The sequence below is a fragment of the Anomaloglossus baeobatrachus genome, chromosome 5 (assembly GCF_048569485.1).
Source record: "Anomaloglossus baeobatrachus isolate aAnoBae1 chromosome 5, aAnoBae1.hap1, whole genome shotgun sequence".
Classification (NCBI taxonomy): domain Eukaryota; kingdom Metazoa; phylum Chordata; class Amphibia; order Anura; family Aromobatidae; genus Anomaloglossus; species Anomaloglossus baeobatrachus.
Window position 1 is genome coordinate 241,152,032 of NC_134357.1, and position 60,948 is coordinate 241,212,979.

Below are 60,948 nucleotides of genomic sequence, written 5' to 3' on the forward strand. Positions count from 1 at the left end.
AACATCCCGCCCACCTCTTTCCTTCCTCATTGCCGGCGGACGCAGGTAAGGTGAGGTTCATCATTCCTGCGGTGTCACACATAGCAATGTGTGCTGCCGCAGGAACAACGAACAACATCGTACCTGCAGCTGCAACGATAATTGGGAATGGACCCCCATGTCACCGATTAGCAATTTTGAACGTTTTTGCAACAATTCAAAATCGCTCATAGTTGTCACACGCAACAACATCGCTAACGCGGCCGGATGTGCGTCACAAACTCCGTGACCCCAACGACATCGCTTTAGCGATGTCGTAGCATGTAAAGTGGCCCTAAGGGTCCTGCTGGTGGCCGACTGGCCCCGGCCCCTTCCTTTACAAAAGGGCTCTGGAACTAGTCCTTTTTTCAACTTAGCCATTGGCCAACAGTGGACCAGACAGGGGACATCAGTCCGGCCTGGGCCGCCTTCTTTTTCCAGGTCATCCAGGACCTAGGGGACCGTGGCCTGGTCCATTTCCATGGCTGGTCCAGGGATTCGTTCCAGCCATAGTCCTCTTGGAGAATGTTGGTGCCAATATAAAATAGTTGTGTTGTCTGGTTCCCGGTACCACTTATGGTAATACTGGGCATGGTGCTGATAGGGGTGGCAGGTTGCTGGTACTCCTGTTTGGCTACAGGCACCCCTTGGAGATGGGACTATAGGCTGAAAGGCGGGTCTTCCTGCGTCACCGACTTCGTCTTCAGGGGCAAGCCGGGTTACACACACAGCCAGGGCCGGACTGGGACTAAAATTCAGCCCTGGCATTTGGAGGTACATAGGCCCACTTGTTGCGTGGTGAATGTGTAGTATCTTTGTGCACTTGTAGGTTGTGTAACACGACCATATAACATGTAGTCACAGCTGCGTCCAGTATTACAGCTCAGTCCTATTTATTGCTCTATTTGCTGCTATTTTCAATACAGAGCTGGGTCTCGCAGATAATGAAAAGGATTGTGCCCTCCATAGTGCTGCAGCCTCTCCATATTGTTGATGGGCAGGGATACAAAATCAGATTTTTTTCCACCAACTTCTGAGACCCATAACTTTGCTTTTTTTTTTAAAAGGGGGAATGGAAGGAAGCTGTAGTTTTCACTGATGCTAATTTTGGGTGCATACCACTTAGGGAATGCACAATGACATTTTTGGGGGCAGATCCCACCATGAAAACCACTATGAAAAATACTTGAATACTCGAATGACCATATGCATCTATTACTGTGCACAGATTCAGGCTTTTGAGCATCTTTTAACCACTTCAGGTTTCTAAAACCACCAAGCAGTTAAAAGAAGTGACTTCTCTATTCTTCTGGTGTTTGCTACTCGGAAGACGCTCTGTACTTTACAATGCAGATAAATGGGAAGGCTCAAAAGATGCCCGGACGTTTCTTGTTGCATTTTTACCATCGCTTTTTCTTAGAAGCGCAGTAAAAAATGTGACAAAAACAATGAGAAACTACTAAAAAAAACCAAAGATGGTCAAAAACAAGAAAAAATGCCTAGGAAACTACTGTAAAACACAGATGGGTCAGGAAAATAACACCATGGTTTTCAGCATCTTCTGCTTCAAACGTTTGGTGGTTCTGCTTAAGTTTAAAATACCTTGTGTGCACATACCCTTAAAGTGGTTTTCCGGTTTTGGAAACCCATTCCCTGGATTGTTTGTTTGAAAACAAACTGCTTTATTCTCTCTCCCCAGGTCTACTATTGTCTGCAACGCTGATGTCACGTCACAATGACGGTGTTGCAACCAATCAATTATAGACAGCAGGCACAACAGCAGTTTCTAATTTTTATAACAAAAAGGAAGCATCAGACAACAAGAGAATGTGAGCAGTCAGTGTCATGTTAGGGGTACTTACATTAATAAATCACTAGAACCACCATCAGTACATTAATGCATCCCTGGAATACAGTTTTTAAGGATTTAATGAGGATTTGATGAGATTATGCTCAGTTTCTGCTAAAAAAAAAAGTATGAACATATTCTAATTTACACTGTTTTTGGATAAGAATCTCGCCAAATTCTCCTCATAATCTCAAAACAAAGTTTTGAATATTTTTACATTTTAACTTAGCCATGAAGCTTGTTTTGGATTGTTAAATGTGTACAAGATCAGATCCACTGTCATTACATAAGTGCAGCACCAGAACCACCATCCGTACATAAATGCAGCACTAGAATCAGAGTCAGTACATGAATGCAGCTCAATAACCACCATCAGTACATAAATTCAGTGCAAGAAACATCAGCACATGAATGCAGCACCAGAACCAAGGTCAGCACATGAATGCACAGCCAGAACCACCCTCAGCACATGAATGCATAGCCAGAACCACCCTCAGCACATGAATACAAAGCCAGAACCAGGGTCAGCACATGAATACGAAGCTAGAACGAAGGTCAGCACACAAATGCAATGCCACAACCACCATTAGCACATGAATGCAAAGCCAGAACCAGGTTCAGCACCTGAATCCAACGCCAGAACCACTGTCAGAACACATAAATGTAGCACCAGAACCACCGTCAACACATGAATGCAGAACCAGAATTACCATCAGTACATGAATAAATAACCATGCTTAGCCCCATGTACAATTGTATTGTACAAACCTACAACTTCCAGGTTGTCCTGAAAAATGGTAAGGAGATGCTTGGAGTTGGGAATTGTTATCAGGCATCATCAGACTGCGAAGCATACAGGAACCACACTACCGATGAGATTCAGACAGTATCAAAATTATTTACATACAGGTACCTTATAGGTGATGTCATCTCAAATCAGAGTTGTTCCCGTACCTTGTGTCTCCATGTAGTAAAGACGCCATGATGAGATGTCACGCACAGAGCTCGTGTGTCCAGATTTCCCTCTTCTCCACTTTCTGCAACACTTCCCAACATGGCGCTCTTAAAAATAAAAGTATCATTATACTGCCCCATAAATGTCTCCTATTCTGCACTCCTGAAAAAATAATTGCAGTGCTTCCTTCACAAAATATCCCCTCCACAAACTGAACCTCTGCATCATATTCTCCCACAGGCTGCCCCTCTCCATCATATTCCCCCCACGCTGCCCCTCTCCATCATATTCCCCCTCAGGCTGCCCCTCTCCATCATATTCCCCCCAGGCTGCCCCTCTCCATCATATTCCCCCACAGGCTGCCGCTCTCCATCATATTCCCCCCAGGCTGCCGCTCTCCATCATATTCCTTCCCACACTGCCTCTATCCATCATACCTCCCCCCTAGGCTGCCCCTCTCCATCATATTCCCCCCAAGCTGCCCCTCTCCATCATATTCCCCCACAGGCTGCCCTCTCCATCATATTCCCCCCACGCTGCCCCTCTCCATCATATTCCCCCCACGCTGCCCCTCTCTATCATATTCCCCCCAGGCTGCCCCTCTCCATCATATTTCCCCACAGGCTGCCCCTCTCCATCATATTCCCCCCACGCTGCCCCTCTCCATCATATTCTCCCACAGGCTGCTGCTCTCCATCATATTCCCCCCAGGCTGTCCCTCTCCATCATATTCCCCCACAGGCTGCCCCTCCCCATCATATTTCCCCCAGGCTGCCCCTCTCCATCATATTCCCCCCACGCTGCCCCTCTCCATCATACCCCCCCCCCAGGCTGCCCTTCTCCATCATATTCCCCCCAGGCTGCCCCTCTCCATCATATTCCCCCACAGGCTGCCCCTCTCCATCATATTCCACCCACGCTGCCCCTCTCCATCATATTCCTCCCAGGCTGCCCCTCTCCATCATATTCCCTCACAGGCTGTCCCTTTCCATCATATTCCCCCACAGGCTGCCCCTCTCCATCATATTCCCTCACAGGCTGTCCCTTTCCATCATATTCCCCCACAGGCTGCCCCTCTCCATCATATTCCCCCCAGCCTGCCCCTCTCCATCATATTCCCCCACGCTGTCCCTCTCCATTATATTTTCCCCAGGCTGCCCCTCTCCATCATATTCCCCCACAAGCTGCCCCTCTCCATCATAGTCCCCCCACGCTGCCCCTCTCCATCATATTCCTCCCAGGCTGCCCCTCTCCATCATATTCTCCCACAGGCTGCTGCTCTCCATCATATTCCCCCCAGGCTGTTCCTCTCCATCATATTCCCCCACAGGCTGCCCCTCCCCATCACATTTCCCCCAGTCTGCCCCTCTCCATCATATTCCTTCCCACGCTGCCTCTATCCATCATATTCCTTTCCAGGCTGCCCCTCTCCCTCATATTCCTACCCATGCTGCCTCTATCCATCATACCCCCCCCCCCAGGCTGCCCTTCTCCATCATATTCCCCCCAGGCTGCCCCTCTCCATCATATTCCCCCTCAGGCTGCCCCTCTCCATCATATTCCCCCCAGGCTGCCCCTCTCCATCATATTCCCCCACAGGCTGCCCCTCTCCATCATATTCCCCCCACGCTGCCCCTCTCCATCATATTCCTCCCAGGCTGCCCCTCTCCATCATATTCCCTCACAGGCTGTCCCTTTCCATCATATTCCCCCACAGGCTGCCCCTCTCCATCATATTCCCTCACAGGCTGTCCCTTTCCATCATATTCCCCCACAGGCTGCCCCTCTCCATCATATTCCCCCCAGGCTGCCCCTCTCCATCATATTCCCCCCACGCTGTCCCTCTCCATTATATTTTCCCCAGGCTGCCCCTCTCCATCATATTCCCCCACAGGCTGCCCCTCTCCATCATATTGCCCCCACGCTGCCCCTCTCCATCATATTCCTCCCAGGCTGCCCCTCTCCATCATTTTCCCTCACAGGCTGTCCCTTTCCATCATATTCCCCCACAGGCTGCCCCTCTCCATCATATTCCCTCACAGGCTGTCCCTTTCCATCATATTCCCCCCACAGGCTGCCCCTCTCCATCATATTCCCCCCAGGCTGCCCCTCTCCGTCATATTCCCCCACGCTGTCCCTCTCCATTATATTCCCCCCAGGCTGCCCCTCTCCATCATATTCCCCCACAGGCTGCCGCTCTCCATCATATTCCCCCCAGGCTGTCCCTCTCCATCATATTCCCCCACAGGCTGCCCCTCCCCATCAATCATATTCTCCCCAGGCTGCCCCTCTCCATCATATTCCTTCCCACGCTGCCTCTATCCATCATATTTCTTTCCAGGCTGCCCCTCTCCATCATATTCCTACCCACGCTGCCTCTATCCATCATACCCCCCCAGGCTGCCCCTCTCCATCATATTCCCCCCAGGCCGCCCCTCTCCATCATATTCCCCCACAGGCTGCCCCTCTCCATCATATTCCTCCCAGGCTGCCCCTCTCCATCATATTCCCCCACAGGCTGTCCCTCTCCATCATATTCCCCCACAGGCTGCCCCTCTCCATCATATTCCCTCACAGGCTGTCCCTTTCCATCATATTCCCCCACAGGCTGCCCCTCTCCATCATATTCCCCCCAGGCTGCCCCTCTCCGTCATATTCCCCCACGCTGTCCCTCTCCATTATATTCCCCCCAGGCTGCCCCTCTCCATCATATTCCCCCACAGGCTGCCGCTCTCCATCATATTCCCCCCAGGCTGTCCCTCTCCATCATATTCCCCCACAGGCTGCCCCTCCCCATCATATTCTCCCCAGGCTGCCCCTCTCTATCATATTCCTTCCCACGCTGCCTCTATCCATCATATTTCTTTCCAGGCTGCCCCTCTCCATCATATTCCTACCCACGCTGCCTCTATCCATCATACCCCCCCAGGCTGCCCCTCTCCATCATATTCCCCCCAGGCCGCCCCTCTCCATCATATTCCCCCACAGGCTGCCCCTCTCCATCATATTCCCCCACAGGCTGCCCCTCTCCATCATATTCCTCCCAGGCTGCCCCTCTCCATCATATTCCCCCACAGGCTGTCCCTCTCCATCATATTCCCCCACAGGCTGCCCCTCCCCATCATATTCCCCCCAGGCTGCCCCTCCATCATATTCCTTTCCAGGCTGCCCCTCTCCATCATATTCCTACCCACGCTACCTCTATCCATCATATCCCCCCAGGCTGCCCCTCTCTATCATATTTTCCCCCAGGCTGCCCCTCTCCATCATATTTCCCCACAGGCTGCCCCTCTCCATTATATTTTCCTACAGGCTGCCCCTCTCCATCATATTCCCCCCAGGCTGCCCTTTCCATCATATTATCCCCCAGGCTGCCCCTCTCCATCATATTCTTTCCCAGGCTGCCCCACCACCAAACACTCTTATCCAACACATAACACGGGAGCTCTTCCAATGAGACTGGGCTAGGGTAGGTGCCAGGGGTGGCCATCACGAGCTATGGGACCTGCTTGCCCAATATTCAGGAACCCGGGAGGCGAGGCACCAACAGGGGAGTTAGGAGCCATCTCACGCAGTGGTCAGTCAGCTCCGGGCGCAACAAGCGCCAGGTCACATTCAGGAGGAGAGAAACAAAGAAACGGACAGAACAGGGCCTGTGGTCTGGAGCTGGAAGCTCGACCGGGTTCTTAGGAACGAAGTGGGATATCAGAGTTCGCGGGGATTGCAGAAGGCACCCGTGACCCATTCCATGTGTAATGCCTGATAGGAGCCACAGACTCAGACTGGCTGTAAGGGGTGTGATAACACGCTCCGGGATCGCCTTTGCTGGGTTCAAAGGGCACGTATTCACCTCAGGCAGACAGCCGAATTCAAGGTGTAACTGACGCTTGGTCAGGTTTATTGCAGTGAAGCATAAACAAAAAGAAAAAAAAACACCAACAAAATAAATCCTTGCCTGTCCGGCACTAACTATACAGGATGATATCCTAACTACCAACTGGAGGGCTTCTCCCTTCCAGCTAAACCATACAAACATCAGGCACTGCTCCTCACAAGTGTCTCCTACACAGACAGGCTTACTGTGTTCCCAGATGGAGACCCTCCCCCAACTTCCCAGATTCCTTTTACCTCCGTCCTTCACCTCCCATTAATCCATTAGTAGCCAGGTGATCCTGGCCAGGCTAAATCACATAGGACCGATACCGGGGTGAGATATACCTGCCCTCATCCACTAATCCCACATGAGTCTCACAGGGGATAATAGTGAAAAGCCGCTCACAAAGCACGACCCCAAGAACTCTGCAACCCTTTAACCCCTGTACAGGGATTTGGAATTACACAGAGCCTCAGAGATCGCTACCTGTGGTAGACTGTAGTCCGTGGTCGTCAGGCAGGGTCAAAATCCAGGAGATGCAAAACAGGAAAAGAATCGGCAGGCAAGGGCGTAGTGAGGAGACAAAGCAGGGGTCAAATCCGGAACTGGCAGCAAGGTACAAAAACGACAGGCAGGAGGGTAGTCAAACACAAGCAAGGTCAGCACACAGGAATCACAATACAAACAGCACATGAGCCAGGAGAACAGAACTATCACTGGCAGTGGTCATGTGACAGGAGGGGGAATAAGAAGGGTGTGGTGTCTTCCCATAGGCTGCAGGTGAATGTTGGCCACTTCAGCCGGGAGACACACGCCACCTACAGTCAGCCAGTGGTACTGCAGGTTCCAGGGAAACCCAGCCTAGTGAGTGAGCGGAGCCTGTGCTCCGCAGAGCCACGGGAACCGACTCCTCTCCCATCACCAGCACTATCCATGGTGGGAACATGGCGTCGTCTGGCGATCGGAGCAGAAGTCGCAAGGGCGGCCTCCGATGGGGACGTGACACCATGGCCCAGGAGCTGGGGTGGAGAGAAACCTTCGAAAGGTGATGCACAGAAGGAAACACCGGCCTTCACCTCCAAAGTATCCGGGATCGGCTGAAGCCCATCACACCGAGGCTTCGTGTTTCAACGGCGCTATGCTTCCAGTGAGTAAAGAACTTGAACTGCACCCTCTGTGTTGTCCCATTGCTGCCGGCGCTTTCAACATCGAGCCCCTGCGCCATAGGCGACTACTATTCCTATCATCCTCCCTGGGGCCAAGCTGTGACTGTGGAGAGCTGCAACATCCATGCTGTGTCACCATCCGCCCCAGCAGAGAGAGACTTCCTGCAGCAGCGGCTAATACTGGCGACACACCACAGGTGGCGTCACGAACAACTACCCCATCATCATATTGAGACCGCCGGGGTCACGGAACTGGTCAAGGCAACAGCGGCAACCCAGGAGAAGAACCGCGGCCCAGTGACGGTTTACCTCAGACACCGTGGGCACCTCAGGAGCATTCTTTGACGAAAGCAAAGTTTGACGGAATAAATTATTTTTTCAAGTAAAAATCATTATTTCTAACCTAGTCAATGTCTGGACTATATTTTCTATTCATTATGCAACTCATTTGATAAAAGTATGATTTTCATGGAAAAGGCAAAATTGTCAGACGCTTTTCCCAATGTATACTGTAATATTTGTCACCATACAGTGCCTTGCGTAAGTGTTCAGCCCCCTTGAATTTTTCTACCATTTCCCACATTTCAGGCTTCAAACATAAAGATAAAAATGTTAGTGTAAGGCTGGTTTCACACTACGTCTTTTTAACGGAAGTACGGATCCTGCTTTTACAGCAAATAACGTATGCAAACGCATATGTTATTTTGCAGGATCCTGCACTGGATGTTTAGGGGCGGGCATTGGAGTGATGTGATCGGGAGTGAGGGGAAGTAGACTGGGAGGAGGCTTATGACAGCTGCAGACGCTGGTAACCAAGGTAAACATCGGCCTTGGATACCCGATATTTATGGAGAGAGAGAGAGAGAGAGAGAGAGAGAGAGAGAGAGAGAGAAGAGAGAGAGAGAGAAGAGAGAGAGAAGAGAGAGAGAGAGAAGACCGCGCTCTGGGCATGCTCAGTCCAAAAGCAGGATCATGAAAACGGATTTGCACAGGATCCGTACTTCCGTTAAAAAAACGTTTTCAACGGATGTTAAAAAGACGTAGTGTGAAACCAGCCTTATGGTGAAGAATCAACAAGTGGGACACAATTGTGAAGTTGAACGAAATGTATTCCTTATTTTAAACTTTTTTAAAAAATAAATAACTGAAAAGTGGGGCGTGCAATATTATTCATCCCCTTTACTTTTAGTGCAGCAAACTCACTCCAGAAGTTCATTGAGGATCTCTGAATGATCCAATGTTGTCCTAAATGACTGATGATGATAAATATAATCCACCTGTGTGTAATCAAGTCTCCGTATAAATGCACCTGCTCTGTGATAGTCTCAGTGTTCTGTTTAAAGCGCAGAGAGCATCATGAAGACCAAGGAACACAACAGGCAGGTCCGTGATACTGTTGTGGAGAAGCTTAAAGCTGAATTTGGTTACAAAAAGATTTCCAAAACTTTAAACATCTCAAGGAGCACTGTGCAAGCTATCATATTGAAATGGAAGGAGTATCATACCACTGCAAATCTACCAAGACCCGGCCATCCATCCAAACTTTCATCTCAAACAAGGAGAAGACTGATCAGAGATGCAGCCAAGAGGCCCATGATCACTCTGGATGAACAGCAGAGATCTACAGCTGAGGTGGGAGAGTCTGTCCATAGGACAACAATCAGTCACACATTGCACAAATCTGGCCTTTATGGAAGAGTGGCAAGGAGAAAGCCATTTCTCAAAGATATCCATAAAAAGTGTCATTTAAAGTTTGCCACAAGCCACCTGGGAGACACACCAAATGTGTAAGAAGGTGGTCTGAAACCAAAATCAAACATTTTGAGCACAATGCCAAATGATATGTTTGGCGTAAAAGCAACACAGCTCATCACCCTGAACACACCATCTCCACTGTCAAACATGGTGGTGGCAGCATCATGGTTTGTGCCTGCTTTTAGCAGGGACAGGGAAGATGGTTAAAATTGATGAGAAGATGGATGGAGTCAAATACAGGCCCATTCTTCAAGAAAACCTGTTGGAGTCTGCAATAGACCTGAGAGAGGGACGGAGATTTGTCTTCTAACAAGACAATGATCCAAAACATAATGCAAAACCTACAAAGAAACGTATTCAGATGTTAAAATGGCCAAGTCAAAGTCCAGAGCTGAATCCAATCGAGAATCTGTGGAAAGAGCTGAAAACTGCTGTTCACAAATACTCTCCATCCAACCTGTTTACAAAGGAAGAATGGGCAAGAATTTCAGTCTCTCGATGTGCAAAACTGATAGAGACATACCCCAAGAGACTTGCAGCTGTAATCGCAGCAAAAGGTGGCGCTACAAAGTATTAACTTAAAAGGGCCGAACAATATTACACGCCCCAATTTTCAGTTATTTATTTAAAAAAAAAAAAAGTTTAAAATAAGCAATAAATTTCCTTCCCCTTCGCAATTGTATCTCACTTGTTGTTGATTCTTCACCATAACATTAAAATTTTTATCTTTATGTTTAACCCCTTCACCCCCGGCCACTAAAACACCCTAATGACCGGGCCATTTTTTGCAATTCTGACCAGTGTCACTTTGACAGGTTATAACTCTGGAACGCTTCAACGGATCCTGGCGATTCTGAGATTGTTTTTTCGTGACATATTGTACTTCATGTCAGTTGTAAATTTAGGCCGATATTTTTTGCGTTTATTTGTGAAAATTTAGGAAATTTGGCGAAAATTTTGAAAATTTCGCAATTTTCAAACGTTGAAAATTTATGCCCATAAATCTGAGAGATATGTCACACAAAATAGTTACTAAATAACATTTCCCACTTGTGTACTTTACATCAGCGCAATTTTCGAAACAAATTTTTTTTCCGTTAGGAAGTTAGAAGGGGTCAAAGGTCATCAGCAATTTCTCATTTTTCCAACAAAATTTCAAAATAAATTTTTTTAGGGACCACATTACATTTGAGGTGACTTTGAGAGGCCTAGGTGACAGAAAATACCCAAAAGTGACCCCATTCTAAAAACTACACCCCTCACACTGCTCAAAACCACATCCAATAAGTTTATTAACCCTTTAGGTGCTTCACAGGAACCAAAGCAATGTGGAAGGAAAAAATGAAAATTTTACTTTTTAACACAAAAATGTTACTTTAGCCATAAAATGTTCATTTTTACAAGGGAGAAAAGAGAAAGTACACAATACAATTTATTGTGCATGTTCTCCTGAGTACGCTGATACCCCATATGTGGTAAAAATCAATTGTTTGGGCGCACGGCAGAGCTCGGAAGGGAAGGAGCGCCATTTGAATTTTTGAACGCAAAATTAGCTGCACTCATTAGCGGACGCCATGTCGGGTTTGAAGACCCCCTGAGGTGCCTAAACAATGGAGCTCCCCCACAAGTGACCCCATTTTGGAAGCTAGAGCCCTCAAATAATTGTTCTAGATGTTTGGTGAGCACTTTGAACACCTGGGGGCTTCACAGAAGTTTATAGCGTTGAGCCGTGAAAAGAAAAAAAAATTTTTTTACAACAAAACGGTTGCTTCAACTAGGTAGCTTTTTTTTTCACAAGGGTAACAGGAAAAAATGCACCATAAAATGTATTGTGCATTTTCTCCTGAGTACGCAGATACCTCATATGTGGTGGAAATCAAATGTTTGGACACACAGCAGTGCTCGGAAGGCAAGGAGCGCCATTTGAATTTTTGAGTGCAAAATTAGCTGCACCTGTTAGCGGACGCCATGTCGGGTTTGAAGACCCCCTGAGGTGCCTAAACAATGGAGCTCCCCCACAAGTGACCCCATTTTGGAAACTAGAGCCCTCAAATAATTTTTCTAGATGTTTGGTGAGCACTTTGAACACCTGGGGGCTTCACAGAAGTTTATAGCGTTGAGCCGTGAAAAGAAATTTTTTTTTTTTACCACAAAACGGTTGCTTCAACTAGGTAGCTTTTTTTTTCACAAGGCTATCAGGAAAAAATGCACCATAAAATGTATTGTGCATTTTCTCCTGAGTACGCAGATACCTCATATGTGGTGGAAAGTAATTGTTTGGGCGCATGGCGGGGTTCAGAAGAGAAGGAGCGCCATTTGACAGCAAAATTGGTTGGAATCATTAGCGGACGCCATGTCACGTTTGGAGAACCCCTATGGTGCCTAAACAGTGGAGCTCCCCCACAAGTGACACCATTTTGGAAACTAGAGCCCTCAAATAATTTTTCTAGATGTTTGGTGAGCACTTTGAACACCTGGGGGCTTCACAGAAGTTTATAGCGTTGAGCCGTGAAAAGAATTTTTTTTTTTTTTTACCACAAAACGGTTGCTTCAACTAGGTAGCTTTTTTTTTCACAAGGGTAACAGGAAAAAATGCACCATAAAACGTATTGTGCAATTTCTCCTGAGTACGCAGATACCTCATATGTGGTGGAAAGTAATTGTTTGAGCGCATGGCGGGGCTCAGAAGAGAAGGAGCGCCATTTGACTTTTCAAACGCACAGACGCAGTGCACTGATCGGCCGCTGCAGGACGCACGGTCGGATGCGATAAAAAAAGCGTCGGGGATACGTAAAAAAAAAAGTCACGCCAAAAATTGAGCAGGGATGCCGATCCGTTATCTGCATCCCTAATCAGCGCTCGGCGGGACGCACGGACGGATGCGATACAAAAAGCGTCGTGAATACGGAAAAAAGTCACGCCAAAAATTGACCATGGATGCCGATCCGTTATCTGCATCCCTGATCAGCGCTTGGCGGGACGCACGGACGGATGCGATACAAAAAGCGTCGTGAATACGGAAAAAAAAGTCACGCCGAAAATTGAGCAGGGATGCCGATCCGTTATCTGCATCCCTGATCAGCGCTTGGCGGGACGCACGGACGGATGAGGTGTAAAAATGGACAGGATACAGGAAAAAAAAAAAAAGTTATACTCACAGTACCCACAGGACTAGCAGGAGGATCACTGACCAGAAGAGCTGCAGAGGAACAGATGGCAGAGAGATGGACAGCTTTACAGGAGCAGCAGGCAGATCAGCAGAATGCCCAGGAAGGACCCAGCGATGGACGCAGATGTGATCAGGCCGGTGAAGACAGGTAAGAGGACGTCGGGGGAGAGCAGAGGGGGACAGGGGGGGGGGGGAGAGCAGAGGGGGGGGTGAGAGCAGAGGGGGGGCTGAGAGCAGAGGGGGGGGAGCAGAGGGGGAGACCGGAGAGGGAGCTGCAGAAGCAGAACAGAGATAATGGGGGAGGCAGTCAGAGGGGGGGTTGGGGGGAGCAGATCGCGGGGGGGGGCACGGCAGGGGCTATCACGGCAGCGCGCAGGGGCACCACGGGAGCGCGCACGGGCTGCAAAGTGAGCACAGTACTCACGTGCAGCAGCAGCAGCGGCGGCGGCAGCAGCGGCGGCGGTGGCGTGGTACCACAAGTACCAGCCACTGCACGCTGCAGACATGTTGGGGGAGGGCTCGCAGCGGCAGGGGGCATATCGCAGCAGGGAGGCAGATGGCAGCAGGGGGCAGATTGCGGCAGGAGGCAGATCGCAGCAGTGGGGCACATCATGGCAGAGGACAGATCGCAGCAGGAAGCAGATTGCAGCAGGGGGGCACATTGTGGCAGGGGGGCAGATCGCAGCAGAGGGGCAGATCGTGGCGGGGAGCAGATCGGGGGGACACATCGGCAGGGGGCAGGGCCATCACAGGAGCGCGCAGGGGCTATCAGGCGCGCAATACTCAAGTGGGGCAGGAGCGGCGATCGGGCGGCGGCAGCAGCGTTGTGTGGTACTACAAGTACCAGCCAGTGCACGCCGCAAACATGCTGGGGGAGGGCTTCCCAAACCAACACAGGCCTGGGGAGGGCGGCCACCGGCAGATCAGACCGCCCCACTGCACACTGATTGGAGCGATTGCGCGTCATAGCACGATCGCTCCAATCAGTGCTGCAGGGGCTGGGGGCGGCATGTTTGAGGTCCACCTATGATATGCTGCAGCAGCTGCGGCATCTCATAGCTGGATCTCACAGGATCGTACTAATTCGGGCATTATTTTTGCCGAAATTAGTGCGATCGATGTGGTTGGCGGTTCAGATTTGAACAGCCAATCACATCGATCGTCGATAGGGGGTGGCGATGCCGCCCCCCCTGGGGTCAAGCAAAGGTCCCCTGCTGTAAGAAACAGCAGGGGACATCATTTGAAAGCCGTTGCTATGGCCACGGCAATCAAATGAAGTTTAGGCCGTAAAATTACGTCCCTGGTCGTTAAGTCACGTTAAAATAGGACGTAATTTTACGGCCCGCGGTCGTGAAGGGGTTAAAGCCTGAAATGTGGGAAAAGGTTGAAAAATTAAAGGGAGCCGAATACTTTCACAAGGCACTGTGTGTGGCTATGTGGCTATTCACCAGGCGGAGGGCAAAAGTATGTTTTTCTGGCTTCCGTCTGGCTGGTATGTGCCTGCAAATTGATTGTTTCCCATACAGAGGACTACTGCAAAGAAACTTATAGAATACCGCATATGTTTCTCTACAATGGGTCCCTATTGTGGATCGATGCCTTATCATCCATCCTGACTTTGGCCACTCTTGGCCACATACCTCCTGGGCATATGCGTCCAAAAGTGAGCACAAACATAGCGTCAACTTAGTCTAAAAGACTTGTTATATTGTCTATCGCCTTTGACCACAAATGTGGTCACATAATCTTCTACTAAGTATTGTGACAACACGCTCCGGGATCGCCTTTGCTGGGTTCAAAGGGCACGTATTCACCTCAGGCAGACAGCCGAATTCAAGGTGTAACTGACGCTTGGTCAGGTTTATTGCAGTGAAGCATAAACAAAAAGAAAAAAAACACCAACAAAATAAATCCTTGCCTGTCCGGCGCTAACTATACACGGTGTTATCCTGACTACCAACTGGAGGGCTTCTCCCTTCCAGCTAAACCATACAAACATCACGCACTGCTCCTCACAAGTGTCTCCTACACAGACAGGCTTACTGTGTTCCCAGATGGAGACCCTCCCCCAACTTCCCAGATTCCTTTTACCTCCGTCCTTCACCTCCCATTAATCCATTAGTAGCCAGGTGATCCTGGCCAGGCTAAATCACATAGGACCGATACCGGGGTGAGATATACCTGCCCTCATCCACTAATCCCACATGAGTCTCACATATCCCCCCCCTCTGCTCAGACCACTGCAGCTGAGCAACAGCACCCACAAAACAGTGCACACGAGACAGGGCATCAGCATTCCCCATCCGCACCCCCGGGCGGTGCTCCACTGTAAAACGGTAGGCCTGAAGTGCAAGGAACCACCGGGTCACTCGGCCATTCCGTTCCCTATTCAAGTGCATCCACTTGAGAGGGGCATGGTCAGTGATCAGCCGGAACTTCCTTCCAATCAAGTAATATTTAAGGGACTCTAGAGCCCACTTAATGGCTAAGCATTCTTTTTCCACTATGGCATAGTTGCGTTCATGCTTATTAAGTTTCCGACTAAGATAAAGGACCGGATGTTCCTCTCCGTCCTTCAGTTGTGACAATACAGCCCCTATACCGGCATCAGAAGCGTCCGTTTGGACCACGAACTCACTGCGGAAGTCAGGAGTCATTAGCACAGGTTGAGAGCAAAGAGCTAGTTTTAAGTTATGGAAGGCTTCTTCGGCTGCCGAGGTCCATTTGATCATGACAGAGTCTTTCCCTTTGGTAAGGTCCGTCAGGGGAACAGCGGTAGCCGCAAAATTGGGAATGAACCGTCGGTAGTAGCCGGCTATTCCCAAAAACGCTCTCACCTGCTTCTTGTTGACTGGTTGCGGCCATTTCTGAATGGCTTGTATCTTGTCAATCTGGGGTTTAACAATTCCCCTCCCAATTACGTATCCCAAATACCGGGCTTCTTCCAGCCCGATATGACATTTCTTGGGGTTTGCTGTTAGACCCGCCTCCCGCAGGTCCTCAATCACAGCCTCTAGTTTCTGGAGGTGCGTCTCCCAGTCCAGGCTGTAAATGACTGTCATCCAAATACGCAGAAGCATACTGCCTATGGGGCCTCAGGACTCGGTCCATCAACCTTTGAAAGGTTGCCGGTGCCCCGTGTAGTCCAAACGGCATATACACATACTGGTATAAACCTTCCGGTGTAGAAAACGCGGTTTTCTCTTTAGCGGCCTCTGTTAGCGGGATCTGCCAATAGCCCTTCGTTAAGTCTAGGGTCGTGATATACCGGGCTTTTCCAAGCCGATCTATTAATTCATCGACCCGTGGCATAGGGTATGCATCAAATTTGGAGACCGCATTTAATCTCCTGAAGTCGTTGCAGAATCTAAGGAGCCGTCTGGTTTCGGTATTAACACAATCGGACTCGACCAGGCGCTATGCGATTCCTCGATTACACCTAACTCTAACATGGTCTTCACTTCTCGGGAGACAGCTTCCCGCCGAGCCTCCGGTATTCGGTAGGGCTTTACCTGAACTGTTACCCCAGGCTCTGTTATGATGTCATGTTTAATGAGAGTGGTCTGCCCGGGCTTTTCCGAGAAAAACTCGTGATTGTTGATTACAAACTGCTTGACGTCGGTCTTTTGCCGCTCCGACAGAGTCTCCGCCGTCCCGACATCCGGTATGGTCTGCTTGCAGACCGGAAGGGCCAGACCTGCTGACAGAGCTGGACGGTCCTTCCAGGGTTTTATCAGATTCACGTGATAAATCTGTTCAGGCTTCCTTTTACCAGCCTGGTACACTTTGTAGTTTACCTCACCCACCCGTTCCTTAATTTCAAAGGGGCCTTGCCACTTTGCCAGAAATTTGCTTTCTGCCGTGGGGACCAGGATCAACACCCTATCTCCGGGTGCAAAAGTACGGATCTTGGCCCCCCTATCATAAATCCTTTTCTGTGCTCCTTGAGCCTGTATCATATGCTCTTTAACGATGGGCATCACCGCCGCAATTCGGTCCTGCATTTGGGTTACATGGTCTATTACGCTTTTGAACGGGGTGACCTGTCCCTCCCAGGTTTCTTTAGCGACATCTAACAGTCCACGGGGACGTCGGGCGTACAGAAGCTCGAAAGGAGAGAACCCGGTGGAAGACTGGGACACCTCCCGAATGGCAAAAAGCAAATACGGGAGTAAGTAGTCCCAGTTCTTCCCGTCCTTGTCTATCACCTTACGGAGCATCTGTTTCAAAGTTTTGTTAAACCGTTCGACCAGTCCGTCCGTTTGAGGGTGATACACGGAGGTGCGTAACTGTGCTATTTGTAACAGCCTGCAGAGTTCTTTCATTACTTTAGACATAAAGGGGGTTCCTTGGTCTGTGAGTATTTGTTTTGGGACACCAACCCGACTAAACACATGGACCAGCTCCTTGGCAATGGTCTTGGTGGCCGTGTTACGCAAAGGGATGGCCTCGGGGTAACGAGTGGCATAATCCAAGATGACAAGGATGTGCTGGTGTCCTCGTGCAGACTTGGGGAGGGGTCCAACTAAATCCATCCCAATTCTCTCAAATGGGATCTCGATGATAGGCAGAGGTACTAAGGGGCTACAAAAACGGGGCCTAGGCGCAGAGATTTGGCATTCGGGACAAGACTCGCAATAGGTGCGAATATCGTGATGCATGCCGGGCCAAACAAAACAGTGTAATATCCTTTCGGTAGTTTTCTGGACTCCCAGGTGTCCCCCCATCATGTGTCCGTGTGCCAGGTCCAGCACTCTCCGCCTGTAGGCTCTCGGCACAACCAATCGTTGTACTGTGTCATCCCCCTTCTTCTCTATCTGATAGAGAAAGTCATTCTCCAGTGCCATGTAGGGGTAAGACAGCCTAGTACCTGCATCCACCTGCACCCCATTTATCATTTTAACATTTTTTATAGCCTGAGTAAGGGTAGGATCTCTCATTTGCTCACTTTGGAAGTCATCTTTCTGGACTTCCAAATTCAGCCAAGAGGAAGGGGGACAGCCACCCGTGTACGCCTCTGCCCCGGGTTCATCGGAATCACCCGCCAGAACTGAAAAGGGGAACTGGGGGTTGTTTTCAGCGGATTCCTCCTCTGAACCCTCTTGTGGGGCATCCTCTAGTGGCTCCGGGCCCACACAAGGTGTGGGAGAAGGATCATCCGTGCGGCTACCCTGGGGTACTAATTGGTTCTCCCACAACTGCCAGAAGTGGGGAAAATCCCTGCCCAAAATGATATCATGCAATAGTGCTGGTACTAGTCCCACCTTATGATGCACAGACCCATAGGGCGTAGTAATGCAGGAGACCGTTGTGAGGTACGAGCAGGTGTCTCCATGCACACATGTCACAGAAAATTTATCTGACGGTCCCATCGGGACTGCTACCAGACTGGCCTTTACCAGAGTCACCACACTTCCCGAGTCTAATAGTGCAACAACGTGAGAAAAGAGTAACCCCGGCACACTACAACTCCCAGAAATTATGGAAATGAGTAGATTCTCATATGTTTATCACTGTGTCAATTCGCATACCCATAATTGGAACGGTATATACGTCAAGGGTATTCGATGCTAGTACATCGATTCTATACTGTGTGTAGCATTAGAATGGTGCTACAGAATAAGACCTATATGTATGGTGCCAAAGAGGGAAGGGGCAGCATGTATCTGGTCACAAAACACAGGGGAATAACCATAAGTCTGTGCAGGTGACTTGTTACACAACACACGTCCAGCTGCGGTTTGGTCCGGGCAATTGCACCTCCGGTTCTACTGGCTTCAGTTTTCCCCTACTGCCTGAGGACATAGAATGACTACACTGACACAGCACATGCAAGAGTGTGCATCAGCTACTACAAGTTTCCTGCTTCACTGCTTTTTAGCAGTTCTCTCCAGGTGGAGATAGGATTCAATTGAGTACCAGCTTATGGTTATTCCCCTGTGTTACTCATTTCCATAATTCCTAGTCCCTTACCGAATATTCGCATACATTTGATTGTGCATGATAATAGTCCATGTTGACGAAGGCCTGTGGCCGAAAGTTCCAGTTTGTTGGACCATATTCATTTTTTCTGAAAAAAAGCATTCAAGGAACTATTGTGTTAATAAAAATATTGTATACAACTTTTTGCATTTTGCCTTTTTTCTGGGAGTTGTAGTGTGCCGGGGTTACTCTTTTCTCATGTGCTATTTTTTACCCTAGAGCACCTACTTTATCGGTGACGCGGAGCTTCTCTCCTTTATAATAGTGCAACAACAGTATTGCCATCAATGGACACTTCACACAGGTGTTTTTTCATATCGCCTTGACATGCAGCAACACACACTACCCGTGCAACCATAACCCTGCGTTTTTCAAAGTCCGTGACATCACACTGCATCGGTTCTGCAGTTACTGGACAGTTTGCAGCAATGTGGCCCACCTCCTGGCAGCGGAAACACCTCACGGGCCCCTTGCTAAGACCATAGTTTGGCACCTTAGCCCTCACAGGGCCAGCAGTCCTGTTTTCCTCCTCCACTGGCTTAGGATATTTTCCTCCTCCCCATGACCCTGGAACAGTCTTACCAGATCCTCGTCGAGAAGGGGAAGAGCGAGGATGTGTAGCATCGTCCATAAGTCCTTCTGCCAAGGAATAACGCTCCACTAGATCCACTAGCTGATCCGCTGTCGTGGGGTTTCCATGGCTTACCCACCTCTTCAGAGATGGCGGTAGAGCTCTTAGGTATTTATCAAGAACGATTCTTTGTACCATCTCTGGCGCCGTCAAAACCTCGGGCTGTAGCCATTTCTTGGTCAAGTGAATGAGGTCAAACATCTGTGACCGCGGTGGTTTATCGGGCTGATAAGTCCATTGATGAACTCTCTGTGCTCGCACGGCCGTCGTCACTCCCAGCCGGGCAAGGATCTCGGCTTTTAGTTTATCAAAGTCATGCGCTGCTTCAGGCTCAAGATCAAAGTAGGCTTTTTGGGCCTCACCTGCCAGAAACGGTGCAAGCAAGTCGGCCCATCGCTCCTTTGGCCACTTTTCCCGCTCCGCCGTCCGTTCAAACGTGGTCAGGTAAGCTTCTACATCGTCCTCTGTGGTTAATTTCTGCCAGCACCGACTCACATGAATCACCCTCTGGTCAGCCTCCGCATTACTCTCCGGTATGGTCGCCAGACGCTGCGCCACCTGCTGCAAAAGTTGGCGGTCTTTAACCGTCGATTCCACCAGTTCCTTCAACTGTGCCGACATCAAGCGATTAGCCTCCTGCTGCACAGCTGCGGATTGTACCAGCGCTTTCACCACGTAATGATGCGCTGTAACGTGCTGCCCGCGTTCTCCACCACAATGTGACAACACGCTCCGGGATCGCCTTTGCTGGGTTCAAAGGGCACGTATTCACCTCAGGCAGACAGCCGAATTCAAGGTGTAACTGACGCTTGGTCAGGTTTATTGCAGTGAAGCATAAACAAAAAGAAAAAAAACACCAACAAAATAAATCCTTGCCTGTCCGGCACTAACTATACACGGTGATATCCTAACTACCAACTGGAGGGCTTCTCCCTTCCAGCTAAACCATACAAACATCAGGCACTGCTCCTCACAAGTGTCTCCTACACAGACAGGCTTACTGTGTTCCCAGATGGAGACCCTCCCCCAACTTCCCAGATTCCTTTTACCTCCGTCCTTCACCTCCCATTAATCCATTAGTAGCCAGGTGATCCTGGCCAGGCTAAGTCACATAGGACCGATACCGGGGTGAGATATACCTGCCCTCATCCACTAATCCCACATGAGTCTCACAGTATATATTCACAAGGAAGTTTAAAGATTTTTCTGTCAGAAAATGTGATTTTAGTGCATTTTTGGCTGAATATATACGTCATAATTACTATTTCTCACTGAAATGATTGGGGGCATCTAATACACAAATGTTGATGCTCAGGTTTGAACTTTTTTTGCAGAGATCAATACATCATTTCACAGATCTGTGGAAATATGAGGCAAAACTAACACAATGTTCATTTATGGATGCTCCAGAATCCTGTCCCCAATCTTGAGGGGTACGCAGTGTTGACTTAGGAGATAAGAGCAGGGATTTTTTTTATTTTTTTTTTAACTTCGTTTTATTAACAATTTCAAACATGGTACAACTGACATTTGCCATATAACAATAGCTCAGTATATAGATAGTAATATTTGAATATAACAATGAACAGTCATATAAAGTCCATAATATCCATACTTCTTATCATTTGCATATATATATAATTTTACATTGAGCATAAGAACAGAGGGATTATCTTTAAAATAGTTCTTCAGTGCAAATAAGCTACCACCTCCAGGCAGGATAGGTCACTGCTGGATTTCCCATTAGGCACAGTAGGCCTACGAATTTTTTAGGGCCTACGAACTGTAGAAAAAAAATATCCTGGTAAAAAATATAATGTGAACCAATACATTTTTATGTGATTTTAATATCAACATCCAATAAACTAGAATCATACAATATTTGACAACAGTAAAAAAGTGTTTCTAAAGATCTTTTATCTTATAATAATGAGTGCTGGGACTAGTCCCGATGGTGTTAAATCCCCCCACTAGTTTGCCCTGTTAGCATGTTAGTACGCCCACAGGTGTGTACTAACATGCTATTCAATGCCCAGCGTCATCGGCTGAGACGCACGTACCTGTTTTCGCTGTGACCGTGCTTCTGAATGCCGGGCACTTCCGGTCATGGGTGTATGAAGCCGAGTGTATGCGTCCCAGCTTCAGAGAGGTCTACTGCGCATGACTGGATGTGCCGGGCGTTAAGAACAGCGGACACAGGTATGCACGTCACCGCTGGTGACACTGCACAGAATAGCATGTAAGTATACCTCTGTGGGCGTGCTAAGAGGGCAGCTATTCAGAGGATATAACACCCTTGGGACTAGTCCCCGCACTCATTTGCATAAGATAAAAGATCTTTAGAAATATTATTTCTAAAGATCTCTTTATCTATGCTAGTGTATACAGGGACGATTAGGCAGGGATTAGCAATATGCACCCAGAACTGCTCGTGGTTCTAGGTGCATACAGGACCTGACAGGTTCCCTTTAAGTTGGTGTGCCTAGGGCCTATGAAGACCTAAATCCAGCCCTGGGATAGGTGATAACTGACTGATCCGTTCGTGTCCAACCACTTGGATCCGCACCAATTGACAGAATGAGGAATTCAAATCCCTAATGGAAGACTTTCATTACCTCTACAAAATAGAGTGACATGCCGTACATCCGACTACAGCTCCATTCATTCTCTATGGAGCTAACAGAAGAAGGTGTGTGCAGCGCTAAAGAGTCCAAAAGAGAATGAAAGCACCTCTCCAGCATATTTTATTTATTTTTACTCTGAAGTGGTGATTCCAAGTTTCCTGAGCCTAGTCTTATACTCGCCAGGCGTTGTCTTCACGCCTGGTGAACTAGTGAATAGCACTGCTTCGGTCAGTCGCCAGCAGTTTGTGACCTGACCAATTTCTGCAGTGTTTGCTGAAGCGATCCAGAAGTCACAACTGAATGTAAATCTATGAGAGCCTGGCTGTCATAGACTTACATTGAACGTTCGTGACCTCCAGTAGTCAGAGGTAACATTCACAAGATGGCACCAGAAAGATGACAATAGAAAAGAAGATGCCAACGGGTGACTATATTACTAGGGGCAGGGACTCAGATTAATAGGACCACTCCATCACTGAAAAAGAAAACACTGGAGTGGTGCTCTAAGGCAGCAGTGCTTGTACATGAGCACTGCTGCTTCATTTTAGTATTGATAGAATAGAAGTCAGTTTCAGGGTCAGACCCCCACCAATCAATATGTTCGATTCTTGTCACTGGACAACCCTTTAAGTGCACTGTGTCTGAATCCCAATATTCGTGAAAGCCCTAGCCTAAACTGAGGTAACACCAGGTAATAGCGTCCATCTCCAGCACCTACTGATCGTATGTTACGATTAGGATTTTCAGTCATGAACGCTCCATCAGTAAGAAATATCCCAGCGGTCATAAATCCAGGCGGAACCATAGAACACATGCAGACACGGCGGAAGATTAACCTGAGCGCACAAGCAGACCGTGGCACGCACAAGGCGGAACACATACAAAGAGGGCGCGACAGACAGGCCGGAAGTGGCCTCTGAACTTCCTGTCGTGAGGAGTTAGAAGAGGCTGATGCTTGTCTTCGGTGCTAGTGGCAGGTGAATAGACTGGGCATCCTGACATGGAGGACTAGGAGCAGATTGCCCGGCTTACACTAGCTTGCATGATACAGTGTCAGGGCTATATGTTAAACATTTCCACTGTCATACCTGCCCGCAGCCAGTAGGGGCGCATTACATATTCCTCCACAATGGGAGACAACACAATGACAAGTTAGTGGCTAAATGATGCTCCAGGAGTTAGTGATATGAAAAGTAATAACATGAAATGGTAGACTGTGCCTTGTGGATAATGTCTGTGATTTGTGCTGTTTTATTTCTGCATGTGATGAACAGGAGGGGAAAGTGCAGAACCCCAAACCATTGGCATCTCGTCCCGTTCTGTTCGGAATAAGGCCCTGAGGATGGACAAGGGCGAGAACAATGTAACGGAGAGGGTGCTGCACCTGACCCTGGAGATAATCTACCTGCTGACCGGAGAGGTGAGGCGGCCAGAAATCATGGCATGACGTTACTCTTACCTCCATTAAAGGGTTATTCCTGAAAAAGCAAGTTACCCCTAACCAAAAACTGAGTGATTGTGGGGGTCTGACCACTGGGACCCACAGGGATCCTGAGACCCAATTATAGCAGAGGTGCTTATGTGCACCCTCCACTCCATCCATTGTGTATTGGAACTGCCAAATAGCGCATTCCAGCAGTACCATGTGCGCCCTCCACTCCATCCATTGTCTATTGGAACTGCCAAATAGCGCATTCCAGCAGTACCATGTGCGCCCTCCACTCCATCCATTGTGTATTGGAACTGCCAAATACCGCATTCCAGCAGTACCATGTGCGCCCTCCACTCCATCCATTGTCTATTGGAACTGCCAAATACCACATTCGTATTTCAGCAGTACCATGTGCGCCCTCCACTTCATCCATTGTCTATTGGAACTGCCAAATACCGCATTCATATTTCAGCAGTACCATGTGTGCCCTCCACTCCATCCATTGTCTATTGGAACTGCCAAATACCGCATTCATATTTCAGCAGTACCATGTGTGCCCTCCACTCCATCCATTGTCTATTGGAACTGCCAAATACCGCATTCGTATTCCAGCAGTACCATGTGCGCCCTCCACTCCATCCATTGTCTATTGGAACTGCCAAATACAGCATTCGTATTTCAGCAGTACCATGTGTGCCCTCCACTCCATCCATTGTCTATTGGAACTGCCAAATACAGCATTCGTATTCCAGCAGTACCATGTGCGCCCTCCACTCCATCCATTGTGCATTGGAACTGCCAAATAGCGCATTCGTATTCCAGCAGTACCATGTTTGCCCTCCACTCCATCCATTGTCTATTGGAACTGCCAAATACCACATTCATATTTCAGCAGTACTATGTTTGCCCTCCACTCCATCCATTGTCTATTGGCACTGCCAAATACCACATTCGTATTTCAGCAGTACCATGTTTGCCATCCACTCCATCCATTGTCTATTGGAACTGCCAAATACCACATTTGCATTCCAGCAGTACCATGTGCGCCCTCCACTCCATCCATTGTGCATTGGAACTGCCAAATAGCGCATTCGTATTCCAGCAGTACCATGTGTGCCCTCCACTCCATCCATTGTCTATTGGAACTGCCAAATACCGCATTCGTATTTCAGCAGTACCATGTGTGCCCTCCACTCCATCCATTGTCTATTGGAACTGCCAAATACCGCATTCGTATTTCAGCAGTACCATGTGCGCCCTCCACTCCATCCATTGTCTATTGGAACTGCCAAATACAGCATTCGTATTCCAGCAGTACCATGTGCGCCCTCCACTCCATCCATTGTGTGTTAGATCTTCCAAATACAGCATTCGTATTCCAGCAGTGCCATGTGCGCCCTCCACTCTATCCATTGTCTATTAGATTATTATTATTATTTATTTATAGAGCGCCATTAATTCCATGGTGCTGTACATGAGAGGGGGTTACATACAGAATACATACACAAGTTACAGTAGACAGACTAGTACAGAGGGAAGAGGGCCCTACCCTTGCGGGCTTACGTTCTATAGGATTTTGGGGAGGAGACAGTAGGTGGGGTGTTGATTGGGCCGCAGCTCCGCCCGGTGGTCGGGCCGCAGCTCCGCCCGGTGGTCGGGCCGCAGCTCCGCCCGGTGGTCGGGCGGCAGCTCCGCCCGGTGGTCGGGCGGCAGCTCCGCCCGGTGGTGAAGCAGTGAGGTCATTGAAGGTTATAGGCATTTCTGAACAGATGGGTTTTCAGGTTCCGTTTGAAGCTTGCAAGGGTAGCAGATAGTCTGACGTGTTGAGGCAGCGAGTTCCAGGAGACTGGGGATGCTCGTGAGAAGTCTTGGAGTCGGTTGCGTGAGGAGCAAATGAGAGAGGAGGAGAGAAGGAGATCTTGGGAGGACCGGAGGGGACGTGTTGGAGTGTAGTGGGAGATTAGTTCAGAGATATAGGGAGGAGATAGATTATGGATGGCTTTGTAGGTCAGTGTTAGTAGTTTGAATTGGATACGATGGAATATTGGGAGAGCCAGTGGAGGGATTTGGAGAGAGGTGGATCAGTCGGGCAGCAGAATTAAGGATGGACTGGAGAGGGGCGAGCGTGTTAGCAGGGAGGCCACAGAGGAGGATGTTACAGTAATCGAGGCGGGAAATTATGAGGGCATGCACTAGCATTTTTGTAGATTGCGAGTTGAGGAAAGGACGGATTCTGGAAATATTTTTGAGTTGAAGACGGCAGGAGGTGGTGAAGGATTGGATGTGTGGTATGAAGGACAAGGCAGAGTCAAAGGTCACTTCGAGGCAGCGAACTTTGGGTACTGGCGAGAGCATGGTGTTGTTTATTGTAATAGATCACGTGTAGAGTGTAGGTGGGATGGAGGAATGATGATTAGTTCAATTTTGGCCACATTGAGCTTTAGGATCTTCCAAATACCGCATTCGTATTCCAGCAACACCATGTGCGCCCTCCACTCCATCCAATGTCTATTAGAACTGCCAAATACCGCATTCGTATTCCAGCAGTACCATATGCACCCTCCACTCCATCCATTGTCTATTGGAACTGTCAAATACCGCATTTGTATTCCGGCAGTACCATGGGTGTTTTTTACTCCATGCCATTCAGGGTGGGGCTGTAGAGCCCATATCGCAGAATTTGGGGGGGGTTCAAGTGGTCGGACCCGGCAATCAGCATGTTATTCCCTATGAATAGGGCATAACTTGTCTTGGAGATAACTCTCAAAGTAATAGAGGAAGAGGACTGGAGATGTAAAGGAATATGGGAGGTTTGTCACATGACCTGCCTGTTATCGCTTAACCCTCTTATTACCAAGGATAGAGTGAATATGACCTGACTTCATGCAAGGCCTGCAACGTGAATATCGTTACAGGTTTCTGCTACTGAATGCCAAGTCTTGGCTTTGAATTGGCACCAGTCTTTGGGCGTAGCTGCATTACGTTTAATAGGTGGGGGCAGTGAGTGACTGTGATATTTCCTGTCTGTCTTCAGTGACCAACTTTTGTTTATGTACCATAATCCATCACAAATTAGCATTTTTACTTTCTGATTGGTACAAACAGACCCAGAACATTACTGTCACCAAGATGATGGATTCAAATAAGTGTCCTACCAAGCACCCTTATCCCACACAAACAGTTTGTTTAATAAAGTTAATTTCCTTTACACTATCCCTATCCATGTATAATACCTTAATGAGAACCTACTCAGGCCAAAAAGAGGGACGGCCAATAAATATCTAAATGATGGAGCGGATATTTTAAACATTCATGCTGCGTTTCTGTGTTAAGTATATGGTCCCACTCCGACATCGGTCTTCTATGCACAGGGGTCTGCCATAAAAGAGGTGAGTAACTTGTTACAAACACCAAATCCAAGATGGCAGCCCCCAGTGCCTTCAGTAAAACTAGAATTAAATAAAAACTAATAAACAGTGAATTTAATTTTGTATTACAAATATTTGATTTCATAATCACTATTATTAATACAAAAATAAAAAAGTGACACTTTCCCTTTAAGTGGTTTATGTCCTTTTGAAATGAGTTGTAGTCACAAACTCTGTGAACGTAGTCACAGCTGCTAATTGCTGATTAATGAAATTTGTGTAAGATCTACCAAAAATGCATTCCCACTGCTATAAAGAATAAAATACATCTTCACAGCATCTATGATCTTTTGACCTGAAGCTACTCCATCAAGATGGCTCCCTCTTCGTCACACTCCAGTTTTGGTGCGTTCTTCCAATGATATTGCCATCAATCCTGTCGAGACCAGAAGTTGCACAAGTGAATACTGCCAACAGTTCTGTTTCTAATAGAGAGCAGCAGAATTGTAAAGGAATTACCATATTTTTCGGACCATAAGACGCACCCTGGTTTTAGAGGAGGAAAATAAAATTTTAAGCAAAAAATGTGGTCATGACACACTGTTGTGGGACGAGGATCTGCTGCTGACACTGTTATGGGGGTAATGTCCCCAAATTCTCTACTAAGGTACCCCAACCTGGTAATGATCCTCCTGCCTTGTATATGATCCCCATCCTTGTATATATGTCCAGCTGCTGTATACCCCCTTGCTGCTATATACCCCCAACCTGATATATATACCCCCAACCTGATATATATACCCTCATCCTGCTATATACCCCATCCATCCTGCTATATACCCCCATCCCGCTATATGGCCTGCATCCTGTGGGACACAAAAAAAAATAAACGTTTATACTCACCTTTCCTCACTCCATGCAGCATCGCTCGTCCTCCTCTCTGTGTCAGCAGCAGCGCTGCTGACCTGTGTGAAGCCGGTCACCGTTCCCTGCAGCATCGCAATGTGTTCCTGTCTGTTTGCTGATATGTGTTGAGAGTGGTGCGCACAGGGCTGACATCATTGCTATGCACACCGCTCTCCACACACATCATCCGGCTGGCAGATAGGAGAACATCACACTGCTGCAGGGATCAGTGGCCGGTGACTATATTTATTCACTGCCCCCCGCTCTGATGATGATACACAGGGGGCAGTGGATATAGCCACACATGATCACTCCAGGCTGTAGTTGCCAGGGGTGATCACGCGGGCCGGCAGTTAATTATGCGCGCATCCTGCCCACCTGTCAGGGCCGATGACCCGCTCCACTGTTGCACCCTCATTCCCCACAGCTATGCCCTACATTCAGACTATAAGACGCACCCCCCACTTTCCCCCAACATTTGTGGGGAAAAATGTGCGTCTTATAGTCCAAAAAATACGGTAAAACTCATAAAAAGTATATAAAGTATGCAGAATGCCAGGGGCTGCCCAATCCTGGGTTTTGCATGTCGGCTTCTATTTTACGTAAATGCATGCATGTGGAGGTAAAAATCTTTTTCTAAAATTGTGTTTCTTTACAATTTTGCACAGTTTACTTTCTTTAGTCGCTGTGTTGTGCTATCTATCGCTGGCTGCAGAATGAGTTAACTGAGAAGCAATCAGGTAGCCCACTAGGATGTTTCATTTGAAAGTGTTTATCTCTTTCTGAGCTCCTCTCAATTGATTTTAAGGTGTTGTCCACTACTCAGACAACCCTTTCTCAATTACAATATCTCATCATGTAAATCAATGACAGCCTGTACTCGAGTGAGGGCACTGTTCCAGCGATGTGGTCTTTTGGGGCTCACGTGATGTTATACCACGTGAGCCTTGCAGGCGGTCAGTAGCCACTTCACTTTTACTTCCTTTGGATGAAACCAATCCTGGTGAAGGGAGAGCTACTACTGCTCTCTGACTTCCTCCAAAAGAAATGAGAGAAGTGGCCGCTGTTTGGCCACAGGGCACATGTACAATAACAACATCACACGAGCCTCGGGATACAAGACACTGACATTGCTGAAATGGCACCCGCACTGGAGGTGAGTACACTCTGGGGGAATAGAGCAATTGAGAAGGGGTTTAAGAAGGGCACCACAAACTACATCAAAGTAGAATTTGCTGGGAAACAGAGGCTGTAAAAAACAAATGTTGCAACATTTTTTAATGCAACCCAAAAGCAAAAATTAGTTTTAGGCTGAAATGCATGGATTTAAGTGTGGATAAAAAAAGTATTCTCCAGTATAACCTAAATTAGAACATAGCATTATCCGTGCCACATGAAGGGTATCCATACTAATAGTATATTCCTCCCATTACTTTATATGCATAGTTGCAATTGAAAAATACTAAAAATGTGTTTCCAATTGCCTATCGTTTCATCGTTTCTATGATAAAAGCCTTAAAAGATGTTATTTTTTTTACCAAGTCTGATAACTTGATCCTAAAGTGCCAATGAAAAGGCCACAACTCTCATTTGGATCATAAGTATTAGGAAAAGGATCTTTCACTCATTATTTCCCAATCTCATGGTACAAGAACCAATAGAGGGACTCTATTTATTTCTTCACCGCTACCTATACATATTAAAGTACTACTCCTACTCGACTAATTTTCCTGTTATCAGATATACTTCTTAACACCTACACAACACAATAAATTTTTCTTCTTATAAGAAATGCAGTAAAGACCTACCATAAGCAGAATAAATATGCACAGTCGCAATGTGCAGCCTTTCATAGGATCTTAATATATTCCCCAACCTAAGACGCGAACACAAATGCATATATTGCGAACAGAGCCTGTAAGCTTACTGATTTACATCTTACCGTATTATTCGGACTTTAAGACACACTTTTTCCCCCCAAAACTTTGGGGGAAAGTGGGGGGTGCGTTTTATAGTCCGATGGCTGTGGGGAAGGGGGGTGCAGTGGTGGTGGAGCGGGTCATCAGAGGCAGGAGCAGGCTGTAGCAGTGCCTACCGTGACCACGTGGGCCTGCTCATTAGCCTTATTTCATATGCAACATATAAATAATTGACCAGTTCACATCTCGTATCATATCATATTCCACTTCATAATGGACTTGAGAAAAGACAGAAAACGAAGCAGCATTTAAAGGCTAATTATAAAAATATCAACTTTATTAAGTACAAAATTGTAAAAAATCCAATTTTTTTTCAAAATTACAATACCCACATGTTACTGGGGGACCAAGGCAACCAACACAAGAATAATGGGAAGCCCAAAAAGGGGCTCTGTATATAATCTCATGTGGCTAACAAAAAAGCCTCTAGCCGCTATGAAAAACCAGAAAGGATTTTAGCTTAATGCATCCAATTCCGTACAGCTGACCAGGTCAGTCTAAATATATCTATGAGGCAGCATAAATAGTCAGCCAAAGATGGATCAATCGCCCAGAGACTTACCCATAACTCAAGCAGTGGTCAATCAAAAGTCCCACACCAACATGAAAGACCCTCCAATGCGCGTTTCGCAGAATAATAGATGTTTTAGCTTCTTCATCCCGACGCCCATCATCTCTCAGCCCTGAAGCCGGCGCTGAGAGGTGGGCAGGATGATGCGCGCATACTAAACAGCCGGCCCGTGTGATCATCCCTGGCTCCTACAGCCTCGAGTGAACACGTGTGGCTATATTCACTGCCCCCCCGCGTATCATCATCAGCGCGGGGGGCAGTGAATAAGTATACTCACCAGTCACCGTTCCCTACAGCATCGCGATGTCCTCCTGTCTGCCTGCCCACTGATGTGTGTGGAGAGTGATGCGCACAGTGATGATGTCATTGCTATGCGCACGGCTCCACACAGGTCAGTGGCGCTGCTGCTGTCACAGACCGGAAGATGAGCGATGGAAAGGTGAGTATAAATGTTTGTTTTTATGTGTGCCACAGGATGTGGACCATATTCCAGGATGGGGGTATTTATAAGGATGGGGGTATTTATCAGGATGGGGGTTATACCAGGGTGAAGGACATATATACAAGGATGGGGATCGTATACAAGGCAGGAGGATCACTACCAGGATGGGGTACCTTAGTAGAGAATTTGGGGACATTACCCCCATAAGTGTCGGCAGCAGATCCTCGCCCCATAACAGTGTGTCATGACCACATTTTTTTTGCATAAAATTTTATTTTCCTATCTTCCTCCTCTAAATCCAGGGTGCGTCTTATGGTCCGGTGCGTCTTATAGTCCGAAAAATACGGTAATTTAATTCTTTAAAAACAACACAATCACGTTAAGCATTTTGTGAACCTGACCTACATATTCTACCCTAAGAAGCTGCTCATGGTGAATGTGCTAGTTGTAGACGTGTATGTGAACTTCACACTTGTTTGAGAGACCTTAGTCTGCTTGGGTCAAATGGCAATTACAATGGTGAATAGTTATGCATTATTTACAAAAAAAATATTCACTTTGCTGGCCAATTGTATGAATAAGTCAGGGAGTTTAAAATAGTTGCAGCACTACTATCCAATATTGATGACCTATCCTAAGAATGTACTACTAAATTAACTACCCTCATAAAAATATATTTTTATTAATAAATATTAAAAGGAACACCTATAATGTTCTTTCATGTAACAAAACAGGACACATAAACACATACAAAAGTGCAGGTGTCAAACAGTGCTTAGCCCGCACCAGAGGATAGCCCAGAACAGATGGTCAATTGGAAGGAAAATTAGATGATTTTCAGTATATATCAGGATGGGACTAATCTATATAGTTCCTATACTTCCCTTTCCTGACAGCGGAGGGTGTCTTAATGTTTTGGACATCCCCCGCTCCAGATGACTCACCCTCACTGTCCCTATTAGCCTCTAGCAGGGGCAGCCACCACCAGAAAAAGTGAAAAAAAGTGATACAATTAGATTAGTCCCATCCTGATATATACTGAAAATCATCTAAATTTCCTTCCAATTGACCATCTGTTCTGAGCTATCCTCTGGTGCGGGCTAAGCACTGTTTGACACCTGCACTTTTGCATGTGTTTATGTGTCCTGTTTTGTTACATGAGAGAACATTATAGGTGTTCCTTTTAATATTTATTAATAAAAAATATATTTTTATGAGGGTAGTTAATTTAGTGGCGTATGATTAGTATATTCTACCTTTCAAAAAACCTTTGTGGTTCTAGCTATCCTAAGAATAGGTCGTTAGTATCAGAATGATGGTGTGGCACCCACTAATCAGCTGTTCTCGGAGATGGCATCACCCAGATGTTAGTAGTTGAGCTTCTGAACTGTACAGCTCCATTGACTATGTATTGGCCATGTCCAGGTACTGTTGACTCTCCTTTATTCAAGCAAAACATCTGTTTATGTGACCAGTGTGGCCAAGAGTTCAGGGAATTATAGCACATGACATCATAAGTAGATTAACTGAGTGGACTTGGAGTCTAATGGTTTGCCTTTTATTGTATTGGATGTGATATAAACAACAAGGAGCTATGATTGAGATGGGCAAATCTGCAGATGTTCGGGTTCAGTGGGTCCAGCCACACTTTTTTAAAAAAAAAGTAAATTAATTAGGAAGTCAGATTCGGGACCAGTCTTGAACCAAAACATCTGCCTGGATGCCAAACACCATATACACACATGGTAAAAATTTTTGATTTAATGAAGGAAAAACCCACAATGGTCACAGAAATAACTTGAATCTGTCAAAACCAATAGGAAATAAAAAAAAATCTTTGAACAAATTAAAATCAGACATTGCTTTTTTGCTTCCACAGAATTAAAAAAATAAAACTAAAACTCATGAAATAGGCCTGGACAGAAATGATGGCGCCCTCCTCCTTAACTTAATATTTTGTTGCACAACCTTTTGAGGCAATCACTGCAATGAAACGATTCCTGTAAGTGTCAATGAGGCTTCTGCACCTCCTCCACCGGTATTTTGGCAGCTCCTCAAGAGCAAACTGCTCCAGTTGTCTCGTGTTTGAAGGTTGCCTTTTTCAGATGGCATGTTTCAGCTCTTTTCATAGATGCTCAATAGGATTTAGGTCAGGGCTCATAGAAGGCCACTTCAGAATAGTCCAATGTTTTCCTCTTAGCCATTCTTGGGTGTTTTTAGCTGTGTGTTTTGGGTCATTATCCTGTTGCAAGACCCATGACCTGTGACTGAGACCAAGCTTTCTGACACTGGGCAGCACATTTTTCTCTCTAGAATCCCCTGATAGTCTTGAGATTTCATTGTACCCTGCACAGATTCAAGACACACTGTGCTAGACGCAAGATGCAGCAAAGAAGCTCCAGAACATTACTGAGCCTCCTCCATGTTTTTACAGTATGGTCAGTGTTCTTTTCTTGATAAGCTTCATTTTTACGTCTGTGAACATAGAGCTGATGTGCCTTGCCAAAAAGTTCCATTTTTGTCTCATTTGTCCATAGGAAATTCTCCCAGAAGTTTTGTGGCTTGTCAACATGTAGTTTGACAAATTCCAGTCTGGCTTTTTTATGATTTTTTTTTTTCAACAATGTTGTCCTCATTGGTCGTCTCCCATGAAGTCCACTTTGGCTCAAACAATGAAGGATGGTGCGCTCTGACACTGGTGTTCCTTGAGTTTAAAGTTCACCTTTAATTTCTTAAGTAATTTATTATTACTTTTGTTAAATTCAAGTTATTTCTGTGACCATTTCCCTTCATTAAACGAGGGGTACCAACAATTTTGACCATATGTGTAAGTCCGTGATGACCCGAAAATTGTTCTGTAAAATGGCCGTAGAAAGGAATAGGGGGATTTGAGCAGGAGCTTTATACTTACCAAGTCTCCCATGTGGCCGGAACATTACTTCTGAGTCTGCTCATTAACCCTCAAACATATTCCCTGCTCCCCCTGCCCACCATCAGTCCCGGTGTGTGATTGGTTGCAGTCAGACCACACCCCCAACCTGTGTAACAGTCTGTGATTGCTTATAATTCACTTGCTGTCTGCAGTCCTATAGTGTAAAAATGAATTAATATTCATCCTTTAGATGTGACAATCCCAGTACTTTACCCGTCTTATCCCGATTGCCCTGGTGCAGTGGCAATTGGCCTAATATAAAGGGTTAAGGACAGCTCACAGCTGCCACTAAGCCCTTGATTAGTAATGGAAGGCGTTTGAGACACCTCTCCCCACACCCAAATTACTAATACTGTAAGTGAAAAGAAATAAACATAAACACCGAAAAAATCCTTTGTTTGAAATAAAATACAAAACAACCCACCTTCTTTCTCCAAATTATTAACCTCAAACCCTCAGTTCCGAAGTAATCCACACAAGGTCCCACGATAATCCCACAAAACTGCACAAAAACTGTTTTGACACGTATCTGTTCGTTTTGTTGCCAGGAGATGCAAATTTGGTGCAAACGTGGTATGTTGAAGTGGTGCTTTAAGGCTATGTGCGCACGTAGCGTTCTGCCCTGCAGATATTTCTGCAGCGATTTGAACAGCACACGTGCGCTTAAAATCGCTGCAGAAAGAGTCCATAGTGGAAAAAAAAAGCCGATTCGATGCGCTCTGTGCAGCCCCTCCCATAGACAGAGCGGGGACTGCATGCAGAGCGCAGGAAAGAAGTGACATGTCACTTCTTAGAACGCGCGCTTCGGGCAGCAGCCGAAGCGCTGCGCTCTAATACATCACGTGCGCACGTCTCCTGCATAATCTTCATAGATTGTGCTGGGGACGCAGGACGCATGCAGTTACGCTGCGGTGCAGATCGCAGCGTAACTGCATGCAAATACGCAACGTGCGCACATAGCCTTAGAGATGGTTTTAGGATTTTAAAAAAGTGAATTTGATCTGCTTCAAAACTAAGGTGGGTGGTAGGTGTCAATCCACATGACACCCCACATGATTACCAAGGATGCGAGGTTTCACTCCAGTACAGTCATATGAAAAAGTTTGGGCACCCCTATTAATGTTAACCTTTTTCTTTATAACAATTTGGGTTTTTGCAACAGCTATTACAGTTTCATATATCTAATAACTGCTGGACTAAGAAATATTTCTGGATTGAAATGAGGTTTATTGTACTAACAGAAAGTGTGCAATCCGCATTTAAACAAACATTTGACCAGTGCAAAAGTATGGGCACCTTTATCAATTTCTTGATTTGAACCATCCTAACTACTTTTTACTGACTTACTAAACCACTAAATTGGTTTTGTAACCTCATTGAGCTTTGAACTTAATAGGCAGGTGTATCCACTATCCAATCATGAGAAAAGGTATTTAAGGTGGCCACTTGCAAGTTGTTCTCCTATTTGAATCTCCTATGAAGAGTGGCATCATGGGCTCCTCAAAACAACTCTCAAATGATCTGAAAACAAAGATTATTCAACATAGTTGTTCAGGGGAAGGATACAAAAAGTTGTCTTAGAGATTTAAACTGTCAGTTTCCACTGTGAGGAACATAGTAAGGAAATGGAAGAACACAGGTACAGTTCTTGTTAAGCCCAGAAGTGGCAGGCCAAGAAAAATATCAGAAAGGTAGAGAAGAAGAATGGTGAGAACAGTCAAGGAAAATCCACAGACCACCTCCAAAGACCTGCAGCATCATCTTGCTGCAGATGGTGTCACTGTGCATCGTTCAACAACACAGCGCACGTTGCACAAGGAGAAGCTGTATGGGAGAGTGATGCGAAAGAAGCCGTTTCTGCAAGCACGCCACAAACCGAGTCGCCTAAGGTATGCAAAAGCATATTTGGACAATCCAGTTACATTTTGGAAGAAGGTCCTGTGGACTGATGAAACAAAGATTGAGTTGTTTGGTCATACAAGAAGGCGTTATGCATGGAGGCAAAAAAACACGGCATTCAAAGAAAAACACTTGCTACCCACAGTAAAATTTGGTGGAGGTTCCATCATGCTTTGGGGCTGTGTGGCCAATGCAGGCATCGGGAATCTTGTTAAAGTTGAGGGTCGCATGGATTCAACTCAGTATCAGCAGATTCTTGACAATAATGTGCAAGAATCAGTGACGAAGTTGAAGTTACGCAGGGGAGGGATATTTCAGCAAGACAATGATCCAAAACACCGCTCCAAATCTACTCAGGTATTCATGCAGAGGAACAATTACAATGTTCTGGAATGGCCATCCCAGTCCCCAGACCTGAATATCATTGAAAATCTGTGGGATGATTTGAAGCGTGCTGTCCATGCTCGGCGACCATCAAACTTAACTGAACTGGAATTGTTTTGTAAACAGGAATGGTCAAATATACCTTCATCCAGGATCCAGGAACTCATTAAAAGCTACAGGAAGCGACTAGAGGCTGTGATTTTTGCAAAAGGAGAATCTACAAAATATTAATGTCACTTTTATGTTGAGGTGCCCATACTTTTGCACCAGTCAAATTTTGTTTAAATGCGGATTGCACATTTTCTGTTAGTACAATAAACCTCATTTCAATGCAGAAATATTACTGAGTCCATCAGTTATTAGACATATGAAACTGAAATAGCTGTTGCAAAAACCCAAATTCTTATAAAGAAAAAAGGTTAACATTAATAGGGGTGCCCAAACATTTTCATATGACTGTATATGCACAGATCATCAGACTGCCCTGCCGGCATTACTTTTTTCTATAGCGCATTCTGGCTCTATCTCTTCCCCAAGTAAGTGACCTACACAAAAACATGACTCTTCAGACCCAGACATATTGCTCTTATGGTCCAGTTTTGATGATTGTATAAATTGTTGGCACTTTCAGCAGTGGGCACCCTGACCGGTCTGAAGCTTTGCAGCACTGTGTGTAGTAAGCTCCTATGCACTCTGTTTTGACAACTTTCCAAGATAGCCAGTACAAATTGTTTTAGGTTCTGTGCGCACTAGAAAATGGACTTTTCTTAAGAAAAAAGAACCCTCCGCACCCTCTGTGAGGCAAATCCCGGGATATGAAGATGAATTATGACTTCCAGTCATAATCGCTCATCACTAACTGGCAGTGCCCCCCTCCCTTCTTGTTCTCAATGTCCAGCATCTGTGAAGGTGTTACACATCCCATGGCCATCTCCTATGATATGGAAATTAGGTGATGTGGGAACAATGGACACAGGATGACTCCCTGCCGTGACCCTGTGGTAGGAGCTGCTATCTAATTAGCAAGCTTGGAAGTATCCAGACAGAACGACTCCAGTAAAAAATGGTTCATATCTCGCAAGCCATATTTCCGATAAATATGGCAACCATAAAAATGGTGTCTCCGCATGCGGACGATGCTGGCACACCCTTTTTATGGGAGCAGGACCTGGGGAAATACCCCAGGCGTGATATCCGCCAATGTGGAACTAGTAGACAAGTCACGAGTCCTCTCGTTCTGTAGCTAAATTCATAGCTGTCACAATGAGAGCGTTGGCGTCCGCCTACGACGCTCCCAGGCCAAGTTATGGCCATATTCCATGTTGTGGATTTTGTCCATAACTCCAGCCAGGGGTGGAGCAGTGCTCCCTCTGAGGTCACGAAGGTAGGAGGGGACCTGGATTTGCCCAGGTTGATAACCCTACTTCGGCCATTTTCCAGGGTTCTTTCGCTGGGGGTCACGTGTAGGAAACATCTGTGGGAAGGATCCTAGAAACCTGGCCTACAGCGCCCCCCTGTGGCCAGACGCACAAGGTAACTGCTGGAACTGTGTATGCCTGTTTGTAACCCATGCTTTGCTTGTAACTGTACTCTGACATATGTATATTCTGTAGATTCCCTATTGTATATATTGTAGTTTCTAGTGTGCTTTAGGCTGATTAAATTATATAATTAATCTTGGGCTGTTCTGTTATCTCGATCTTGAATCCCACGTCTGTGTGTTCGGCTAATAGTTACCGTGAAGCGGTTGGTGGCAGCGAGTTGTGCCAAGGATTATTGTGGGGAGGCCAGTGAGATTCGGGGAGGTTTTATATATTCCGCCCGCGGAGGTCGGGGGAATATATACCCTACTCTCACCGGGGACCCTTCAATAATCGGCATAAGTAGTATAGCGGCCTCCTTGCTTATTGTCGGGCAATTCCATAATTGGCCTGACTATAAGAGGGGCGCTAGAGAGCGCGTCACGTGCTCTGTCTGTCGGTCGGGAGGTATAAAGGAGGGGTGACACCCACTTGTTACCCCCCGATTGTGACGTACTGGTAGCCAGCGCGGGGGATTTCTGAGTGACCCCCCCGGTGGTTTGTGACATATTGGTGGCATAGCGGTGGGATCGAGATAATAGTGTGTGTGAGTGTGAGACCCATACTCCCAGACACTAAAGACTGCCTGCAGCAGCTGTGGCTGCTGGGGTCTTCAGACTAGCTCAACACTAGAGTGTCAGAGTGCAGATACTGTAAGGTGTGTGGAGGCATCAGGTGTCAGTTCTGTGTCAGTGACCAAAGTCTGCAAGAATGGCTGATGGCACCAGGAGCAGAGCTAGGCAACTGGCCAATGCTAAAGCAGGAGCCGAAGAGAGGGAGGACGGTGCTGTGGACAGTAATGAGGAGGTTGCCCACGAGTCCTCCAGGAGCTCGACGCCAGAAAACAGCTCTGCAGAGGACATTGCACAACCTGGCACTGCTGGACAAGATGAGGAGCAGCTCACCCAAGGGTCCTCAACGAGCCAGATGCCAGCCCTCCGCTCTGCAATGGACAGTGAATCACCAGGCTCCGCAGCGGGCCGCAGATCACCACGTGCCATTCCACCGAGCCTGGGAGGCTCGGATAGCCTTCTTCAAATGGCTATGGCCCTTCTCCAGGCTGGAGACCAGGAGGGCTACAAGGAACTCCTGGCAGAGCGCAGGGCAGAGCGGCAGGCGGCGCGTGACGCTGAGGCTGCGGAGCGGCAAGCAGCGCGTGAGGCTGCGGAGCGGCAAGCAGCACGTGAAGAGCGACGGCAACAGGCAGACCGTGACCACCAGCTGCAGCTAGCTCAGCTCCGGCCCTCATCAGCCACACGTGACCTTCAAGACACCAAACTTCCAAAGGTCCGTGTTGAGGACTTCCCAGTGCTGGAGAAGGATGGAGACTTGGACTCTTTCTTGACTGCTTTTGAACGGACTTGCCTGCAGCACCATCTGGACAAGGACCAGTGGGCCAAATACCTGACCCCCCGTCTAAGGGGTAAGGCCCTGGATATCCTTGGGGACTTGCCTGCTGAGGCAGATCAGGGCTACGACACCATCAAGCGGGCCCTGATCCAACAGTACAACCTCACTCCAGAGTCCTACCGCAAGAAGTTCCGGAGCCTACAGAAGGGACCAAAGGACTCCTGGGCTGACCACCGGCGGGCACTTGCCCGAGCTGCCGACCACTGGACCCAAGGCCTGCAGCTTTCCACCGGACCGGAGATCCTGGACTTGTTCATCACGGAGCAACTCTTGTGGAACTGCCCTGAGGATCTCCGCCAGTTCATCCGAGACCAGAAGCCAAAGGGGTCCACGGCTACAGCTGCCCTGGCCGATGACTACACCAACAATCGGGCTCCTGAGGCCAGGAGAGCAGCCACCAGCAGCACCTGGAGAGGGGGTAAGATGAACTCTGCGACTGCCCCACCTGCCCCTAGACTGCAGGGGGTGTCCCCCTCAACTCCCCTCTCCAGGCCCGTGGCAGAACCAAGACGGTGCCACCAGTGCAACTTACCTGGACACTTCAAGGCCATGTGCCCTCAGCGTCCCAAGGCCCCGGCTCCGTCCCCGTCCCAAGGGCCGCCCAAGGTGTATTGTGTGGGTGGGGGTGGTGGTAGGTCCCTGGACAGCTTCCAACCTGTCACCGTCGGCCGGTCTGTGACCATAGGACTGCGAGACAGCGCCTCGGAGGTGACTCTGGTGCGGCCTGAGATGGTGTCCCCCCAAGACTTGATCCCTGGAAAAACCCTCGCTGTCTCCGGGATTGGAGGCACTGACCCGGCGCTGCCTGTTGCTGACATTTATGTGGACTGGGGCGCAGGGCGAGGGGTGAGGGAGGTGGGGGTAACTGATCGGATCCCCGCAAACGTGCTACTTGGGACAGATTTGGGGCAGATAACCTCCCAGTTTGGGCCCCCCCCAAGGGCTGAACCTTCAGCCAGTACGGACATGACTCCTGACAATGTTAATGTGTTATCTATGAATGATGTGAGAGAGGGGGGAGTGAACTCTGATATTTCTGCTTGCACAGACACCATAGACACACACACAGCTGCAGCTGTGACAGGGGAGGGGGTCAGAGAAAGGTGTGACAATGCCTCTACAAGTAATCAGCCTGTGAGCTGGGATCTGTTGCCCTCTGCAGGGATAAGCAGAGAGCAGGGTGCTGCAGGGGGAGGACCAGTGTGTGGGGTGGGGGCTACCACAGCAAATGTGGGGTCCCCAGAGATTTCACAGCGGGGTTCTGTTGCTGCAGGAGGGGAACAGGCAGGTGAGATTGGGGCCGGTCCAGGAGCGGAAGTGCTCCCAGGTAAGATCTCGGTGCATGGTTCCCCCACAACCGGGGTGTCAGGAAGCCAGGTCGGTCTGCCTGAACCGGCGACTTGGTCAGGAACGGAGGAGGAGCAGGCACGACCCACGGTCGCAGCGGCTGTGGCCGCTGTCACCCGCAGTGGGAGTGCTGGAAGCCAAGGGGCCTCCCGGAGGTCCGATAGCTCTTCCCCTTCTGACCAAGTGGCAGCCGAGTCAGGTGGAGGCCAGGACACAGGTCCCGGGGTACTGACCGAAGATGTGACAGTCTCGTCGATTCTGGCCACATCTAGTCAGGGGTTTCAGGCAGCGTTAGAAGCTGACGACAGCCTGAAAGCTCTTAAGGAGCAGGCGGCACAGCCTCCCTCGGACTCGGACCCGGAGCGAGTGGTCTGGGACCAAGGACGGCTGTACCGGGCCACGGTCCAGCAGGGTTCACCGGAGGCGTGGCCCAGGGACCGACAGTTGGTGGTACCCTATCCGTTCCGGACGGAGTTGTTGCGGATCGCACATGAGATTCCGATGGCCGGACACCTAGGGATCGCTAAGACCAAGGCCAGGTTAAACCAGCATTTCTACTGGCCAAAAATGGGGGCCGATGTGGCTGCCTACTGCCGTTCGTGTGAAACCTGTCAGAGAGTGGGGAAGGCGGGGCCACGCCCCAAAGCCCCACTGGTATCTCTGCCCATCATCGATGAGCCTTTCAGGAGGGTGGCTGTGGATCTGGTCGGCCCGCTGGCCATCCCCAGCAGCTCCGGGAAACGCTTCATACTGACGGTAGTGGACTATGCCACCCGGTACCCAGAAGCAGTGGCCTTGTCGTCCATTCGGGCTGACAAGGTGGCCACCGCATTGCTGGAGATTTTCTCCCGAGTGGGTTTTCCCCAGGAAATGCTCACTGACCGGGGGACCCAATTCATGTCCCAGCTGATGGAGGCCCTCTGTAAGCAAGTCCAGGTGCGACATCTGGTGGCCAGCCCGTACCATCCACAGACTAATGGCCTGTGCGAGCGGTTCAATGGCACCTTAAAGCAGATGCTTAAGATGTTGGTCGACTCCCACGGGCGTGACTGGGAGCGGTATCTCCCACACCTGTTATTTGCTTACCGGGAGGTTCCACAGGCCTCAACAGGATTCTCACCGTTTGAGCTCCTGTACGGGCGACGTGTGCGGGGCCCCCTGGCTCTGGTGAAAGAGGCTTGGGAAGGGGATTTGGCCACCCCTGGAGTGTCGGTTATCGAGTATGTCATGCGCTTCCGGGACAAAATGCAGGCCTTGACGCAACTGGTACACGACAATATGGCTCAAGCCCAGGCCGATCAGAAGCGTTGGTACGACCAGAACGCTTGTGAGAGGACCTACCAAGTGGGTCAAAAGGTGTGGGTACTGGTCCCCGTACCACAGGACAAGCTTCAGGCAGCCTGGGAAGGCCCATACCTCGTGTACCAGCAGCTCAACCCTGTGACGTACCTGGTCACCCTGGACCCTGCCCGTGGAAGGCGGAAGCCCTTCCATGTGAACATGATGAAGGCACATCATGAGCGGGAGGCATGTGCGCTCCCCGTGTGCAACCTGCCCGAGGAGGGAGAAGCGGAAACCCTCTTGGATATGCTAGCCCAGGTTAGGGCAGGCGGATCCATTGAGGATGTGGAGGTTGGCCACCAGCTCTTGGAGGACCAACGGTCCCAGCTGTGGGCCACCCTACACCCCTTCCGGGGGTTGTTTACCAACCAGCCCGGAAGGACTAACTTGGCTGTCCATCACGTGGACACTGGGGATCATCCCCCGATCCGGCGTTCAGCATATCGGGTCTCCCTGGAGGTGCAGCAACACATGCGCCAGGAGATTGACGAGATGCTGAAGCTGGGGGTGATCCAGGCATCCAACAGCGCTTGGGCCTCGCCTGTAGTCCTCGTCCCTAAGAAGGACAGAACCACTCGGTTCTGCGTGGACTACAGGGGGCTCAATGCTGTCACGGTCGCCGATGCGTACCCAATGCCACGCATCGATGACCTGCTCGATCAGTTGGCCGGGGCTCAGTACCTGACCATCATGGACCTGAGCCGGGGATATTGGCAGATCCCCCTGACTCGCAAGGCCAGGGAACGCTCTGCCTTTGTTACCCCATTTGGACTGTACGAGTCCACGGTGATGCCATTCGGGATGAGGAATGCCCCTGCCACCTTCCAGCGGATGGTCAACACCCTGCTCAAGGGACTTGAAGGGTACGCGGCCGCGTACCTGGATGACATTGCCGTCTTCAGTCCCACCTGGGAGGACCACCTAGAGCATCTAGCACAGGTGCTCAGGCGGATCCACCGGGCAGGTTTGACCATCAAGCCGGGAAAGTGTCAGCTGGCCATGAGCGAGGTCCAGTACCTCGGTCACCGGGTAGGCGGGAGAACACTGAAGCCCGAGCCTGAGAAAGTGGAAGCCATCGCATCCTGGCCCACCCCCAGGACCAAGAAGCAGGTGATGTCCTTCTTGGGGACCGCTGGGTACTATAGGAGGTTTGTTCCATGCTATAGTAGCCTGGCAAAGCCCTTGACGGACCTCACCAAGAAGAAGCTGCCCTCTGCAGTCGATTGGACAATGGACTGCGAGACAGCCTTCCGGGCCCTAAAGGACGCCCTGTCCAGCCCGCCCGTGCTACAGGCAGCCGACTTCACGCGGCCGTTTGTAGTACAGACCGACGCCAGTGACTTCGGCCTCGGTGCGGTGCTCAGCCAGGTGGACTCTGCGAGCCAAGAGCACCCAGTCTTGTACCTGAGCAGGAAGCTGTTACCACGGGAAGTGGCCTATTCCACGATGGAAAAGGAGTGCCTGGCCATAGTGTGGGCCCTGCAGCGTCTGCAACCCTATCTATACGGGCGCCACTTCATCGTGGAGACGGACCACAATCCCCTCAGCTGGTTACACACTGTCTCTGGGACGAATGGGCGATTGTTGCGATGGAGCCTTGCGCTCCAGCAATACAACTTCACCATTCGCCACAAAAGGGGCCGGGACCACGGTAACGCAGACGGGCTGTCCCGACAAGGAGAGGTCGCGGACGGGCGCACGGGGGAACACCGGAGTGTGCTGCCCCCTAGCGCCCTCAAAAGGGGGGAGGTGTGAGGCAAATCCCGGGATATGAAGATGAATTATGACTTCCAGTCATAATCGCTCATCACTCCCTGGCAGTGCCCCCCTCCCTTCTTGTTCTCAATGTCCAGCATCTGTGAAGGTGTTACACATCCCATGGCCATCTCCTATGATATGGAAATTAGGTGATGTGGGAACAATGGACACAGGATGACTCCCTGCCGTGACCCTGTGGTAGGAGCTGCTATCTAATTAGCAAGCTTGGAAGTATCCAGACAGAACGACTCCAGTAAAAAATGGTTCATATCTCGCAAGCCATATTTCCGATAAATATGGCAACCATAAAAATGGTGTCTCCGCATGCGGACGATGCTGGCACACCCTTTTTATGGGAGCAGGACCTGGGGAAATACCCCAGGCGTGATATCCGCCAATGTGGAACTAGTAGACAAGTCACGAGTCCTCTCGTTCTGTAGCTAAATTCATAGCTGTCACAATGAGAGCGTTGGCGTCCGCCTACGACGCTCCCAGGCCAAGTTATGGCCATATTCCATGTTGTGGATTTTGTCCATAACTCCAGCCAGGGGTGGAGCAGTGCTCCCTCTGAGGTCACGAAGGTAGGAGGGGACATGGATTTGCCCAGGTTGATAACCCTACTTCGGCCATTTTCCAGGGTTCTTTCGCTGGGGGTCACGTGTAGGAAACATCTGTGGGAAGGATCCTAGAAACCTGGCCTACAGCGCCCCCCCTGTGGCCAGACGCACAAGGTAACTGCTGGAACTGTGTATGCCTGTTTGTAACCCATGCTTTGCTTGTAACTGTACTCTGACATATGTATATTCTGTAGATTCCCTATTGTATATATTGTAGTTTCTAGTGTGCTTTAGGCTGATTAAATTATATAATTAATCTTGGGCTGTTCTGTTATCTCGATCTTGAATCCCACGTCTGTGTGTTCGGCTAATAGTTACCGTGAAGCGGTTGGTGGCAGCGAGTTGTGCCAAGGATTATTGTGGGGAGGCCAGTGAGATTCGGGGAGGTTTTATATATTCCGCCCGCGGAGGTCGGGGGAATATATACCCTACTCTCACCGGGGACCCTTCAATAATCGGCATAAGTAGTATAGCGGCCTCCTTGCTTATTGTCGGGCAATTCCATAATTGGCCTGACTATAAGAGGGGCGCTAGAGAGCGCGTCACGTGCTCTGTCTGTCGGTCGGGAGGTATAAAGGAGGGGTGACACCCACTTGTTACCCCCCGATTGTGACGTACTGGTAGCCAGCGCGGGGGATTTCTGAGTGACCCCCCCGGTGGTTCGTGACACCCTCTTGCAAAATACCGCACCCACGGCAAAAAACGCGGTAAAACCGCACCCGCGTTTTTGCCGCGGGTTGGTCCCTGCGGTTTTTTTACCATTATCTATGGCAAAAATCGCAGGTACCTGCAGAAAAGAAGTAACATGCTCATTCTTCTTGCTGCACAAATTCTGCAGCAAAACCTGTAGGGGAAAAAAACCAAAGTGTGTGCACACCATTTTTTTTTTTACCATAGGTTTTGCTGGGGAATGACTGCAGCAAAGTTATGAACATTTTCTGCCGCAATTTATGCAGCAAAACCTACAACATGCGCACAGGGCCTTAGGTAGTTTGTGCTGCAGTATCTCTTCAGTAAAGCTATGTGCGCACGTGTGCGCTCTGCACCGCACACAAAAGGCCCGCTTCAGAGCGCAGCTGAAAAGCTCCGCTCTGAAGCGCCTGGTGCCTGCAGAATTCGTGCGCTCTGCATGCTGCCTCTCCCAACAGACAGCATGCAAAGTGCACGAAAGTGACATGTCACTTCTTAGAACACACGCTTCGGGCAGCAGCCGAATCACTGCGTTCTAATACGCCACGTGCGCACGTCTCCTGCACAATCTTCATAGATTATGCTGGGGACGCAAGGACGGTGCAGATCGCAGCGTAACTGCATGCAATACGCACACGTGCGCACATATCCTATCTGGTCCAGTCTTAGGCTATGTTGCTTTCTACTCCAACCAGGGAGCCTCAGGCAGCTGTGACAGAATTCCTGCTTCATTTGCATTTTTGGATCACTCTTGCATAGCTGCCCTGATATATTGGAGTTGCTCTAATCCAGTCCTTTCTAGGCATCGATATTTTTTCATGGTCCAAACCATTCAGATCTTTACTTACACATTTTTCAAGCTTACAAAGCTTAGAATTCCAAGGCCCACCATTCACTTCCTGCATCATGTATCCCACTCCTTGAAGGGATGCCTTTGTCCAGAGATAATCACTGTCATTTACCTCACATGTGGCTGATGCTTGTATTTTAGGATTATGGACCAATGAAGAAATCTAGTAACCCTGTGAAAAGAAACAGACGTTCCCGTTTATCAAGAGGATGGGACAGGAGCCAGATCTCCATCAACGAATCTCCTCCTCACCCACCCATACATGACAGAAACCAGGAGACGACTATTCTAGAACTTACCAACCAGATCATTGAACTGCTGACTGGAGAGGTGAGCGCTGAGGAGCATGGTGGGGTTGTTATACAGTAACACTTAATTCCATGTCTGGCTGATGACTATTATTGTGTGCATCAGGTTCCTATAAGATGTCAGGATGTCACAGTCCATTTCTCCATGGAGGAGTGGGAGTATTTAGAAGAACACAAGGATTTGTACAAAGAGGTTATAATGAAGACTCACCGGCCCCTCAAATCATTGGGTAATAGAAGGCTTTTTTTTTAGATGACTAAAATGTGATCAAAATGTTAAATGTTGTGTGCAGTCAGAAGATCAGTATTTAGATCAGTGATTCGTAACCTTTTTCACATTGGGAATCCCCTACCAATCCTGTATCTTATTACTTATTTACTAGTTTTCCACCACTTCTTTGTGTTCAGAAAACTGAAGAGAATTAAAAGCTTGTCCCTTTTCAGAAAATATTCTGCCCCGGACTGCAGGTTGCTTGACTTCCAGTCATGCGCACTAGACCTCTCTGAAGCCGGGACGCATACACCTGGTTTCATAGTGCACATGACCGGAAGTGGTGATGCTGAATTGACTATCATGTTAGTGCGCCCCTGTGGGAGTGCTAACATGCTAAGAAGGCGGACTAGTCGGGGGATGTAATGCCCTTGGGACTAGTCCCTGCACTCATTAGCATAAGGTAAAAGATCTTTAGAAAAACTTTCTCTAAAGATCCCTTTATCTATGCTAGTGTATACAGGGACGGTTAGGCAGGGATTAGCAATGTGCACCCAGAACTGCTAGTGATTCTGGATGCATATTGCACCTGACAGGTTCCCTGTAAAAAGTGGTGAGAGGTTCTTTATTTCATCAAATCCCCTTCATTTAGAAACTGTACACGCTATTAACCCCTTCCTGCCCACACCTTCCTCCCTAAGCAGACGAGTCTCTTGAGTTCACAGGGTAGTAAGCTACAAACTCTACATGGTTCAGTCAGGACCCCTCTAATGAGTTCTTTCCATAAAACTTGTGGCAGTTTTGGACAGTGTTGCCCCTCTTCCTTGCCACCGCCACTTTTTCTGGAATTCAAGAAAAAAAGAGAGTCTTCTACGTGCCCTATCTTTGTTTCTCAATTTCTGACACAGGCTGACATGATCTCATTGTGCAGGTTGATATTACTATTTTAGACACAAGGGTGGACAGAAGGCCTGCTATTCCTATGAGATCAAGTGGTGGCTGCAGGGCAGAAAACTGACTATTGTGGAATGTCTGTTGTGGTCCCATAGATCTCGATTTCCGCAAAGCTGCCGTTGGAAAGTGATTATCTAGATCTAAAAGTCTGTTGTTTTTTTTTTCTGTAAGCTTGTAGTTACTTCTTTTATTACTGCTCAATTCATGGATATTAAAGTGGTTTCCACTATTTTTACATTGATGACCTATCATCAGGATACGTCATCAGTGTAAGATCACTGTAGAAAGGATACCCAGAACACCGATAGAACTGCTGTTATCATCTCTGGCTGTAACCAGTGTACAGAGTGGAATACCACAGGTTTGTACAGGTCTGTACATTCAGTGACTTGCTGGGCACTGTAGATTAGCTTCTGTTGAACTGTTTACATGGGGCTGTATATTTTTATCAATAGGAAGTATTGGATGACCCCTTTAACTTCGGTTCAGACTGTGCTTGCAAACGTTTGTTGGAAAACTTTTGATGCATCCTTCGTTACACACATATTGCAGCAAATTTAAAAAGTATTTTAGGATTGATACCTTTATTGGCTAACTAGAAAAGCTTGTAAATAAATTTTGTCTGGTTAGTCAATAAAGGTATCACTCCTACAATACTTTTGTCTTTTTTGGGCAAAAGTATTTACATTGATTACATCACCAAAAAATGCATTTGAGTCAAATAAGACTTTGCTGAAAAAGGCAACCAAATATTCTTTGTTAAATAAAACAAGTGAGATCAGAATATAGAACCATAATAATCATTTATACTGACTTCACCCCAACACGGGAATATTTGTAACAAGAGAAATACGGGGTATATGTAGTCGCAGTCATTAAATGACCAAAATACAAAAGTCACAAAAAATTAGAAAAGCTTTTTATTAGAATAGTTACAACAAGAAGTAAAATACAATGTGTACAATCTCATTATTGGTAATTAAATAAACATAGGGAATCCCTGAAGAAAAGCTATAGGGCAAAAAACATAAATGGTCGAGAGCATTACTCCAAGATTAATGGATGACATTTAGTATAATGTAGCAGACTGTCAAAAAAGCCTCATGCATAACTGTAAGGCAAAATATATCATATGCACATACAAAGGGGCTCAATATATTAAGTTGATGTTCCTATGTTGATGTATAGGCATAACCCACAAATAAATCATAATCGTCATACCTGAGCTCATCCATATTTAACATCCCAAAATGCTGCCTTTAAACAGACAAGCCACATGTAGAAAAGATCAACTCACCCATAATAGTTAGATGCCCTAAGCAACGTGCCCCGACGCACATGTTTCGTAGTCTTCCTCGGGGGGCTGTGGGGTATCGTGTGTGTGGTGTGCGCCAGGTTTTAAATACCATTCATAAATGGCCACCGTGAGCTGTGATTGGCCGCATGCGAGGTGGGACTCCGGCAGAGGCTCGTGTCATTGGGCACTCCCGGAAGTGACGTGGGCGCATCCCATGTCGTCACACAGATCGTCCACACACTCCGTACAGAGGCCGTCTTGTGCGAGCATGATAGGAGTTTCACCGCACATGCGCGCTGCCTCGGCGGGCATTTTGTTTGAGGGCAGAAAAAAAGGGCAAATATGCATACGATAAGAACAACTAATAATACACATATTAAATCTTAAATCAATTACTTCCTAAACCAATAGTATGACATAAAAAACCTTAATAGCCATCATTACAAGAAAAAAACAATAAGGAATATATAATTAGTCTACACATTAGGCTAGGTTCACATTTCTATTAAAATGTATCAGTCACAATCCGCGGCTATGGTAAACAACGCAATCCGTTTAGCGGATTCCGTTGTGTCCCATAGACTTGTATTAGTGGCGGATTGCGACTGATGACCTATGACCTTGCGTTGCATCTAATGCGTCGCGGTCAGTCGTTTTTGGACTGACCGCCGGGCAGGAGAAACGCAGAATGTAATGTTTTTCGGGCCGTCAAAATTAACGCACCTCGCAGGAATCCGTCGCCATCCGTCAAGCTTGTAATGTATGTCTATGGTGCTGGATTCCGTCGTAATCCATCTTACGACGGAAACCAGCGCTGGATTCCGTCATGCTCTACTGAGCATGCCCAGCATGTTTGGCACACCCACTGGGCTGTCCGAAACACAAACGGATCATGACTGATCCGTCAAAAAATGGAAGCACAGCGGATGCAACGGACGCGACGGATCAGTTTTTTCACAGGATTCTTGTGAAAGGAATCCTGTGAAAAACACATCCGTTGCGTCAGTTGACATCTAAAAAGCGACTGATCCGTTGCTGATGGATTTAAAACAACGGAAATGTGAACCTAGCCTTACAGTGGAATCAAGTATAACAAATGTGAATATCTCCATCAATTAAAACATAACATTAAATATCAAAAATAACCACACATAATATATCATGACAATCATCAAAGGTGTTAGTATTTAGCATGTAACATAAGATTTACGATTCACTCTTTATGGCGTCATACACATAGTGCTGAAACTCATCGCTGATTGACATCCAGAGGTAAATGACAGTTGTATTCACTGGATTATTGCATATCGCTATCTGATGTATTACGATATATGCAGATTTAGCCGATATAGTGATAGTTCAAGTCAGGTAACTCGTTGCTCTCAAACCCAAAAGGTCATCAATCTTATATTGCCTGTCGCAGAAAAAACTAAAATAAGACCGTAAAAACAAAAATGAAAAAAAGGAAAAATTCTTTAATAGCAGCTTTGGAAAAAAATAGCCTATAGCCCAAATCCCATACTTTTGTCCTTACATCAATATTTATATTCTGATCAGCTTCATCTTTGTTTAAAAAGAGAAAAGGAGATATGGAATGTCAGAATCCAGTTAGAATTTAGGATGCAGAAGAACAATAAAGTCTTTTAACGCCTTCATTTTGGTGAGCTATAACTTTTTAATTTGTCGCTTGAAGTAGCCATATTATGAGGGCTTGTGTTTTGGCAGGAAGAGATTGTATTGAAGCACCACTCCAGCTTTTTTTTTTTTTTGTATTTCACCAATGGAGAGGTGCCTTACATCTAAGCCTCTAACCAGAACTAGGCTCTTATAGACTCATATTAAGTTGTTACCTCTGGCTTGCTCCATGAAACACTGGAGCACCTGGCAGGTCACAAACTGGAAAATGACTGGCAGGGTGCTCCAAACAGATGAAGACAACAGAGCGCGAGTATGGCCGGGCTCACGGTGGCAGCACAGCAGGAGCCGAGTGTCATGCGAGTGTCACTGCGACTGAGGTCCGATCATGCGAGCGGACCTCAGCCGCGGGGGGCGGGCCAGCACTGAGGAGGGGCTGGAGGAATTTATCTCCCTCTCTCCTCCGTAGCCGTTTATTGCCATTCTCGCACTGCACTCACGGTACACCGATGTAATGCATAGACTTGAATGGGTGTGAGAGAAACAAGTGTAGCATTACAATCGCAGCATGCTGCGACTGTTTACTCGGTCCGATTAGGGCTGAGAAAATAATCGCTTATGGGTGCTGGGACATAGGCTAATATTGGTCCGAGTGGAATGCGATAAAACAGCGCATTCCACTCACTCCAATTTTCATGCCATGTGGCTTAGGCCTAAGAAGAGTAGAGAGGGGGGGGGTAAATTTAGTGCACCAGTCCAGTGGAGAACGGAAAAGAAAACAAAAACACTGGAGTGGTGCTTTACCTAAACCACTTTTGTAATGCACACCATTCTGTTGACTTCAGTAGAGCCCATAGAAATCTATGAGAAGCTAACCATGCACAAGCATTTGCTGTGCTTACCAATGTGGATTCTATAAACTTCTGTGGGCTATATTGACATTAATAGTATTCACAGAAATATCAGAAGGCAACTATGTGGAAATATCAGCAAGTGCCGATTAAGCATGATAAAGGGAACGTATACAGCACAGACTCTAGCAGGAGCAAGGCAGTAACCGATCTGTAAAAGCATTTCCTGAAGTTTTCACGAGCTAAAGGTATTTTTTTTTATCTCAACTGTCCTTACACATTAGTGCTTGGCATGACCAAGTGTTTAAGTGTACTTTTATGGGGAGAGTCAAAAAGGAACCATAATGCTCTGCGCTTCTGTAGAACGATTAAATAGTTAATACACTGAATGTGAGTGAAAGGTGGTTTCTTCAATGCATTCCAAAGTGATTCTCACCTCATCAGGAAAGCCACTAGGTTCTTGAAAAAGTGAAGACCACTTTAAAACGCATTGAATAAACCACCTTTCATTCACATTCAGTGTATTGGCTATTTCATCATTCTACAGTAGCGCAGAGATAACCACATCACTCTTCTGGTTCAGTTTGGATCGTTCACTGCCTTAGGGCTCGTGGCTTGTGTACAGCTGTATCACTGGCTTTGTTCAGGGTTGTGTCGGACACAACCACACAAGGTGAGCGAACACGGCAGGCAGGCAGTGGACTATAAGACTAGGGTCAAAGAATATAGATTACAAGCACCACTCTAGCTTATTTTTTTATTTTATATCTAGTGGTGCTTTAAATATGAAAAAAATTCTGATGTAGTGAAAGGTCCTTTTTAAACTAATGATCCTGCAATGATATTTTGCTGCTTTTTGTATTCTTTATCAGTTGTAGAATTTTTATATTGTAAGTACAATATATTCCTCTCCCAACAGATTTCACTCAAGCCACGAAAACAAAAGCATCGTACATTCATGTTTCTTCATTGGACTGTATGAATGACAATACTAGTATTTCAAATAAGGTAAACTGCCTGGAGGACGTTACTGAAACATCTCATTCTTGTGAAGAAATAGATTTTACCGATGGTGACATATATGTAACACCTAACAAAAAACAATCTCATATTGAAGAAGAACTATATGAAAAAATTATTCTCAAAGAATCCCATCATTATATATCCACAGCACATAAACAGCACTATCCAGCTTCTTTTATTAAAGTAGAATCATTCTCCTCTGAAGATGAAAATCCAGAACATCCCACCATTTATGAAATAACCGATCCAACACAAGAATATTCACCTATTCAAGTGAAGGAGGAGCCACTCTCGTGTGATGAAGACAATCTATCAGACACTAATATATACACTTCCGTAAATCATAGACCGCAGTATCCATCTGCTCATATTAAGGTAGATCCACTTTCCTTTGAAGAAATTACTCTGGATGACACAAACATTTGTACATTTGATCACACTTCACATAGTCTTTCTCACCTAATTAAGGAAGAACCAATGATGTGTGATGAAGAGGATCTTGCAGATGTTTATTTAGGAGTAAACCATATACAAGAGAATGGTCAAATATATACATCCAAACCTAGACCATTCATATGCTTTCAATGTGGGAAGTGCTTCACACGCAAGTCGCAGCTCCATAGACATCAAATGATACATACTGGTGTGAGACCGTACTCCTGCCCCGAATGTGGAAAACGTTTTTTCCGTAACTCACACCTTCTTATACATCAAAGAACACACACAGGTGAAAGGCCATATTCCTGCTCCGAATGTGGAAAACGATTCACCACAAACTCAAATCTTACCATCCACAAAAGAATCCACACAGGTGAAAATCTATATTATTGCCCTGAATGTCACAAATGTTTTACCAATAACTCCAACCTCGCTATACATCTGAGGATACACACAGGAGAAAAACCGTATTCTTGTTCAGAATGTGGCAAATGTTTTACAACCAAATCAAATCTTGTTCTACACCAGAAAATCCACACTGGAGCCCGACTTTATCATTGTTCTGAATGTGAGAAGAGTTTTACCACAAGTGCAAACTTGGCTCTTCACCAAAGGATCCATACAGGAGAGAAACCATACTCTTGCTCGGATTGTGGGAAATCTTTCACAATAAACTCCCATCTTGTTCGACATCAGAGAGTTCACACAGGGGACAAGCCTTACACTTGCCCAGAATGTGAAAAATGTTTCATTAGTAATTATGAACTCAAAAGACATCATCGAACTCACTTTGAAGAGAAAGCGTATTCCGAGACCTTTAGAGAGGAATACATTAGTGGCACAACAGATCCCACCAAGGATTGGAGGATTTCTGTAATGGAGAGATCACATTTTTGTACTGAATGCGGGAAAGGTTTCGCCACCAATTCAAGTCTTGTCCAGCACAGGAGGATACATAGGACTGAAAGGCCATATTCTTGTTCTCAATGTGGTAAAAGTTTTACGTGTAAATCGTATCTTCATAGGCATCAAAAAATTCACACAGGAGAGAGACCATATTCTTGTCTTATATGCAGAAAAAGTTTCTCTAGAAATTCCCATCTCAAAAGGCATCAGAAATGTCACACGAGAAAGAAAGCCTTTCCGTGCCTGGAATGTGGGAAATATTTCAGTTCTCCAGCACGTCTTATTCAACACAGTCAGATCCATGCAGCCGAAAACCCTCAGTCTTCTGCACAAGAAGACGTCTATATTATTTAAATGAGGGATTCATACAGGTTACAGTTGAGACTGAAAATAAGCCTTTGAATTATTAAGATGTGGCTCGTGATTGCCAAAAAATTGTATCTTACCGAGATGTTTTACGAATGATCTGATCAGTTTCTTTAAAGATTTGTTTGCCTTTTGAGGACAATTTGTTTTTTTCTCTCAACTGCATGTATTTGGGGCTAAAATCAATTTTGCAGTTGGTTTTCATTGAACGTTTTGCAACCTTTTGGCTTTTACACCCCACAATTATAAGGTACAAGCGTTCTTAGGTACGCCTATTACGCGATAATTCTGTAGTTTAAGCCAGCTACAGATCATCCAACTAACTAGCAATGCTTGCTCATCATGTGAAATGATCTTTTTGTTTGGTCTGAAGATGTAAACAGACCAATAAACGACTGCCAGAATGGTTGTTGGTCTGTAGTTTCTTTATCTCTGTACCTTGGTCAAAATAAATATAGATTACATTTCCCTCCATATTAAACTTTGATGTGGTCATAAATCCACTCAAAGACAGTTAAGCGTTTAAAACTTCCCTCTCGAACAAGCTTACTGATTAGTCTCCGTTAACGCATTCTGTAGCTAGCAGTAGACAATGCAACACAAAGGCTATGGAAGGCAAATGCTGCAACATTTTTAATAAAGCCCAACTGAAAAATTGTTTTTGGCCCAAACACTTGAATCTTTTAAGTAAGGAAACAAATTGTCCCCGAAAGTTTGACAACCCATTTAATGGGTCTTACTTGCTTTGTGAAGTTGATTTTCACATTAATTTGTTTTGGGTCACAATCTCAAAGGGGTTTTCCAGACTTATATGACATGTTATTCAGATAGACCTTTAATGTTTGGTGGGGATCTAATCCCCTAGCATCCTGAAGATCGGCCGGGTGAAGGGTTGTCCTACACTGCATCAGGTTCCGCAGTCTGTTTATTGTTTACACAAGCAGATAATTATTAGTTTTTCATGTATCTCAATATAAAAATTAAAGGGTTATTCCCAACATTAAAAGTTACCAGTTTTCCATAGGATAAATGACAACTTTGTCCAACTACTGGGAGCCTCACCAATTCCTGAGAACTGGGCTCTGAAATGCCCCTTCAGAATAGTGGTAGGTGCACATGTGCACTACTGCTCCTTTTCATCCTCTATGGGATTAACACAAAAAACATCAGTCGGGTTCAGTCAGACAGAACCTGTAAGTTGCTGATAACAATGTTGGAAATAACTTTTTAAGTCTAAAATATTGCAATTTTCATATTGGCCCACAGATGTCTGCACACCATGGATATATTCTAGTTTAGTCTTCTGAAATGGGGCATCTCCTATAACAGTATGTAGTAACAGTAATTCTTGTACTGTCTGATATACAGCAGTTAAAAGGGTTTTCTGGAGCATTTCTAACACTAGCAGGTATTCCTCTGTTGGAATTCCATCCTGTCAATCAGTCATCATGTGACCGCTCATATGCATATTTGTGGTTACATGCTGATTGCTTTCTTTTCCCCCTGTATCAGTAGTACATTTTATACTGGTAGGAATCGGGAACATAGTGTTACCCCTCTATAAATCACTTGTAAGGCCACATTTAGAATATGGGATCCATATCCACATTTTAAAAAGGACATTCAGAAGTTAGTTCAAAGGGGGGTAACTAGACTTCTACAAGGAATGGAAGGCCTCCCATATGATGACAGGTTGGAAAAGTTAGATATGTTTAGCTTAGAAAAAAGACGTCTCAGAGGAGATCTCATTTATATGTATAAATACATGTGTGGTCAATATAAAGGACTGGCACATGACTTATTTCTTCCAAAGACAATACTAAGGACCAGGGGGCACTCAAGGCGAGTGGAATAAAGGTGATTCCGGCAGCTAAATAGGAAAGGGTTCTTTACAGTTAGAGCAGTCAGACTATGGAATGCTCTACCACAAGAGGTAGTAATGGCAGATACTATAACAGCTTTTATATCAGGGCTGGATGATTTCCTCAGTTCTCACAACATTGTCGGTTATAAATGATTTAGTGACGAAATGTACAATTGGATAAAGGTTGAACTAGATGGACCTAGGTCTTTATTCAACCTATGTAACTTTGGCTTATTACACTGACTTACTAGTTTTATAAATGGCCCGGAAAGTCCCTTTAAATAAAATGGCAATGTACCAATATTAGCTTAAACAACGTGCTCAATATTATTCAAAAAAGCATAGCTTTCTGTTTGTATCTGATAGTTTTTCTGCATGAAGACAATATTGTCTCATTCTTATTAATATCTTATATATTATATGCATATTTGCTTCAATGTGTCTGTAGTAGCAAAAGATAATGTCTGGTTGCTAAACATATATTTTAAATACTGATAGCTGACTATCAGGAATCTTCTTGCCCGATCGTGCATGCAAGTAGTTAAAACTGGCTGGTTGTAAAAACACTTATTTTTGGAAGGACTACACCTCTAGGCTTCTTCAATAATGTTAACATATTTGTAGACAAGGGGCATGGCTAAAAATCCTCAAATACACTGGCCTTTTTGGCAAAATATTGGTTTAAAGTATGCCAGCCACAAGCAAGAAAAAGTGCCTAACGTCCAGTGAGTTGGGACAAACTTAGCATTTAAAATGTGCCATTCTGATAAATGTTGTTGTTTTCGTCTGTCCAGTCTAGCTTGATCCTAACTTTTATAACAGTAATAAAAGTTTTCCCAATATGTATCTTCAACCAAATTACTTGCTTTATACAATTTAAACATCATTATAGAATTAAACATTTTATGGAGACATGTATCTGTGTCTCTCTGGTAGTTTAGGCAGGGTTAAATTTAAAGAGGTCGACCCTTTCAGAAAATTTTGGTTCTTGGGTTTAGTTTGGTATTAAAAACCCCATTGTGCATCGGTTTTGGCTGCGGCCTGTCAGCCAATCAGTGAGCTCAGTGGCTCTTATTTTCTAGATAGAACACCCTCTTCAGAGCGCTGAGCTCACTCATTTGGTGTCAATATGACGTCAGTGCTACAACCAAAGAAACTGACACGAGGAGCAATGGCAGACGCGGCGTTGCACCCAAGGACCAAGATTTTCTGGTGGGACAACCCCTTTAAATGTTTGAAGTTAGTAGTACACCTATCATAGTGCCAAACTGTTTGCAGTACAGAACAAATCCCACCTCGCTCAGATTCAGGATTCTAAACTCTGGGGAAGGGAGGGTTTTTCATTCGATCTTCCCCTGGCCTCTAACCCCAGTAACGTTTTTGCCAAACCTTGGAGATAGGTGCACGACGACCACATTAAATGTCTAACAGAAAAACTTGCTATAACAGTATATCAAAACTCAGCTTTCATTTCTTAAACTGCTCGGGTAAAATGACAGCTGTACTGTGATTAGTCCTTGTAGACAGTTTTGATAACTTCATCCATATATGTATGGTTACACAATAGGTGTAAGGATTAGTTAGTGAGGGTTCACGCTTTGAGGCATCATGAAGTTTGAAGTATAGTTTTGGAAATGGTTTGAGGGAATTTTCTTTTTCTGAAGAAGAGCATGGATGTCGCCACTTAGAAATCTATTAGCGGTTAGTATATGATGTGTAAAGTAAAATAGCTTTAGGCTTGCAGAAATCCTGTAAAGTAAGGAACAGAGGACGTATGTCTTTTTAGGTAGCGTTACTATACCTGAATTTCCAGTACTTTGTACAAAATGTCTTGTAGAGATGTGCCTCAGGATACAATATTAACATGTTATATGTTAGAAAACTGCATGCCTTATGTATTACTGTACTTACGTAGCTGTTGTCTCCTGGACTGCGTCTGCATAGAAAAAATGGAGATATGAAGCCAAGGAGTTTGTATTACTCCAAGGGCATGAATGTTCATGTTCATACCTCAACCTATGTCTTCCCGTTATTTACTTTCCCTCGTATACAATATTACCAGACACGAGAGGGGGGGGGAGTCACCGTGTATTCACCTTGAGTAACCTGATGGCTTCATATCCCAACTCTTTTGGTCCCAAATGGCTGTAATTTGTTGTGTATTGATCCCTTTATAAATAACATTTTAGCCCAAAATATAAACTTAAAAAGGTTGGGGCCATCATATCTTTATTTCTAACACATGTTGTGGACATGCTGTTGTGTAAACTTTTATATCAGTATTACAACTTTTGTAATTGCAGCTTTCCTCACAGACTTCGCAGCTCTCCTGTCTATAAAATGGCTGCTGATGGAGGAGCATGTGACCAGAGGAGTCCATCATCCTTACCCCATGGAAAAGCAGCTTTACCGTATGAGATACTTTTCAATTAACGATGCTGATGGACCGGTCTGGTCACATGTTCCTTCACTGGATAAAGGTGTTGACACCCAGTTTTCCATAAAATTACAGTGTAAATTCCTGCGGATTTGACTGCGTCCATTTGCAACTCCATACATGTATGTGCATCACGGACAGGCGCACCAAGCGTTATGCTATGTGACACTTGACATTTTCACACTCTCACCCCCAAAATTGCAGAAACCACAGCATGCTGCGACTGAAAGTCCATTCCATTGCATTCCCACCCTGCTGCCTCTTTCCTCATGTTGCTTGTGAATGGATTCTGTAGTTCGCTCATCTCGTCGTGAACCAGGAATCTTAGAATGATTACTTCTGTTCTGTATGTTCCTCACAAAGTTGAGTTCTACCATCTATGGAATTGTGAGAGGACTCAAAAACATAAATGATCACATTTTATCTGTAACTACAGTCTACTGGGCCTCCTAGAATAGCTGTTTAATAAAGATTTCCCAAACTCCATTCTGTGCTTCCTTCATTGTAGTCATTCACATTGGGGAGATCTATGAAAACCACATTATGGTAGGACATGCACAGTTCCTTTAATTGAGGAAGCGAAGAGATTTTCCTCACTGCACTTTGTACACTCTATTTCATGTCTATGGGATGCCTAAGCTGAAGGAAAATGTATTTCTCACATATTTTAGGTTTGTGCTGCCCTAATTTGAGAAGAGGGAATAGGGACCCTGGTACTGAATATGCAGATAGCTGTTAATCAACCGTCGGGGGCTGTCACCGCTCATAAAATAATTAAACAAAAAGATAGGACAATAATGTTTTGGAAACATCCATAGTCCATGGCCGCCAGGACAGAACCCTTGAACCTCCAGCGTCTCTTTTGATTTCTAGACCCTGCAATGTGAATTTCAGGCATTATCGTGCTGCAATGTAACGCTGTCTGCTAATCAGTAGGAGTTTCAAAGGGCTTTCTTCATGCAGCATTGGGCTACTGACATGGCTGCTAGACCAGAGTCTTCCAAGTTTCCTTTGCTCAATTGTAAAAATATCCAATACTCTAAGGATATGTGCACAAGATGTCTTTTAGATGCCTGCATACCCCCCGATTTAAGCCAAAGGCTACATTTCAATATAATCTATTGACCACCTGAAGAATGGTCCGGTCACTTCTTTTACCTGATTCACGGCTTTTGATTCCTGAAGTGGTTAAAAGAAACTCAAAAAGATGGAACATATATACAGCACATCTTTTTAGCATTATTTAAGTGCTTTTTCATATGGAATCCACCTGAAAAAAAATGTCATGAGTACATACCCTAACATAATGAACACATTCAGTATTTGCAGCCGGAAAATCTGTAGTAAATACTGGAGTGTTGTCAGGAAAAACGCTGTGTGAAATAATCGTCTTCTTGCATACATTTATGCTTTGTTTTCCTATCAATTTCAATTAGTCAAACATACTAAAAAAATTGAAAAGGCTTCAAATCTTCAAGGAAAAAGAAGCAAGTGCATGATATTTCAGAAGACTCCTTCACTTTCCTGGTTCAGTAAATCGCTATTTATTATTTTTTTTGTGGGAAAAATGCAGCATGTGAATATACCCATGTGGATTATCTGATAACAAGGCTTTCATGGAGAGAGCTGCAACAAAAATAGCCATTAAAACAGCTAGATTCTGTGCTTCTATCACTAGTTTATGCTGTCCTCACATGATGTAGTATAAACCTGGTGACAGATTCCATTTAAAGGGAACCTGTCATATGGAAAAATGCTATTAACCTGCAGATATGGAGTTAATCTGCAGGTTAATAGCATTCTGAACTTGCCTGGTGCTGGCACATTAAACCCTGCTGCTGGGAAGAAATTAACTTTAATCCTGCCAGCAGCGTTCTGGTTTCAGTCATGGAGGTGAATCCGGCACGGGTTCAGTCACTGCTGTGTGTGTGTGGCTGTAACCACGACCCCTGCACTGACTGACAGCAGGTTGTAATGCTGAGCGGCTGTCGGTCCATGCGTGTGGGAGGTTACAAACAAAGAGGGCGTACAGGTAAATGGGTTGCATCATGGCCCAATTGCATATTATATTAATGATAGAAATCTTTTATCGAAAAGCAACCACTGACTACATATAGATGTCTGGACAAATCGCTTAGTAATGGTCAAGGAAAAAGAAAGAAGGAAACGATCAAGCGTCCAATGTGTGCAAAAAAATCTATTTTTATTGGTCAGTACAGAGGTGGACATACAAAAGATTAAAAGGATTAAAACAGCAACCAAGAGAACCAGCGGTAACAATCACAATTATGGATGTTTGACTAATGCGAGCACCATATAGTATAATATACAGTGCCTACAAGTAGTATTCAACCCCCTGCAGATTTAGCAGGTTTGATAAGATGCAAATAAGTTAGAGCCTGCAAACTTCAAACAAGAGCAGGATTTATTAACAGAGGCATAAATCTTACAAACCAACAAGTTATGTTGCTCAGTTAAATTTTAATACATTTTCAACTTAAAAGTGTGGGTCAATTATTATTCAACCCCTAGGTTTAATATTTTGTGGAATAACCCTTGTTTGCAATTACAGCTAATAATCGTCTTTTATAAGACCTGATCAGGCCGGCACAGGTCTCTGGAGTTATCTTGGCCCACTCCTCCATGCAGATCTTCTCCAAGTTATCTAGGTTCTTTGGGTGTCTCATGTGGACTTTAATCTTGAGCTCCTTCCACAAGTTGTCAATTGGGTTAAGGTCAGGAGACTTACTAGGCCACTGCAACACCTTGATTTTTTCCCTCTTGAACCAGGCCTTGGTTTTCTTGGATGTGTACTTTGGGTCGTTGTCTTGTTGGAAGATGAAATGACGACCCATCTTAAGATCCTTGATGGAGGAGCGGAGGTTCTTGGCCAAAATCTCCAGGTAGGCCGTGCTATCCATCTTCCCATGGATGCGGACCAGATGGCCAGGCCCCATGGCTGAGAAACAGCCCCACAGCATGATGCTGCCACCACCATGCTTGACTGTAGGGATGGTATTCTTGGGGTCGTATGCAGTGCCATCCAGTCTCCAAACGTCACGTGTGTGGTTGGCACCAAAGATCTCGATCTTGGTCTCATCAGACCAGAGAACCTTGAACCAGTCTGTC

General features: G+C 46.3%; 1 protein-coding gene across 1 annotated transcript; it reads left to right on the plus strand.

The window, feature by feature from the left end:
* Positions 1–22,927: 22,927 nt before the first annotated feature.
* Positions 22,928–58,298, plus strand: LOC142311111 (uncharacterized). The gene is made up of 5 exons (XM_075349228.1): positions 22,928–23,000; positions 23,298–23,443; positions 45,671–45,859; positions 45,944–46,067; positions 51,705–58,298. The coding sequence occupies exons 2-5, from the start codon at positions 23,366–23,368 to the stop codon at positions 53,504–53,506; spliced, it is 2,193 nt and encodes a 730-aa protein (XP_075205343.1). The 5' UTR covers positions 22,928–23,000; positions 23,298–23,365; the 3' UTR covers positions 53,507–58,298.
* The last annotated feature ends 2,650 nt before the right edge of the window (positions 58,299–60,948 follow it).

Excerpts from the sequence above, each read along its gene's own strand:
- LOC142311111 (XM_075349228.1), top strand. The coding sequence starts at position 23,366 with ATGGACAAGGGCGAGAACAATGTAACGGAGAGGGTGCTGCACCTGACC. Across the intron at positions 23,444-45,670 it reads TCTACCTGCTGACCGGAGAG|GATTATGGACCAATGAAGAA; the intron begins GTGAGGCGGCCA and ends CTTGTATTTTAG. Across the intron at positions 46,068-51,704 it reads CCGGCCCCTCAAATCATTGG|ATTTCACTCAAGCCACGAAA; the intron begins GTAATAGAAGGC and ends CTCTCCCAACAG.